The sequence below is a fragment of the Taudactylus pleione genome, unplaced genomic scaffold, assembly GCF_031769625.1.
Source record: "Taudactylus pleione unplaced genomic scaffold, aTauple2 ptg000711l, whole genome shotgun sequence".
In the NCBI taxonomy this organism is placed as follows: Eukaryota; Metazoa; Chordata; class Amphibia; order Anura; family Myobatrachidae; genus Taudactylus; species Taudactylus pleione.
Window position 1 is genome coordinate 7,323,599 of NW_028285113.1, and position 72,089 is coordinate 7,395,687.

General features: G+C 43.8%; 1 pseudogene; it reads right to left on the reverse strand.

Moving 5' to 3' along the window:
- Nucleotides 1–23,856: 23,856 nt before the first annotated feature.
- Nucleotides 23,857–41,055, reverse strand: LOC148477473 (collagenase 3-like; annotated as a pseudogene).
- Between the last annotated feature and the right edge of the window lie 31,034 nt (nucleotides 41,056–72,089).

Sequence of the window (72,089 nt, forward strand, 5' to 3'; positions counted from 1 at the left end):
ATACATAAAATGGAGTAAGGGGTTCCAGCAGCTACAGACAGTAGGAACAGGGACATCTTTATCTCAATCCCCATTATTATTATTTTTTTTTTTTCAAAATTCCATTTTATTTGAAAACATATATATATATATATATATATATATATATATATACATATATACACACACACACACACACACACACAAACATACATGAAAAGGGAGAGGGTAGGAAGAGAAAGGGAAAAAATTAATGAGGGGAATGTTGCATACAGTATATCGTAGATGTTACAATGTCACATGAAGCCATATCGAAGTCAGTACCAATAAAGAATTTAAATACCCTACAATATGAAGGCTTGCTAAGAGGGATACATTTTTACTGTTACTGTGAAGAAGTTTTTCATAACCAATGCTCATCCCAGCTAAACCATCGACTATGAAGATTGGAGGCCTTGGATGAGTAAGGGATTCCTGCCACCTCTAACTCATAATGGGATTGTACACTTCTCTCCACCTCCACCAAGGTGGGAACTGTGGATGTACGCCAATAGTGGGCCAAGAGGAGTTAGTGGAGATAAGGATATGACCCATTATATATGTGTCACTGATTATAGTATCTCCTTCTGTTACATGAAACATTGCTATCATTGGACTTGGAGCAACATGAGTATGAGAGACTTTTGAGATGAGGGCAAATATTGAGTTCCATAAGGTGGAGATTTTAGGACAGGACCAAAAAACGTGCAGTAAATTTCCCAATTTCCACATCCACGCCAACATAGATTAGACGTAGATGGCTGAATAACATGCATAAGGGCAGGAGTCAGTGGCGGATCTATAATGGGTGCAGCCATATTATTTTAAACTCACCTGTCCATGGTCCCGCATCGGGTGTCAGCGCTGCTCAGAACACCGGAAAATGCCCGCCGCGGCCATTTTTCCGGTGTTCTGTGCATGTGCAGTAGACTCCGGGCACACTCTAGTGCCCGGAGTCTACTAATGCTCCAGTGGCTGGCCAGCCGCGTCAGTCAGCTGCCGGGCCACCAGGGGGAGAGGAGGGGGCCCCACACGGGGAGTGCACACTGGCCCCCTCCTCTCATAAGACGCCCCTAGCAGGAGTGAAATATAGTCTGTGAAGGAGTTTATAAAAATGTTCGCTATGAGAAATTCATTTAGAAACACGTAAACATGTTTGAAATATTTTATGCCATTGAGAGATGGAAATAGAGCAGGAGAGGTCGCCCTCCCATTTTATCAAGGAGGGGAATATGATTGGAGTCTGAGGCTGTATTATTAGTTAATACCACCAAGTAATGTTTCCTTTACTCCCGTTTTTAAAAAGTTTCTCCCGTAGGTACTTAGGAAGTGGCAAGATCTTGTGGGAGTTTGGGACCTTGCAAGTGATCCAATGATACAATTGGAGATATATATGAAAGTCTCTATGCGAAATAGAATATTGTGATGGGAGTTGAGCGTAAGAGGCCAAAGATCCCTCTATCGTGATATCATTTAACAAGAGTATTCCCTGAGCTACCCACGTATGTACAGACAGATCTGGAATCAGCTGCGCTATGCCTCTCGAACAGTTCAGTTGTTGGAAGGGACACATCCTCTGCTAAAGACGTAAGTTCTAACCAGGCTTTACCGGATGTGACAGTTCGGGTAAAGTTTAATATTAGGCGGAAGCATAAGTATGTCCAGTAATGGGAGAGGAGTTGCTGGACCACATTCAAGTAATACCCAGCTTTGTGGACAGTCTGAGCCTGATTCAGACCCGGGCGCAAGCGCTGAGTGCTCGCAACCGGGTCGATGGTGGCCCAGTGCGCACGCGCATCGTGCGCGAGCCCCAGAGCGAGCGCAAAAAGCACTTGCTCCGGGACTCACTACAAAAGGGGCGGCTGTCGATGTTGATCGACAGCTCGCCCCATTTTGTAGGTGTGGCGGGGGGGTAGCTTCACAAACGGAGGCGTTCCCATGCGAACGCCTGCCGTTTGTGGGTGGCCCCACTGACACCACCAGTGATGTCAGTGGGAGAGCTTCCGGCTCTATTTGATCCAGAAGCTCTCTGGGGCTTGCGGCCACGAGACCCTATCACAAGGGTCTTGTCGCAAGCCCGATGGTCGCGATGGACTTGACATCGTGACCATCATCATGGCCGTTCGCCCACAGCTATGCGAGCGGCCAGGAGGCCACTCCTAAAAAAAACAGCGCCCGCCCTGATTCAGAGCGAGCGCTCGCTTTTTGCGAGCGCCTCTGAATCAGGCCCTCTGTACGGACCATTCACCCAATTGTGACAAAAGACTTGCTAATTGGTAGCAATGTAGATCTAGGAAAGATAGCCCCCCGACAGACTTAGGGAGCTACATCGTACGTCTAGCTAGCCTATGTGTCTTGCCTTTCCAGAAATATTTATAAAAAACAGTGTAAAACTTATTCAAAATATATTTAGGGATAGTTCTGAATAAATAAAGAATATTTGGCAAAATTACCATTTTCAGAGCCGCTATCCATGAGACCTCCTGAAGCATCCAGTCCGATAACATAAGTGAAATTTTACTCAATCAGGGGAGATATTTATAGGGAATCAAGGACGTAACTCTAGCGGCGATTTGAAGTCCAAGATATTTAAGGCCTCTATCCTGCCATGAATACGAATACACATTACGAAGGGAATGAAGGAGTCCCAGGGTAAAATTAATAGGGAGGGCCTCAGTTTTAGAGCAATTTAATTTATAATATGACACCTTGGGGCATTCCTCCAATACTTCATGCAGACGAGGGATGGAGGAGGTGAGATCGGTAATAAATAAAAGGACATCATCTGCGAATAAACACAGTTTATGAATTTTCCCATACAGTTCGGGGCCCTGAATAGCAATATTGGAGCAAATGGTTTCCGCCAGTGGTTCAATTGCCAGAGCAAAAACAAGCGGAGACAGGGAACAAGCTTGGCGTGTGCCATTGGTTATTTGAAATACGGGAGAAAGAAGACCTTTAATGAGAACGTAGGGCTGGAGTACAATGCAGAAATGGAGGCCAAGGCCATGCCAGATATTCCAAACTTACATAGAGTAGCCCACAAATATGCCCAGTGAAGTCTATCGAATGCCTTTTCTGCATCCAAAGACAACAAAAGAAGAGGGTCCTCTCTTGCAGAATAGGCATCGACAACATTGATAACCCTCCTTGTATTGTCAGGGGATTGTCTTCCCTGTACAAAACCTACTTCGTCCTGTTGTCTCAGGGAGGGAAGTAAAGGGTTTAGTCTATTAGCGATAAGCTTAGCATATATTTTGACATCAGTGTTGAGTAAGGCTATTGGGCGGTAGTTTGCTAGCATAGTGGGGTTCTTGAAAACATTTATAAAATTTGTTTATGTAGCCATCCGGACCCGGGGCCTTGTTTGAGGGAAGATCATTAATGACTTCCACTATCTCCTCTACTGACCACAGACGGCTAAGAGACTGCAAGGCTTCCACGCTCAAAGAGGGTAAATGTATATATTACAGGAATTTGCCGATATCATCTGCAGTCGGCTGTGGGTTTGTAGTATTGTCAACCAAATTGTACAGTTGGGAATAGTATTTAGCAAATGCATTGGCAATTTCCATTGGATCTGTAATTTTAATTCCATGTAAATTAGTATTTGTTCTAACTCGCTCTTTAGTAGAGATGTGCACCGCCCCCCGTGTTTTGGTTTTGGATCTGGTTCTCCCCTGGTTTTGGATCTGAATTAGTTTTGCAAAACCTCACCTCCGTGTTTTGTTTTTCGGTTTTGGATTTTTTCTTAAAATATCATAAAAATAGCTAAAATCGCATAAATTGGGCCTGTTTTTGTGCCTACAATATTATTAACCTCAATAACATTTAATTTCAGTCATTTCCAATCAATTGACCACCTCACAATATTATTTTTTTCATCTAGTTAGGGCCAAAAGGTTGCATCCAGCTAGCTGGCTGACTAAGCTAAGCGACACAGTGGGCGGCACTAACATGTGGAAGTTCAGCTTCCAAGTTCCAACACATACAGTGTGTTATACAGTGTGGTTGGATACACCAATAGTGCACTTACTGTGACGGCAGTGTCGGCACTGGGGGGTGCTGGCGGTGTCCTCAATGCGAGAGTGCCAATGGTGTCCTCAATGCAGAATTGCCGTCAGTATTGGCAGTGTGGCGGTGTTGGCAGAGTGGGGCCCTGGCAGTGTCCTGAGTGCATAGTGTCGGCAGAGCAGTGGTGCCAGCGGTGTCCTCAGTGCAGGAGTGCTGACAGTGTCTGCTGTGCAGGGATGCCCTCAGTGTGGGAGTAGCGGCAGTGTGGGATAACTGATGGAGTCCTCAATATGTGGGGCAGTAGTGCGGGGGTGCTAGCAGTGTCCTTAGTGCAGGGTGCCGGTGGTGTTGGTATAGCAGGGGTATCAGTGGTGGGGTTGCTGACGGTGTCCTCATTACATGGAATGGCAGTGCTGCGGTGCTAGCAGTGTCCTCAGTGAAGGGTAACAGCAATGCCGGCAGTGCGGGGGTGCCAGCGGTGTCTTTAGTGCATGTTTGCTGGCTGTATCAGCAGTGTGGGGGTTGCTGATGGTGTCCTTAGTACATGGAATGGCAGTGTTGCGGTGCTGGCAGTGTCTTCAGTGAAGGGTACCGGCGGTGTCGGCAGTGCGGGGGTGCCAGCGTTGTCTTTAGTGCAAGTGTGCTGGCTGTGTTGGCAGTGTGGGGGTTGCTGACGGTGTCCTCAGTACATGGAATGGCAGTGTGGGAGTGCTGGCAGTGTCCTCAGTGCAGGGTACTGGCAGAGAAGGGGTGCTAGCGGAGTCCTCAGTGCAGGTTTGCTGATTGTGTTGGCAGTGCAGGGGTGTTCTCAATGCAAGGTGCCGGTAGTGTCGACAGCATGGGGGAGCCAGTGTCGGCAGTGGGGGTTCCGACAGTTGGTGTGTGTCGGCAGCCGGGGGTGCTTGCAGCGGGGGGTGTCCACAGCAGGAGGTGCTGGCCGCGGGTACCAGCGCCATCTTCTTTTTTCCCTGCATTCAATGGGCTTAATACTGATTGGCTGAGAGCCGTGACAGACGGTTCTGTCAGGCAATCAGCGCTTTGCCCATTGAAGGCAAAGGGATTTTTAAAAATGGCTGCTCAAGGCAAAATCTCGAGATCCGACAGAGGATCGTGAGGTTTTGCCTCGATTAGGGATCAGGGGCAGGAGGAGAGATCCGAGGGGCGCCTCGGATTGCCCAGGATCCCCGAAGTTTGGGTGGGTTCAGTTCTCAGGGAACCAAACCTGCTCATCTCTAGTAATAACAGACAGACATAGAGGTAGGAAGGCCCTGCTAGCAAGTTTACAATCTATAGCGAAATAGGCATTGATACATAAGGATAGGTGCTACTGTTTGGGGTCACCCTCAACTCCAGATTATGCCCCCCCCCACCAGATAGCACTATCTAACAAATTTGAAATACTTTTTTAGCTGGCAATTGGTTTATGTTGACTTTTATAATACATTATTTTTTTTTACCAACCAAAAGAGGAGTGAAAACATTTCTTTCGTTGGTGATATAAGACACCTTTATGTGATTGATCATACTACACCTATTGTGAGTATGCACTACTGTTTATCATCCATAAAGAAGCCCCTATAAGCTTTTATCACACGTATCAGTGTAAGTGAGGTATGCCACCTCTACCTCTATATCACCATATGAAGAAAGCATCCCAGGCCTAAGGTTGTTGCTTTATGGTTGCAAGACCCGGCCAAAGATACCTCCTATAGGAGTTTTCCCCTTCTCTGAATAGTGAGTGGGGTACGTGCTAGATATCTATCAATCCAATTGTACCTTTACTTGGAAAATACCCAGTTGATATCTTGTTTAAACATTGTGATATCCTTTTTATTTTCATGTCTAATTCATTAACACAAAATCTTTGAGGACACAAACAACACAACTAAGGCCCTCATTCAGACCCGGACGCAAGTGGCCGTTCGTACGTTGGGCGAACGTAAAAAAATATTTAAATTCAGGCACACGCTCGTATTTTCGTTCGCATCAAAACATCCTCCCCAAACTCAGGCGACCCCTCCTCTAACTAACGAGCGTGCCAAATAGCGAGCGTACATCCCCGAAGTGGTTTGAAGGGAACGCACGCACTAGTACTACCCGGAAGTTGGACTGTGACATTTCGATTAACTGCTCGTTTATTCTGCCTACCTCCCTCAATCGTAACATGCCAATCAATATATCAATTAGCTTAATTGTTTGTTTGTTTTTTTTTACACAATGCAATAAACTTTATTTATGTCCGTGTTTGTGTTTACCCGCAGAATACGTACGGCTTAAACATTCGCTTTTAATTGTCAAAATACATGTTAGCCCCTATTAAATAATTGGTCTATTTGTTTTTAGACCCGCATATTTCCTGGAGTTCATTTCTTTATGTAAATTTGCTTACGCATGTCACTGCATTAAGCCTATCATAAGTCTCCACAGATTTCTGGCCCTGTCGAACACATGACTCATACACTAACCAATAGAATTGCTCCTGTTAATTTCCTAAATACATTAGCCAATCATAAAATTTGGGAGCACTTTATCAAAAATGATTTTTATGAAAAACTCCATTGCCATCATGAGAGCCTCCGCATTCACCAGGCGCGAGCTGCTGGTGCTTACGAGGTGATGGATAGGCGGATCACCAGCCAGCCTCCACCCATCACCAACCGCGAGAAGCGATCCGCATATGCGGAGGTTCGGGCCCGCCTGCGCTCCTTCGGCTCACGCCGCCATATCGGGCAGCTGGAGCGCAGGTGGTCGGACCTGCAACGGCGGACGCCCCGCTTGCTGGCATGCTTTCGCATGCAGATCGCTGAAAGTAAGTTTAATGGATTGTGGTTTTCATGTTTGTCTTTGTGGCCCTAACTGCATGGCCATGTTTTCCCTGTCTTTCATATTTATTCATTCTCCTCATATGTGCATGGCCATGTTTTCCCTGTCTTTCATATTTATTAATTCTCATATCTGCATGGCCATGTTTTCCCTGTCTTTCATATTTATTCATTCTCCTCATATCTGCATGGCCATGTTTTCCCTGTCTTTCATATTTATTCATTCTCCTCATATCTGCATGGCCATGTTTTCCCTGTCTTTCATATTTATTCATTCTCCTCATATCTGCATGGCCATGTTTTCCCTGTCTTTCATATTTATTCATTCTCCTCATATCTGCATGGCCATGTTTTCCCTGTCTTTCATATTTATTCATTCTCCTCATAATTTTTTTTTGTTTGTTTTTGGGGGTGCATTTGAAATTGTTTTTGTGCGCGGATTTGTGTTGGAACTAACCCCAATTTGTTTCCCATCTTTTAGGGGCCCAGCGAAGACTACGCCGTCAGCGTCCCGCCAGACGGCGATCACGGCCACTCTCCCCCACCCCCAGCCAACACTCCAACTCCACTCCTTCCCCTATTCCCCACTCCTCCCCAGCCTTCCTACACCCTCAGCCAGATTTTTCTGGACTCCTTCCCCTCCGTCCCAATTCCCCCTCTCCTCCAACCACCCCTCTTCGAATGACCCCCTCCCCGGAGTCGGTCATTACACCGCCCCGATCTTTGGGGAATGGACCCACCTCCGAGGAGGACGATGGAGGGCCTTCTGTAGCTGGCGTTGGGTCTTCCGGTATGTTTTTTTTTGCAGTTTTTTATCGTCACAAACTGTTTGCATGTATTCTTGTTTTTTTATGTTTTTTGTGCTTATTTTCCAAAATTAAGTGGTTTTGGCCGATTGCCGTAACCTGTTACTGCTGTGTTCAACATACACATAGCACACCTGTCGGAATTTGGACATAGGCCTTGTATTTTTGCCCTACACCATTTTAGTGTGATGAGTTTTAATGCAGTTTTTTTAAAATGTTTTTTTTTTTTTTTAATGTGGTTTCACTATTGTTGTATTAATCCCCAAACTTTTCTCACCCACAGAGGAACAGAGGCTTCGGGCCAATTTATCCGGCTGTGTGGCCCAGATGCACAGCAATATCATCGGGGTGCTGGTGGTCCTTGACCGTATGTCGGTCCTCCTTAGGGAGTAGTTGGTTTTTTTTTCCCCATTCTGTAAATAAATTGTTTTGTTTGAAGTTACGTCCTGGCTCATTCGTTTTGTCAAAACCACATATTGTTTACCCTGACATAAGTAGAGTGTTCCTGCAAGGATTTCAAGTTTTGGGCAATAAGAGTGTGTGTTGTATTTTTTTGTCAAACAGCCACAAGAAACACCTAACAGTACAAATCTGATTTCCCTTTTTTGGTGTAGTCACAATTAGATATTTCTACATTTTACAGGTTCCTAGTTGGTGTGCAAGCAGCTTAGGGCAATATTATGAAGCAAAAGGATTGTACAGGCTTCCTTTTGGTGTTGGTTTGGACCCTGAATAAAGAAAAAATTTTTGCTCAAATGGCGTCAGTACTGGATTACCCCTTAGTCAAATGTAACGTGTGTGAACCTGGTTACACTTGGTGGTAACGTTCCAAAAAAGGGACAACATTTCACTCTCAAAACATTTATTAGCAACATAACTGAAAATTCAAAGTGGTCACTCACAAACAAAACACACAGTGATAATCTCAAATACAACACATACCAAAAAACCAACATCACAAAAAAAAAAATCAAGAACTGGTTGACGAAGGACCATGCCAACATGATTCCACATATATGGCGTGGCAATAAGTGTTCCAGAATATATCCACAAAATATCCACATACAGGTTTTGTAAGGGTAGCAGGAAGTAGTCATTGTTGGAGTGCCAAAGATTATGTAAAAAAACAGAAGAGGGAGACAAAAATGAGCCAAAAATTAGATGTTCTCAAATAAACCCAACCACATTAGGTATCAACACTGTTTTTTTGCAAATAATTACCTAAAAAATCTGGCCACCACATCATCGCGTATGGCCCCCCCACATACTGACCTCCGACCAACCTCGGGGGGCCATCCTCAGGTAAGGCATCCTCTGGCTGCATTGGGACACCACTCCTTATGGCGATGTTGTGAAATATCCCACACAGGACCACAATTTTCGAAACCATATCCGGCAAATACATGAGTTCGCCACCAGAGCGGTGGAGGCATCTGAATCGGCCTTTTAAAAGGCCGATACAGCGCTCCACCACTTGCCTGGTGGCTGTAAGTGCGGAATTATACTCACTTTGTGGCCCTGGTGTTGGAGCCAAATAAGGAGTGAGCAGCCAGGGCGTGCAAGGGTAGCCACTGTCTCCTGTGAAAATGAAAAGACAACATCAGGCTCACTCTGTATGAAGCTTAACATTGTTATGTACTAAAGGTCTCCACTTACCCAGAAGCCATGCATCACCAGCTTGTAAGTTGGTTAATTTGTGCCATATCCCTGATTGCCGGATGACGAAGGAGTCATGTGCACTTCCTGGTAATTTTGCATTCAGGGACAGGATCTGGAGGGAGGCATCACATACCACCATTACATTGAGGGAGTGATAGTGTTTCCGGTTTCTAAATATTGCCTCCAGCCGAGCTGAAGGCTGAAGTGGTATGTGAGTACCATCCACAACCCCTATGATGTGTGGGAAGCTAGCTATTTGGTAAAAATTGGCCTTGGCCACACTAAGGGCACCCATATCCAAAGGCATTTGAATAAAATGATGGAGGTGCTTGAAAAGTGCCTCCATCACTGCCCTCAGGATCCGGGAAAAGGAGGATTGTGAGATGCCCGCCACTATTCCCACCGTTGTTTGGAACGATCCTGAGGCACAGAAATGTAACACCGCCATTAATTGCGTAAGTGGTGGAATTGCTGTAGGACTGTCAATTTGCCGCTCAAGATCACTCTCTATTAATGAGAGAGTGTCTATGATGATTTTTGGAGGAAGACGGTATCGTCTTAAAACCTCATCATCTGGCATTCCAAAAAGGGTGACACGTGTTCGAAATATCTGGGGCCTTGCACGCCTACGATGCCTATGCCTGGGACGAGATTGAGGTTGGTCGGCTTCCGGGAGCAGGGCCAGAACAATCCGACCCATATCAACCTGAAATGACAACATTGGAATGTCAGCCTTTTTACCCCACCCAATAAAAATACATGTAACTTTGCTTGAAAATACCATCCATTGATGCTTACATGCCGGGGTATTGTCATGATATGTTGTAACTGCAAATAATAACATCAAAAATATACATCATTTTATGCTGGCCATGTCATTATCACAAATTTAAGCAAGACAAAACATAAAAGGGGACACACACACATTTGGGCAAAGAGCAAAACGACGTTACGCACACTACGTCAAATAGAGGCCAAATGTAAGCAACCAATGCTCCAGGCAAAAAAAAACATTTTTAAGGGATGAATACACATTTCACAAAGCGCTAATTATTTCGCAAATACATGGCACAATAGGAAGTAGTAAAAATGCGCTAATTAGTTCGCAAATACATGGCACAATAGGAAAAATTTAAAATGCGCTAATTAGTTCGCAAATACATGGCACAATAGGAAGTAGTAAAAATGCGCTAATTAGTTCGCAAATACATGGCACAATAGGAAGTAGTAAAAATGCGCTAATTAGTTCGCAAATACATGGCACAATAGGAAGTAGTAAAAATGCGCTAATTAGTTCGCAAATACATGGCACAATAGGAAGTAGTAAAAATGCACTAATTATTTTGCAAATACAAGGCACAATAGTAAGTAGTAAAAATGCGCTAATTAGTTCGCAAATACAAGGCACAATAACGCCGCAAAAATAATGTTCAAAAAACACAAAGTTCGATTTTGCAAAAAACAACGTTACATGTGGAAGGCCAACCAAAGTTGCGTACAGACAAACAAGAACATTTCCTAAACAGTTTAACACATGAACTTACCAAGAGCTAATATATAAGAAACCGGACCAAAATGTCTTTGGGGCAGAGCCAAAATAAAACCTAAGAGAGATGAAATGACTGGAAAAGCTTATTAGAAAAATCGACACCAGAATGAGAGACAAATTGACCCAAAGTTATACTTCCCCAAACTTACCAAAACTGGAAACGACCAAAAAATTAAAAATTGAAATAAACGGAACGGAAAACAAAGAAAAACCGAAAAAATAAAAAAAAACACAAAAAACGCAATCTCCGAAACCAGCCAACAATCAACTCCAACCAACGTAACCTCCAACATTCAATAAACGCCACCTCGAGTCGAGACGCCCCAAGCCATAAATAGTGTTTCATTTCCCGCACAAATTAAGGAAGTATCAGAGGAACGCACAATCAATGATGCGGCCGCAAAATAAGGACGCATGTATAAATACGTCACGAGACAAAAACACAATTCTGGTGTATTTCTAGTTTGAACATCACACATGGATGCAGACCAGGGAAACAATGGACAACAGTCAGGCGGTAAGTATTTCATGCATTTTGACTCAATGATTAATTATAAACATAATATTGTGCAAGTTGTGAAGTTGAGAATTCTGCAAATTTACCCAAATAGGTGAGGAGGATGACATGGAAGAGGTTGCTGGGCCCAGTATTCCGGGCAAAGCTGCCAAAAAGAAAAGGCAGCCACAATTCACAAGAAAGGAGATGGAGGTTTTGATTCAGAAGTGTGTGGACATCCTGCCACAGGCAGACAGGAATATGAGTGCAAGCCAGAAGTGGAGAATGTGGGAAGAGGTAGCCGTGGATGTCAATAGGGTGGGTGATTATGTCCGTCTAGCCCGGGATGTCAAACGGCGGTAAGTAAACACTTGACCACCCTAAAACCAAATCAAATAAAAAGTAATGGTTCCAATTTAACCCACAGATGGCAAGACTTCAAATATCGCCTGAAACAAAAAATGGCACACAGGGCTAGGCATGCAAGGGGGACAGGTGGAGGTCCCACCCCTGTGTCATTGGAGTTTTCTGATTTAGAAGAGCTGGCACAGGGTTGTGTGTGCAGCCTGTGGAGGTGTTTGGCGTGTCCAACATGGATACGGACATGCCAGACTTTGCGGCTCCTCATGTTGTCCCAGGTAAATGTTGTGATGTCACCAACTGTGAAATGTTATTGTGCCAATATGTCGATTCTAATGTGAGTCTTTTCTCATTTTTCCAACAGAGACACAGGCGGATGAGTCTGCTCCAGAGGGGAGCCTTGGCCGCAGAATTTCTGCTGGCTCTGCAGGGGAGGAACCAGTACATCCGGCTGAGGACCCTGCAGAAGCCAGTCCAGGGCAATCCCCCTCGCAGGCAGTGTCCCTCCTCACAGAACTCAATTTAAAATCGGATTTCCATACGGAGATTCTGCAGAGGATGGACGCCAGTCTGGTACGGGTGGCTGAGGCCCTGGAGCAAAATGCTGCGGCCAACGTGACCATTGGTCAGACCCTGGCGGAAAATACCAGGGCCAACATCCGCATCGCCACTGCCCTGGAGCAGCTCATTCGCCAGCACATGGTGGAGCCAACCTCCCTTCCTGCCGGAACATCAGGATCCTCCACCTCTGGCACAACATCAGCCAATCCTCCAAATGTGCCTAGCCCTGTGCCTAGTCCAGAGGCCACAACATCTGCCTCTGGACAGGCCAGCCCGATGACATCCCAGACCCAGTCTGGCGTCCTCCCTCCCCCAGCCAAACGGGCGAAAAAACGGTGACACCATTGGCTACTTTTCCCACACTCCTTCTGTGCTTGCCTCATATTCCTTTCTGGCAAAAACTTCCCTCTCATTTCTTGTGAATTGTTTTTAATTTTTGCATTTACGTTTACCCAAAAATTATTGTTTGCACAATTAATAAATATTGTGGAACACTGCCCAAAATGTTGGAGTTCAATATGTGGTTTTTATTTTTGGGTGGATACCAATAAATTTACCAGAAATCTACGACTTTGTATTCTGACATTATTGAAAAAATGGGTTACTTTTAATCCGGGCCCACAAGCCAACAACGTTCAAAATAAAAAATTACACATTGTAAAAAAAGTGCTCGTTAAGGAACGTTTAAAACATTACCTAAGGAGGAAAAAACACCTTGCAAACACAAAATGAGGGACCAAACCTAAACATGATGACATTATTGTTACAATAGTCCAAAAACGAACACATTGCGGCCAAAATACACCCCCACAAATGAACGCTAATTGATTGTGTAATCCTGACATTAGCAGCTATGATTTCCACCTGCGTTCGGTTTTGTGCTATCCAAAAAAACTGCTTTCAAAACACATACCAAGCCGGTTTTCAATCCAACACTAATTGAGTTTCTGACAAGCCGTGATTAATCGATGCTACATCGTGGAGTGCCGGGACGGAGGAGAAGGCCATCGCCACTGTGGTCGAGTTATCCAGCCCCTAAGCTGTGCGAGCATTTTGAAGGGAAAGAGGATCATCCAGTGACGTATGAGTTGGTACGAACACATTTGACGTTCGCATTTGTTAATGTATGTACGCCCCAAAAACGCCTCGCCACACCTGCGTTTTTCCATCTCCACCCCGTCAACGCCCAAAAACAGCCTGTTCTGTCAATCACATTTGACATGTCACTTCCTGTACGCTATTTGACGAACGAGACAAAAAAAACTCGCAATCTGCCGTACGCACATGCGCAGTGTAACACCGACGCATGCGCGGTTACTCAACATCGGAACGCAACGAGCGTACTGCCTCTAACGAACGGCTCTGAATCAGGGCCTAAGTCTTTAGCCACTAGGGATTTATGTACTTCTTTTAGAGCCAACACATTCCATTCCTCCCTAACTTTAAGAAGAGCTCTATATATTTTGTTATTAGATGGGGATGCTTTATGTCTAGATTCTAGGTCAGCAATTTGAGTTTCCAGTTCTGTCTGTTTCTGCAGAGCATTCCTACGAAGTTGGGCTGCTGTCCAGTGGCGTAACTCCCGGAGACAATGGAGTAATTTGCCCCGGGCGCCAGCCCTGAAGGGGGCTCCTGGCTCCATTGTCCCCAGGAGCTGCATGGAGAAGGAGCGCCGCTGATCGGCGCTCCACCTCCATTGGCGTAACTACCGAGGGTGCAGGGGGTACGGTCGTACCCCCTGCACCCTCCATTTGCCGGGCGCCCGGTGAGTGTGTTATCACCGGGCGCCCGGCTCCTATTCAAACCCCGGTGGCAGCCGGAGGACAGAGTTCCCTCCTTCTTCCGGGTCCTGCAGTGCACTATGGGAGTGACATGATGACGTCACTCCCATAGTGCCGAGGAGCGGACGCCGGGGATGGATGGCAGCAGCACTGGAGCGGGGATAAAGGTAAGTCATTTGTTTTGTTTTTTGTGTGTGTGTGTGTGTGCATGTGCGGCGGGGGGGCCTCACTACTGGGGCAACTACAGGGGGCTCACTACTGGGGGCAACTACAGGGGGCTCACTACTGGGGGCAACTACAGGGGCAACTACAGGGGCCTCACTACTGACGGCAACTACAGGGGGCTCACTACTCGGGGCAACTACTGGGGGCTCACTACAGGGGGCAACTACAGGGGGTCACTACTGGGGGCAACTACCGGGGGCTCACTAGTGGAGGTACTGCATAGGGGGACCATTACTGGGGAGCACTACATAGGCGGGCAATGCATAGGGGGACCACTACTGGGGACATTATATAAAATGAACTGCATAAGGGGGGCGGCGGAAGCTGGGGCTGGCATAGGTGCTGGGGGGGTACCAACATTTATCTTGCCTCCGGGCACCTGCTGCTGTCTGGATAGCTGTCCCGCGAACCTCTGCTTTTAACGCACACCATACAGTAAACACAGATGTATCCCCTGCTGGGTTAGTCTCAAAGTCTAAAGATAAGGATTGGGAGATGGATTGTTTCGCTGCCTGGTCGTTAAGAAGATATTCACCTAATCTCCATGGGCTGGGGGCAGAGGCGGATTGGGCCACCGGGAATTCGGGACGTTTCCCGCTGGGCCGGTCAGCACTGGGCTGTTCTGGGCTGTAATATGTGGGTGATGTGTGTACTTGGGGGTGATTTGGGGGGGGGGCTGTGTATACTGGACTGTAATATTAGGCTGTGTGTGTCCTGGGTTGATGTGGGGATGGGGGGCTGTGTATACTGGGCTGTAATATTAGGCTGTGTGTGTCCTGGGTTGATATGGGGATGGGGGGCTGTGTATACTGGGCTGTCATATGTGGGTGATGTGTGTACTTGAGGGGTGATATTGGGAGGGGGGGCTGTGTATACTGGGCTGTAATATTAGGTTCTGGATGTACTGGGTTGATATGGGGATGGGGGGCTGTGTATACTGGGCTGTCATATGTGAGTGATGTGTGTACTTGAGGGGTGATATGGGGAGGGGGGCTGTGTATACTGGAGTGTAAAATCGGGGCGCTGTATGCACTGAAAGGTATTATGGTGAAATACACTGTGTAGACTGAGTGGTATAATGGGGAGTGCTGTGTATACTGAGTGGTATTATATGGGAGGTTTGTGTATACTGGGTGGTATTATGAAGGATGCTGTGCGTACTATGGCAGTGATGTATATAATTAGGAGAGGAGGCTATAAGAGGGCAAAATTAAAAAAGGGTTTCATACAACATGAGCTAGTCCGACCACATAATGGGGGTGGCGAGCAAAACACAGGGGATGTGTCTCCGACTGCAAATTAATATGCAGCTGTAAAGACCCCAGCATCTTAGCGACACTGTCAGTGGGCATTTCAATACAAATCCCCACTGCTGTGACGGATCCACTGCGTTCAAATTCTCAATCGTGATGGAATTTGTGTGCATTTCAGGCTGTAAGGGTAGAATTTACGAAGCAACGACTTCTGTAAGCTGCTACTTCCCGGCGGGTTGGGGTCTATATTTAAAATGTCACCTGCAGTCAGTGTAAAGCCTGGCCCTGCTGTTCTGACTGCATCATACAGAAGTGACACAGGCAAAAGAAAAGACCCAGTCAAGGGAAGTTCAGGCGTCAATGGTGTTGTTGTTCTAAAGCAGCTGCTGAAAAGCTGGAGAAGTCAACTCCAGTATACAATATATTATATTTATATATATATTATAATAACTTTATATATTTAATTTATTCTTGCTTCTCCACCTGAGGGTCTGTAAATTTGTACCTGATATCAATTAATTATATGTTATAATTGTGCATCTATGTACAATATTTTTAATATTTTTATCAAATTACATTTGAATCAATTTCTATTATGGTTACATCTAGATTGCTATATGTGCAAAGATATTAATTATCAATCTAGCGCTGCTACTTTGTTTCTTTATAATAGAAGTGACACAGGGCATACGTCACAGTCATACTGCACATGGGCAGCGATTAGTTAGCGACAACAGTTGTAGTTAGGACTTAATCATGAAGTGATTGACAGGCAGAGGCCTTTTGGCGGAGTTAACGGGCAGTGGAAGCAAAAATACATGCGTGTCATAGCTGTTTTTGGGGCATGTTTTACCCTGCAGTTCCATACAGAATGTATTTGGCACCTGCATCTTAGATCCAGTGTCCATGCTGCGCAACTATAGAACTATTCAGAACTTTGATCATCGACTAATCTGCGACAGATGCTGCATCTTCGTACATTCCCCTCGGCTATTTAGCTCCTGGGATTAGCAAAGCCTTCAGTGGACGTCTCAATACAAATCCAGGCGGCAGCACCATTTGCATATTTTTTCACAGCTGTGTACAAATTTGCAGCTGCGACTGCATTAGTGTACATCTCTGAAGCAGGCCCAAAAGCAGTAAAAAATGACAATCTAGTAGATTGTAATAATAATTAACATATATGAATATATCTATATATCTCAAATACAAAAATAAACTCGGCACAGATAGTGTAGAATGTTAAAAACACAATGGTTTATTTACGAATCATCAAATGTACAGCAGAAAAGTTAAAAACTGGCAAATCAGGGGCATATAAGCCAGTCAGTAGAAATTACCGTGGTTCTGTTTTCAAACTAGAAACCAGCTTCCGATATCGTCTGGACGCTTTCTATTAACAGGCTTGTTTGCCCCTGATATGTATGGCAGTTTTTAACTTTTCTAGCAATGGGCTTGTGCAAGATTCACTGAAGATACACAAAACATGATTGCAACATCTGTAGACATTGAAAGTGGGCCTCAGTCCTCACCTTCAGGTGCATGACTGTGCACCAGGGAAGGGCTTTGTAGCGGCATTAGCTTAAAGTCCCAAACTCAACTGCAGCAATAGGCGCAAGGAAAGCCGTGACTGCCTTGACTCACTGGCCTGATGAGGAGTGTCCCGCCTCCTCCACAGACCCCACTTCTTCTACAGACCCCACCTCCTCTACAGACCCGCTCCCATTAGGGCTGCTTTCAGAAATTTCCCGGGCTGGTTTTCCATCCCAATCCGCCTCTGGCTGGGGGGAGTTCTAATAGAAGAGATATTCCTTTGTAAGCTAAGTGCTGAGTGGTCAGACCACATCAATGGTAGGATAGAGGCCCCTTTAATCTGTTGAAGGGTCCATTTATCGGAGAGGGCTAAATCGATCCGAGAGTATGAGAGGTGAACCTGGGAAAAAAAGGTGTAATCTCTTGGATTTTTGGCTCTCCAAATATCATATAGATCGTATTTCAGAAGGATGCGTCGGAATCCCTGGGAGTGGTCATGGGGGGGGGGCAAACTTGTGAGGTAGTTTTAGGTGTGGATTTGTCCACATGGGGGTCAAGAGCCATGTTAAAGTCTCCTAAAATGAGAGGCAAACCTTTACAATAGGAATGGAGAGTAGTACAAAAACGACTGTTGAAGTTAACCTGTTTCGTATTAGGGGCGTATACCGTGGCTATATAGTGTTCACTCTAGCTCCGGCGCGAGGCAAGGCGCTGGAGCTAGAGAGGGCACGCGCGCGACTGAGAAGGGGGCGTGGTCATCGAAAAGGGGGCGTGTATTTTTGTCACTCTTGGGGGCGTGCCTGGCACTTACGGACACGCCGGGCAGCCCCCAAGCCCTGCAGACAGGGAGAATAGATGCCGGGCACATGCGTCCGGCACATTTCTTCACCCGCGGGACACTGCGACCCGCGGGTGAAGACAGTTCCCGCAGGCTGTTAGGGCAAGGCGCTTTTTGCCCTCCTTCTGGAGGGCAGGGCGCTTTTTGCCTTCCAGAAAGAGGGCAGGGCTAAAACAGCCTAGCGGGAACGCTAGCTATAGTCACCTGGGTATCTTCTGATTTACCAATAAAGATGAGGTAGCGGCCTTCTTGATCTGACACTTGTATGTCTAGAACAAATTTGCACAATGCTGCCAAAAGTATAGTGTGGTACCCCCATACTTATTGGATTACCCCTTAGTAAACTAGGGGGGCACTTAGGTGACCTGCAGCCTCTGTCAGTTTTTTTTTTATTAAAATCATACAGCACTATTGGCCCCATAGGCAGGTATAAATGAATTCTCACTGAACCTGCTCTCCCTGGACCCTACTGAGCATGTGCAAATAGGGGGGAAGAAAATGCCCCTTGGTCAGTAACCAATTTTTGTGGGAAAATCCTGCCCCATTCATTGGTAGTCCTGGTGTCCAGTCAGAGAACCCTGAGGGCGGTCTGTTGCTGGGGCTTCACTGTCCATTCTGGGGAGCTGAACAAGCAGGGAGGAGAGAGAGGGAACGTTTATAAAATAGCAATTCCCTGGAGGGGAGAGAGAAGCCCTGAAGGGAAGTAGCTGGGCAGCAGGAGCTGCCATGTAGCTTATATAAAGATTCAAATACCTGCAGGGGAAGAAAAGGAGGGGGTGTCCAAGTCAGTAGTAAACCAGATGCAGAGCAGGACCTGCTGGAGGTCAGTGGCTGTGGTGGAAGCCAGAGTGCTGCCACAGTGAAAATATCCCGGCGACAAACAGCCGGCGCAAGGACTGTGAAGAACTGGGAGGACCCCCACAGTGTGGAAGAGCCCCTGCTAAGTATCAGACTTGTGCTGTCGCTGCCTGCTGTTTAGAGGAGTGCCTGCTGCATGGACCCCTGGGGTTGTGGATTAATGCCCATGCCTCTGCCAGTGACTTACCTCCACTGCTGAACACGGAGGAGCTGTATCTAATTATTAAGTGCTGCCGGGACCTGCTGGGAGATCCGTAGGACCCCTGCAGCTGAGGGCTGCCTAAAGAAGTGCCCGCGGACCAGGGAACCACTCTGGAGGAGTGTGCTGCCAGGACCAGAGGAAAGGAGTTGCCGCCATGAGGAGTCCCCACTGGTACCTACCGAGGAAGTGCCCCATGGGAGGAATCCTCTGCGGGTAGAGCCGAGAGGACTGCTGGCCAGCACAGGCATCACCTATATTACCTCGAGTTCCCCTTGTCCAGTAGGTATCCATGGTCTTCTTAAAATAACAAAACGAAAAAAGCGACCCTCGCACTAAGCAATAACCATTCTAACCAGGATGGTTATTACTTCCCGAATTAAGCACTCAGACGCGGCTTCCTCCTTTGAAGGTCTGTGTCTGAGCATTTATTGGCTGAGAGGGGTCAGCCCCCGCCTCTCAGCCAATGAACGGCTCCCTCCTTTGAACTGAGCGTCTGAGCGCTTCAGTCGGGAAGTAATCTTGGTTAGGATGGTTAATGCTTAGTGTGAGGGTCGCGTTTTTCATTTTGTTATTTTAAGAAGACCATTGATGCCTACTGGACAAGAGGACCACTCAAGGTAATATAGGTGAGTATTGTGTGAGTGTGTATGTATGTATTGATTAAACTTATACTGTGTAAGGTGTGTGTGTGTGTTTATTTCAACATTTCTATTACAGTCAGATACATGCAGGCATCTCACTGATGTCTGCATGTATCTGTGTGAGAACTAACTGCTTATGCTGAAAGTGAAAGCATGAAGCAGTTCTATGCTGTCGGGGATTTGCACTTCGGTTTGAAGTTGGATTTGCTGTGCGATTTGTACATAAGCATGTCAAATCGAACTGCAAATCACTGTTCAAAACCAAATCAAATCGAATTTGTTTTGCAAAGCACTAAACAAATCGACCATTAGTAAATCTTGCAAAAAAACGGGGTTGTCTCAATTCGATTTGAGTCGGTTTGAGGTGAGCTAAATCACACTTCAAATCGACCATCAAATCGACCTTTAGTAAATTTACCCCCAAGAGGCGCGCAACATAGAGCCCACTGTCAGGGTGGCGTCATCACTGGAATCGTAATTCGAGAAAATAGCAGGTGTTATGGGACTCTGTATTGAAGCAGGGGAGTCAAGCTTCTTGTTCTCTGTGCTTATTCCAGTATGACGTTTAGTACACTCCACAGGTGGAGTGTGCTTAAAGAAGCTGATGGGGGGCACTGCTGCCGGAGTTTTTTGACGTTTAGGCGGCATGATCCAATAGACGTATCACTCAGAGCACTGGGATGTCAAACTATTGCTGGAAATATGACAGAGCCAACACACCGATGTAATATATAGAAAAGTGACACTGATGCTGTCTTCACCACTGTATCATCCACAATATTTACATACAGAGAAGAATGGATGGAGGGAGGTATGAGGCAGTTCTCAAGCCATATAAATCATCTCAGGGTTCCCCATATAGTAAGTATAGGGCAGACTTTGAAAAGAAGATGGGCCCTACCCACTTCAAAGGTCAGGCTTATACCAGCTGCTTACTTATTGGCCTTTCAAGACAGGAGGGCCGTAGGCAGTCAGGGTTAAAGACACCAGCTGCCTGCACTTGCCTGTCCTGGTATCTCCCCACCCGTGGGTGTGCTGCGAGCGGGCCGGGTCACGTGACCGGGAGTGGAGCCGCAGGCAAGGTCGGGGATCCGCCTAGCATGCTAGGTCTCAGAGATCTGGAGCCGAATGGCCGTCTGCAGGTTCCGGAACACGGTCCCCGGGTAAGCTAGGGATGTACCTCAGTCGGTGAGTCCCCTCAGGCTCGTCTCTCCGGCCGTGGGCTCGTTGCAATATCAGCGGTAAGCAGGAGCCCGGGAAGTCGCGTCCTCTCTCAATGGCGTCAGGCCAAGCCCCTCAATCCGCATTTTGAGTGCGGATATGATAAATATTTTTCACCCAAATCCGCAATAGGCTTCGTATTCCGGGGCTTGATAAATCCAGCAGCAAGGTGATTGCATTTGCAACAAAAATGGAGGGACTGCTGCATTAAAGATATCTGCTGTGATCCTTCCATCAGGGGTGTATTTATAATGGGTGCAGGGTGTGCAGTACACACGGGCCCCTGGGAGGCCCGCACCGCACATCCTGCACCCATATTTTTAATACTTACCACTTTGGAGTCCTATGTCAGCGCCGGTGTCAACACTGTAAAAAATGCCTGTAAAAAGGCCGCCACGGTCATTTTACCAGTGTTCTGCGCATGCACAGTATGGAAAACAGTGGGAAAATGGCACGGCAGCCATTTAACCTGTACATGCGCTGTAGACTCTGGGCATAGACTAGTTCCCAGAGTCTACCTCTGCCGGCTACCGGAGACTGAGAGGAGGGGGCCCCGGACGGAGACTGCACTCGGGCCCCGGACGGAGACTTTCTTAATATTTGTGGGTACCCCATAAAACAGCTGTTTTCAAGGAATAAGAATATCCTTTTGGTAAATAGTTATTCTGCATCAGGCAGTTGCAGTACTAGAAATGACTGAGCATCACTAGACAAACCTACCTAATAATGGCATCTGTATCGATCTAACACATATCTAACAGGCCAATCAAAGGCCTGGCTGTTGATTGACTGCCAGGCCACTCACAGCCAATCTGCTGCTGCTTACTCTAGTAGCGGCCTCTGATTGGCTGGCTTCCCACCCGGCAAGTGCCGGAAACCTCCTGGGTTCCGTCACTTGTCAGGGTAGAGCTGTATGTCGAAACACATACAGCTCTTCAGTCCGAAATGGTTCGGGACATTTTTTTGGTTTTATTGGCAGGGAATGCTATTGGACAAGAGGACCCACCTGCACCAAAGGGTAGGCGAGTGTTTATTTATTTTCTTTTAGGCAAAAACCAGAATGCTACTAGAGAAGGGAACCAGACACTGGGGATAAGGTGAGTATAGTGTGAGTGTGTGTAATAAACTTTTACTGTCTACGGTGTGTGTGTCCTGTGGTTATTTTAATATTATTTTACAGTGGGGGTACCGGTGCCGGCCGCCTGGTGGCAGTTGTAGTTCTACAAGTGCCAAAGGGCAGGCATGCTGGCACATGTATTCAAACTTTTATAAACAATATTAGACTATTAATATTATCACTATTACCCCTGCACCCACCGCCCAGGGGTGCAGGGAAGAGCCCCGGGCTTTAACCCAGGCCTGGGGGTGCTCAGCAGAGTGGGGACCCCTTTATTTGGAGGGTTTCCACCTCCCCTGGGATCCCAGGCCTGGGCTGACTAGTATGGGGTGTTAATGTTATGGGGTGTTAATGCTATGGGCAACATCTCCACTTCTAAAAACTCTCACTTTAGTAAATGTACCTATTAATATCTAAAGGAACATTATTTAAGAATAAGGTTGCATGATTAATCTGAATAATCTAAATAATATGAACAAATAGGGTCAGTTACTCCATCCTCACTATCATATTCATATGTTGGTAACCTGATCATTTGTTTTTAGTATACTGCTAATAATGAAATGGGATTGAAATGCCAGCGGCTGTTTAGCCAAATCCTGGTTCAAATACTGACAGCAGATGCCCGACAGGATCAAGATCCCGACAGGGGCAGGCAAGTACCCTAACCTCCCCTGTCACCCCCCTAACCCTAACCCTTCCTTAGTGGTGCCTAACCCTAACCTCCCTTCCTAGTGCCTAACCCTAACCTACACCCTGGGATGCCTAACCCTAATAGCCCCTAAACCTAACCCTTCTGGGGGGGGGGGTGAAAAACACTAACCTATGCCTGTGGGTGCCTAACCCTCCCGCCTAGGGGTGCCTAACCCTAATCCCCCCAAAAAAACCTAACCCTAGCCCCGCTAGACTCCCTAATCCTAACCCTCCCCCCCTGCGGCTAACGCTAAGGGCGCCTTGGACTTACCTTCGTTCGGGGTGGCGTCCTCGGCGTTCCGGCGTCGGGATTATGATAGGCGTCAAAATACTGATGCCTAGCATAAATCCCTAGCTGGCATTCCGCTGACAGGATTGTGACCGGCGGCCTTGCTGTCGCCAGTCACATGACTACATCCCCGAATTGAGATACAATTGTGGTAACAATTAATTGATACATCCCCCTTTCACTGTGTGAAAGTGCATTATTCAATAATAGGGAACACCTTCATCCAATAATATAAGGCAATACTTACCTGCAATATTATATTACAGCACATAAAATTGAGAGCTAAACAACACCAGAAAGTAAAATATGTTTATTTCACAATTTTGCAAATATTATTATTTCATGTTATCTTTAATATGAATTATTGCTTTTAATTTTTCATTAGTACTGTACATAATTTTAATGAATGAAATAATGGTTCTATTTTACATAACAACTTCTATAGTGCGCCAAACAAAGAGACAATCAGTTTCCTCTATTTTTCTTTGTGTAAAACTTAACAATGCAACCTGAGAAGTCTCCGAGAATGTTTCAGTGATGTCACTGGTTCCGAGAATGTTTCAGTGATGTCACTGGTTCCAGGGGAAATGATTGGCTACAATGCCATGTACAGTATATTGATCGAACCCACAATATGCTGCTTCCATGTTGTGCAATTGGCAGTAGCATTATATAATAATAAATAAGCATGAGCACAAAAAACAACATCATAGAGAATAAGATCCTGGTTAGCAGAGAAATCGCTGTAATATCTGTGCATTTAAATAACATTTTTAAAATTCAACCATTGTGCTAATATCTAATATTTCACTGTAGTTTGTTGTCACCCAGCACTTTATATCGTACATGGGTATAGTAGATGTGGTTCTGCAACTGACTCCCCCCACAGACTGCTATAGGGGACAATGGACATCAGAGAATTAGCACCCCAGGAGAGCGTTGGTCTTCATTACATGGCTTAATTTTTTACTCGAGATGCTGTATTCATATTGAAGGGGCCCCTTGACCAAGTAAATGTAGTCTGAAATAGACAGATAACAATATAAAAATAGACATTCTGTTTGAGATGTTTCAATATTAGCATACCACCCAACCATTCAACAGGACAGGTGCAATATGAGGGGAATGTCCCTCCATCCAGCGTTCAGCACATTTGTCCTGATTTGCAGGTTGGGATGTATATACCTGTCGGACGCAGCAGAGGCATGTGTCTCCACTGCGAGCGGCAATACAATGTTGGGGTGGGGGCATAACAAGGTATTTAAAGGCCCCATAACAAAAGTTTGTAAGGACCCCTATGTACCACCTAATAGGGAAAAATGTGTATAACACATATAACTTTGGCAAGGAAGATGGGTCGCCTCTAAGTTCTGGGCCCCATAGCAGCTGCACCCCTGGCACCTATGGTAGTTACGCCCATGGGGGAAGTTCTGCAAGCCCAAAAACGGACCATACCTAATGTATGCTGCAGTCATGATCCATCTCTATTCTGAATCTACCATTGGAAGGTATGGGCTAGATATTATTTTTCACAATTCATGAAAGCAAAGTCATCCCAGTGTTCCTGTCTCCTTGACCCTATTAAATGATGGGTGAAATGGGTCTAGCAGGACCCAATTTTTTTGTTTGTTTATGATATAGGGCACAGAAGTGATTGGTGCTCCGGTAACAGCAGATCTGGGAAGGTAAGTAAATGATGCAGGGGTGGTCTTTTGAATTGAGATGCCCACCTGTACCTTCTCAGTTCCTCTGCATCCGATCACTATCGGAAATATCCTTTTTATTCTGGATATTTTTTCACAGATGTAATGGAAAATTGCTAAGCTGGCATGAATGTAAAATAATGGCAAACTGCAAGAATAAGTCCCTTTTTTTAAAATAAAAATTGTGTTTTTCACTGCAATAACTTTGGTTTAATAAATATGTCCTCATATAGTTTACTTACAAAAAAAATACAGTAGATAGTGTAAAAAGAGATACAAAAAAGAGGCAAAATACAGTAATGTGGTCGTCCAATATTTACCCTCTGTTCTGTATGCTGCATCTACTTTATTGCCAATATCCATAAAGTCATCTGCTATGAACCTGGGGTAGCCTCTGTCTATAGTCATACCTTCTTCATCATAACTGAAATAGAGCACAGTAATCAAATAAAGTATTTCAAAGTTTCACTGCAGTAACTCAGAGCTGTCCCTCTCTCCCTACTGAACTGGACGTTGAAAACGTTACCTTTGGTGGAGCTCCCGTTCCTTCTAATACTGAGCACTACAGTAATGCAGGTCACACATCCAGCAATATCACCATCCACTGGCATTACTATCATAGGTGCAGGGGGTATGGCTGCTCTGGGGCCTGGGTAGCCTCGGGGGACCGGCCCTCCACCTGCACCTAAGCTGCCAGGCCAGTCATCGTCCTCCTTCAGCAGGGTGCTGCACAGAGCAGGCATCTGCCGTCCTGTCACCTCCGTTTCTCTTCTCTGACTAGAGATGGCTAGTGAGTGAGTGTCTCAACACACTGACTGGAATCATTCAGATGAGTGAATGATTCGAGTCACTCACTGTTTGGTGGGTCGAGACACCCACCTCCCCTAGCCTCTCTGTCAGTGGAGCTAGAGTGAGTGCTAGCTCTGCCCCCTACACTGCTGATCCGACCTGATCATACTTCTCCACTGTGTCAGATCAGCAGTGTAGGGGGCGGAGCTGTCAGCGACTACAGCCTGGGCTCGGGTATTGCACTGACTCAGGAGAGTCAGTGAGAACTCTGAGCTGGAGTGCTGGGCTGCGAGGGGCGGTGCTGTCAGTGACTAACTCTGAGTCGCTGGCTCCCCTGCTGGCTACAGAGAGCTGTGACTTCACTGAGTTGAGCCATGAAGCTCAACTCAGTGCAGTGAATCGATCTGCCCATCCCTATCTCTGACTGACACTGGGAGGAGGTGGGGCCGTGATCCGGGGATGTCCCAGCAGGCCACGCCTCCTCCCAGCATCAGTTAGAGCTGACCAGGAGAGGAGATGTGCCCGCCCCGCGCAGCACATGATGAAAGAAGACCATGGAGGAGAGGTGCGGAGGGCGGATAGCACAGGGGGGAGGGCAGATGGCACCGGGGGGCAAGGGAGCTAAAATAAAGTAGAAAATAAAATAACCAGCTGAGAAGGCTCACTGTCGCCCCTGTCCTGTCCTTCATCGGCTGAGTTTGCTCAGCCACACTCAGTGACTGAGCACACAGTGCAGAGCTAGGAGCAGTATGCAGGCGGGCGTGCAACACGGCATGCGTGACCTATGTCATGCCACCGTGTCTCCATAGGTCACGGCCCGGGCACGCCTGAGCCTCCCCAAATGAGCCCAACACTGCCCGGGACCGTAATACAAGTAAAATCAACTCTGACTTTGCTGACCTCGCGGCACACTTGACAATCTGTCGCGGCACACTAGTGTGCCACGGCACAGTGGTTGAAAAACGCCGCAGTATACAGTAGATGGATTGCAAAAAAAATCAATGTTATAAAGAAATAAAGGTGACCACTAACATTAAAAAAAAAAATGTTTATAAAGTTCACAGGAATAATTTGTCTCAAAACAATGCACACAGGAAGTAAGTTTTCAGCAACATTTACATTCAGTTTTGCAGCACTCAGTTTTGTTTGCAGCGCTAATGCTTATTGAAAGGGGTAGTGTATCATTGGCTTTACTGCTGGACATTATATTGCATACCTCCAATATTTGTCTCCGGTAAAGTAAAGCGTTTTTCTGGTCACATTATTATATATGGCTGCGTCTATAGATTTGAGAGTTTTTGGAAATCCAAGCTCATGCAATTTTTTGGGATAATCATCCTCTATATCATATCCATTCAGAGCCCAAAATTTCGCCCCTGGAAAAGGAATAATGAAATCACAGTACCTCATACATCACAGTAGATATATATCTGTGCAACATTTATTCTTACAGGGCATTTAGTATTGTCAAATTAATTATTAGACTTCTACCAAGCAGAACATTTTGTCTAAAATAATCTACCTATTGTGTGATACTTCTTGTTTTGTTTTTGTAAGTGGCAACTTGGAATTATATTATAGCAGTTGTGTATGCACATTGCGGTGAATAGCTATACTTATTATTTAATGCAGTCATCAAACCGATGTTTCAATAATTTTGTGTTGTGTGTTGAAGTGCCATAGAAGCCCTAACTGATTGGTGAGTCTCACATCCAATCAGATGCCACACTGAATAATCTGCCACTCCAGGTTAAATGCTGTCAAAATCGGAGTTCGGCCATTACCACAAAATACATGTTGCCTATTTAATATTATATCATCATCTATTTAGTTGATAATAGTAAATAGTATGGTTTTGAACTATATTTAAAAAACTATGTATTTCGTTTCTTTGGTGCTTATCCAGTACAGAATACAGTATACCTAATGTGTGTGTACAGTATATCTACAGTCAAGAACTACCTATTTTGGTTGCCTAATCCATCTGACAGAGGGCCTGATTCAGACCCGCTCGCGAGCGCAAGCGGGTCGATGTTGGGCCAGTGCGCATGCGCACAACAGATCCGGCTCCGTCATGCGCATGCGCGAGACTCGGATAGCGACTAGCAAGGCGTCACTATGGGTCTCGCTACAAAGGGGGCGTGCTGTTGATGGTGAGTGATGGGGTGGGTGTGCCGGGGGCGTGGCTGGCCATACGGAGGCGTTCGCCTGGGGCCGGTCCCACTGACATCACAAGTGATGTCAGTGGGAGTGCTTTTGGCTCTGATAGAGCCAAAAGCACTCCAGGGCTTGCGGCAGACGAGACCCTACCACAAGGGTCTCGTCGCAAGCCCGATGGTCGCGATGGTCTTGACCATCGCGACCATCTTTTTGGCCGCTCGCTATAGCTGTGGGTGGTCACCCACAGCTATGCGAGCAGCCAGGAGGCCGCTCTAAAAAAGAGAAGGAGGGAACTGATTCAGAGCGAGCACTCTGAAAGAGCGCCCGGCTCTGAATCAGGCCCAGAGTCCTTATGAACTTAATAAACAGGCACCAGCACATCATCACTCAGGGGTCTATTTACTAAGCCTTGGATGGAGTTAAAGTAAACTCGGATAAAGTACCAACCAACCAGCTCCTAACTTATTTTTCAAACACACCCTGTGACATGGCAGTTAGGACCTGATTGGCTGGTACTTTATCCTCGTTCACATTATCTCCATCACTAGCTCGAGGACTGTACAGTAGTGTGATCATTCATAAGCCGCCCCTACACGGTGCATTATGCCTCTTCCGACGCGACGGGGGATTCGACGTCCAACATATCGGGTGGTCCCCACACACTGTGCGATCGGTGTGGCCAACTGCCCGATATGCCGGCTACCCCCTCCCCCACCAGCATAATGCTGCATGGGATCGCACATCGCATCCCCAGATCAACTGAACATGCAGTAAGATCTGGGGGTGCTATGTACGACACCACGGGAGCGCACTCTGTCCGATATCATGTCCATAGACGGTACGATATAGCGGCAATATCATGCCAAACCGTCGGATTGGCTGCTATATCGCACCGTGTATGGGCACCTATAGATGTTTGGAGAAAATTAGATCGTTTTGGTGGTTTATAATAGCTACAAAATAACTATCACTGCTCACAAGAAACATTGTTGCAGATTGATCCCAGCAATTTCTTAATCAATCTATACAGACTCAAATATAGAGTGCCTTGTGATTATAATGCTCCATTTCACCATCCTTTGGGCCTCATGTATTAACGAGTTTTATCACCAAAACGAGTGATAAATGTCACTGTGTATGATAAATGGTGCTCCAGCCAATCAGCTCCTAACTGCCAACTGTTAGAAAAATGACAGTTGGGAGCTGATTGGCTGGAGCACCATTATCATACACAGTGACATTTATCACTCGTTTTGGTGATAAAACTCGTTAGTAAATGGGGGCTTTATATGAAAACAAACACAATATAAGAAAGTGATACAATTTGTTAGAACTATTATAACACAATGGGCGCGATTCAATTCAACGCGACTTGAATAGCGCCAGGAAGGAGCTCCCGGAGCTATTCAATTCTGCGCACTGTTAGGTTGGGGAATGCCCGTTTTCCCGCCACTCACACCTTAAACAGAGTGTTTAGTCACGAGAACGGGCATTCTCCGACTAAACTGCCCGGCGCGATGCTGTTTCCACGGCCCTAAGGGCAGAAAACAACATCACACCTGTACTTTTGTCGGATTTCTGCTCGCACCCCAGGAGGGATGCGAGAAGAAATCCTTAGCCGGGGTTAACAGCACGCTTACTTGAATAGCTCCGGGAGCTCCTGCCCGGCGCTATTCAATTCACGTTGAATTGAATCGAGCCCAATAAGTTCTTATATCATCCATCATTCAGGGTAATGGTCACACCAAAACTAACCCTCAATAACGGACTATTGATCAAAAACCAAGGAAGACTCATCAATTATTTTATACTCACTTTAGTCTATGTTTTACACTCTAATTGTATTGTCTGTTTATATAATTCTCAGGAATTATTTTTAATTAATTTGCTGCTTGTTGTTTATCTGATTACCAGTAAAAGTTACGTTTTATATTTACATTGGTCTTTTTGTGCACAGCATTGAGAACAACACTTTTCTTTCTCTTTGTGTTCCTGGATCAGATATTATTAGCATAATTTGGATATATTTGAGGTTTCAGAAATATTATTTTTAATAATTTCTCTTAATACCTGTGCAGGTTGTCTTCCTTTTTTGTTATAGGATACATATTTTTGAAACACAGCCTGTGACATGGCGGTAGTTAGGACCTCATTGGCTGGTACTTTATCTTCCTTCACTTTATCTCCATTCAAGGCTTAGTAAATAGACCCCCCTCAGTCACTCAGGGGTATATTTACAAATGTGCAGGTTTTTAGAAGTGGAGATATTGCCCCTAGCAACATGTATCTAGCACCTTCTAGAAGACAATAGCTAGGGGTAAATTTACTAAAGTGAGAGTTTTTAGAAGTGAGTTTTGAAAGTGATGTTGCCCATAGCAACCAGTAAGATTCTACTTAACATTTAACTAGCACCTTCTAGAAGATAATAGCTAGAATCTGGTTGCTATAGGCAACATCACTTTCAAAACTCACTTCTAAAAACTCTCACTTTAGTAAATTTGCCCCCTAGAATCTGATTGGTTGTTATGGACAACATCTCCACTTCTAAAAACCTGCACTTCAGTAAATATACCTCTCAGTGTCTTTTCATTTAAGCCTTATCTGATTTGCAAAGTTTGATAAAATAGGCAGTAATAAGCTATTATCTTCCCCACAGTGAACCAAAATTGTATAGACATTTGCATGTCCTAGGCCAGTGTTGGCTAACCTTGACACTCCAGCTGTTATGGAACTACATAACCCAGCATGCACTGCTACAGTTTTGCTATTAGGGCATGCTAAAACTGTGGCAGGGCATGCTGGGATATATAGATCCACAACAGCTGGAGTGTCAAGGTTAGCCAACACTGTCCTAGGCCAAAGTAAGATAAATCGTCATCTCTAGCTAGAAGGTAGCGGGGGGCTGGAATCACATAGCGATGCGGCTGTGGTCCGGTGGCCAAATGGGGCTGCACAAAGGTAGCGACCTACTGGGTCCAAAAATCAAATCCAGCCTGGAGATAGATGCAGTCTGTATTCAAATGTATCAGTGCCGACAAATGATAAAATATAGCATAAGGATTTTGGTGCAGGCAACAGTAGGTCACCTGATTGGATCACGGAATACCCCAATTTTAGTCATTCTGCAAAAAGCCTTGTTCATTTGAAAATTACTCATGTGTCACAAGACCTTTTGAAACCTTAGCAGAGTAGAACTATACCTTTAAAAATATATATACGATCTTTATCTATATTTTCTTAAGCAGCGTCAATTTTATCTGGAAGTCCAGGCCAGAAAGTCTTAATCGGGTACAACTGTACTTCTATCATCTGGGGATGGTCCCTCCAAAGGAATCTAGCCACAGGAGAGATACACAGAAATCTCGTTATTACAGTAATGGATCGTACATTTAATTCTAAATGCCCGGTTAGTCATCCTTTGATTACTATTCTACCAACCTGTCTTTGAAGATAAACTTTTCCCCTCTGAGCTCCGTTATTGCATCAATCTCCAGCTCTGGGTCGCACTTCTCGGGTGTTTTGGGATGTTTTGGGTTCGGGTCTCTGTTACCAGGTCCTAGAATACACAATAACATTCCTAACGGGTCACTCTTGACATATGTGAGAACCCATCAATCAATATCATATGTGTTGTACTCACCATACAGTTCCTGGATCCTCTGCACATCATCATCAGGAAGAACAAATCTACCGATCTCCATGTATGTGTACATTGGATACATTAGAGACCCGCGATCCGTGGAATGGTCCAGCCCCAGCGCATGGCCAAATTCATGAGCAGCGACAATAAACAGATTGTATCCTGCAATATATTAGTATTCTTTTAGGATTATTAAACTAATAGAATGCTCAAATAGACCTTTTTTGCATTAGGAGTTTAATATCTAAAACTGTTAACAAGTGCACCTAGAACCTCTACTAATGTGATTAAGAATTTGCAATGTCCTAATACATCATAATATTATGCAACTAAACTCAGTCAGTGCCGGTAACTCAACAGGAACTCACAGATTGATGCGGGTGCTCAGCAGACCACAGACACATCAGATGATTTTTTGGCAGGAGAGCAGAATTCTAGTACTTTATGTGAGCATCATGTACTATTCTGTGCTACTATTACCCAGTTAATTGTTTTGGCCTCTTTGGGTAAAATAACCCAATTTGGCAATTAAGCTGGCAACATACTGTATGCAACAATTATGTCTGCCAATTTAGCAGCATATCACCATGGGCTAAACCAACAATCAGTGAGAAAGTGATTGGAATCTATTAGATTTCCACATGATTTATGCTAAGAATAGGATCTTCTGGTGACCGTCTTTGCTAGGTGATTGGAATCACTGACAGCAGCAATAGAGTCCATTGGAATGGTCTGACCATCAAATGGGTGATCTGTACAATTCAGGCTACTGCTGTGTGTGGGTCGTAATGTGTATGTCCAACTTTTATCTTGCTCTGTAACATGTCAATAAAATTGCCTTCCCACGAGAACCCTCCATCTATTCACAGTATATATCTGATCTGAACACCGCCATATACCTTTGTAGTCGTTTGTGAATATTTCGTCATCGTCAAAATGGGTGTGCCCTGCAAAATTGTCTCCCGGGGCGAAAGCATGAGCCAGCCAACCATTAGGGCCATCAAATGGGTAGTTATCTCCATGATCTAAACGCAGGGAAATTATGTGATGTCAGTACACACTAGCAATAACTTAGTGCTTCAAATCAACATTAATAAATAGACCACAATGCACGCAGGGTGTCTATCAGTGCAGTACCTATATAGGCAAAAATTATTTCCACATTAGTATCGCCACCCCCCGGGTGGTAGGTGTATATGAGTGAAGCCATTAGGGTAGTTGGTCAGGTTCCATTCATGTTCAAAGCTGAACTTACATCTCACGCCCACCTTATACGGGATCGGTATGTATTACCCCCGGCCGCATGGTTCAAATCCCGACTGCTGCTAAAGGTAAGTAATTCTAATCTTTCCCCCCCCCTAACCCCTCCCTTAGGGGTGCCTAACTCTAACCTTCCCCCAGTGCCTAACCCTTTTCCCCCCTAAGTCTCCCGGGAGGGTGCCTAACCCTAACCTTCCCCCGGGGGTACCTAACCATAAACCCCCCTTTCCCTAGCCTAACCCTCCGTGGGGAGTGCTTAACCCTAAATCCCACCCAGGTGCCCTAAACCAAACCCCCCCCCCCCCGTGCCCGGCACCCAGTTTACCATTGATCGGGAATCGGGATGCCGGGCATCGGGCTCCTGGTGTAGATAAAATGACAGGCATCAGGATTTCGACGCCTGTCATTTGTACTTTGCCAGGATTAGACAGTCAGAAAGCCGGCGGTCGGGATTGCGTCCGTCGGCTTCCCGACTGTTCCCCCCTTGTACAGCTGGATGAAGTTTGGTTTGTCTCTTTTCTTCCAGCCTTCTGGCTCACTGCTGTGTGACACTTCATCCAAGCTTTTGTTTTAATATCTTGAGAGCAGAAACATTTAGCAAATCTAAACCCTATACTAGTTGTGCTTTCTAGATATACACTCTCTATTAGACTATATGTAAACCTTACCTTTTCTGGAATCCTACCATCATCAGTGTCTTCTTCCATAGTGAGTCCTACTGTATGTCAACAGATGACCACCTCAATATCAACACGTTGATATCGGGTTTGTGTGGCAGCTAACAAGACCAGTCATAGGATTCACGATGGCATGCCCAATGAAGATAGAAGTGGTGTCAGGAGATGTACAGTAAGTGTTATATACACCCCACTAAAGAGTGTATATCATTTACAGTGCTAAGGAAGAGTGGGACTCATACTGAGAAAATAGCTCAAAAGTGCTGCAGTTATATAGTTACTGCTGACGGGAAACAAAGAAGTAATTAGGGCTTCATGACAGTAATGTCAGGGGATCTCTCTCATCCTGGCTTCAATAAACTTATTTGATAAGGGGGAGTCCCCTCTTTCTACTTTAAAGTATGCGGCCCCCTTAGTGGTTACTGTCGGGTGATTACCATACAAAATCACCCTGCACTGCAGAAACACTAGAGTCACCTACATGCTCGGGGGCGCCCTCACGTAAATGATGAGAATCCGTTTTGTCAAACGATGGGCATCTTAGTTAGGGATGTGCACAGACCCCGATGTTTTGGTTCTAAATCATCGTCGTGTTTTGGTTTTGGCAAAATCACCCTCAAGTGTTTTGGTTCAGTTGCAGTTTTGGTTTTGGATTTCTTTCAAAATTTATAAAACCAGCTAAAATCATGTAATTTGGACCTGTTTTTGTCCTTACAGAATTATTAACATCAATAGCATTCATTTCCAGCCAATTTGGACCACCTAAAATCACGAGGAAGAGATTTACATGCAATCCAAAATACGCGAGATCAGGTTTGTAGATCCGAATTCCAAACTTGGAGAGAAGACCTGAGTCTGGACTCTGTTCGACTCGGAACCCCAAAGTTCGGGTGTGTTTGGTTTTCAGCATAACTGAACCATCATTTCTAATCTTGGTACCGTGGTGATTGTCTGATGATCGCCAGACAGTAACCTCTTACACGGCAGGATCAGGGCCGGTGCAAGGTTTCTCGGCACCCTAGGTAAAGATACATCTACCGCCCCTGCTCCTCCCAATACCCTTTGCCCAACCACTCACATACAAACTTGACTTTTTAAAATATTGGTAGATTTACAACAAAAATTATAAAAATTACACTAAAACAATATAGCAATAACATTAACAACTTTGTGACCGTCATAAAATACAGAGAGCATTTTTGTGACTGGCAAACAGTAGATACTGAGAGCATCTGTGTGACTGCCGTTCAATACCGAGAGCATTTTTGTAACTCCCAAACAATAGATATTGAGAAAATGTTGGTGACGCCCATGCAATACCAAGAACATTTTTGTGAACACCATACTGAGAGCATTTTGAGACAGCCAATAAAAAATTTAAGCCATTAATCTTATTTATATTACATTAACCCCTTTACCCTAATAATAAAACCCACATAGCTTATCCTTATACTTATCAACTTTCTTGAACTGTGATAATACCATCCCCCACACAAGCCCCTCTCCCCCGAGCTCCACTTACTTGTTGCTGATCTTCTCACCACTGTCACCCTCACGCTGTGGTGGGAGATGCGAGCCACCACTTTTCCTGTCTGCGTTTAGATGCCACTGCAGTCATGATGGACAGTGGGTGTCGGTGTCTAAGTTTAAATGGGTGGGGAGCTCATTTATGGCAGGAAAGTAAGTGGGAGAGCAGAGTCAGGGTGCCCGCGCAACATTGCCCTCATTACAGCACATGACTCATCAGTCATGTGACTGTCAGTAACATGGCCAGCCTGCTCTGGATCAGGAACAGGCAAAGTGTAGGCAGAGGTAGTGGTGGCTGTAGCTGGTTAGATATTGACCGACACCATTATCATGTATCTTCTGTTGGCAGGCTCAGTGGTGCCCCCACAAGAGCCGGCTCTCTAGGCAGCTGCCTATAGCTGCCTAATGGTAGCGCCGGCCCTGGGCAGGATGCATTTAGAAGTCCAGAGATTGGGAGATTCTAATTTTGGGACATCCCCTATCCTGACTACAATAAACTCACGGTTGCCCTCATTTGATGTGTTAGGTTGTGTAATTTTCCAAATGCCTTGCCTTGTTATGTTATCATGTTCAGGGGCACCAAGAGAGGGGGAGGAGTAGGTACTAAATACCCAGACAGAGGTTTGAAGGAGGGGCCTGGCGGAGGTCCGGGTCTGCCAACCTCTCCCCACGCCCCCTCTTACCTGTCAGCAGCAGTCTTCTCTGCTTGCACATGATGTGCAGGAAAGGGTGGGGGAGTGATCGCACTGATCGAGCCCCACCCAGATCTGCCCTGCCTGAGTAGCACACGGCTACAATTTATATTTTTTCATATTTATTTTGTTGGGGATGTGGCCATGCCTCTCTAAGGCTCTGATAATATTATTCCTACACATTTTGAAGTATGCACCTCATTTCTGGGGGTCAATGCTTAGATTTACTTTGCATACGCATGCAAGAGATCCTTTTCGTGGGAGTGTGGGGGGCGTGTAGCCAAAATGATGTGCTTTATTGAGGCATGAATATGACAACTTTGCCAGGCCATAAAATCCAACCCATACTTCCCAAATAAGGTAAAACAGTTATTTGAATCTAGGTCAACTTGGTTTTTTATGAACATCAGGAATTAAAATAATGGGAAAATACTGTAAGTATTGTGCATTAAATAATTGGACAGTAGACAAAGGGGATGCAGTCAATAAGCCGGCAGTCGAAATGCCGACCGCCAGCTTCCCAACTCTTAAATCCCGGCAGGGGACTAATGACAGGTGTCGACATCCTGACGCCTGTCATTATACCTACGCCGGGAGCCCGGCATACCGAACAAAGGTAAGCCAGGCATCTAGTGCGGACAGCCGCAAGGGGGGAGGGTTAGGTTAGGGGCTCCTGGAGGGGACTTAGGGTTAGGTACCCCCCCCAGGAGGCTTAGGGTTAGGCACCCCCAGGGGGAGGTTAGGGTTAGGCACCAACCTGGGTGACTTAGGTTTAGGCTGCGGGGATGGGGGGGTTAGTTTTAGGCACTAGGGGGGGTTAGGGTTAGACACCCCTAAGGGAGGGTTAGGGTTAAGGGAGGAAAGGGATAGCGTTAGGAAAAACCTTGTCGGGATCTTCATCTTCTAACTTCCGCCGTCTGTATTAGGTCCGCCGGGCTCACTTCCGGCAGTATTTAATACCGATTCCAGGCAAAGACATGTAGAAAGTATTGTATCATCGCAGCCATATATTTTGACAGAAACCGTATTTTTGGAATGCCGGAAGACATTACACTGTGAGCAGTGGCAGGGCTGCCATCAGAAATTGTGGGGCCCGGTACTGACAAAATAGGCAGTCCCTGGTGAGGCAGAGGTGGGCACAGCTGTGGATAATGTGGGTGGAGCTTTTTCAGGGGTGGGGCATGAATTAGTGCATAAACCAGTTTAAAAATTCTCAAAGTTTGGGCTGTGGTGGTGTTTGTTATTATAACATGTCAATCTATCATATTATATAGGAAACTATACAAATACAGAAATACTGTATAGGAGAGAAAACTGCTGTAAATTCACAAACACATAGAAAACTAGAATCTACTGTATACTAAATATATAGGGAGAGCAACATTGATTCTGTCTTTCTCTATATAAATAAAAGTAAAGCCAAAACTACATAAAGTACATTGAAATAGCCAGACCCACATAAAAAGCCAGAAGGAAGGGGAAGTGCAGGACCGGGAGGACTGGACCTATTAGGGCACAAGGATGGCTAGACATGGTGGAGGGGTGGTGGCACAGGGCAGGGAAGGCTTGACATTAATGGGAGGCACAGGGCAGGGTCAGGCACTGCAAACCTGATTTCTTCTGCCAGGCATGCAGAAATAGCGCCGGCAGGATTTCTAGAGAGAGAGGGAGGGGCCCGGGGGGGCGCTCCTAGATGGCTGCCATTCTGCGAGCTGTGATTGGCTTGTGGCCAGCTCCATATTTCAAATGTCACGATGCGCTTTCTCTCTGGCTGACAGTGCATTCCGCATCACTGCCACCCGAGCCCCCTCTCCCTCCGGGTCCGGGACTGGAGTCCCGGCAGTCCTCCCCTGCCGGGACTCCCTGATCAGTGCTAAAATGTTTTCTAATCAAACGATGTTAATCTATGTACAGTCAGGTGCATAAATATTGGGACATTGACAGAATTTTCATATTTTGGCCTCTATTCACCACCACAATGGCTTTGAAATGAAACAAACAAGATGTGCTTTAACTGCAGACTTTCAGATTTAATTTGAGGGTAATTACATCCAAATCAGGTGAACGGTGTAGGAATTACTACGGTTTCTATATGTGCCTCCCACTTTTTAAGGGGCCAAAAGTAATGGGACAAACTAAACAATCCTAAATCTAACTTTCACTTTTTAATACTTTGTTGCAAATCCTTTGCAGGCAATTGCAGCCTGAAGTCTGGAATGCATAGACATCACCAGACGCTGGGTTTCATCCCTGGTGATGCTCTGCCAGGCCTCTACTGCAAATGTCTTCAGTTCCTGCTTGTTCTTGGGGCATTTTCCCTTCAGTTTTGTCTTCATGCATGCTCAATCGGATTCAGGTCAGGGGATTGACTTGGCCATCGCATAACATTCCACTTTTTAGCCTTAAAAAACTCTTTGGTTGCTTTTGCAGTATGCTTCGGGTCATTTTCCATCTGCACTGTGAAGCGCCGTCCAATGAGTTCTGAAGCATTTGACTGAATATGAGCATATAATATTGCCCGAAACACTTCAGTATTCATTCTGCTGCTTTTGTCAGCAGTCACATCATCAATAAATACAAGGGAACCAGTTCCATTGGCAGCCATACATGCTCACGCCATTACACTACCACCACCATGCTTCACTGATGAGGTGTTATGTTTTGGATCATGAGCAGTTCCTTTCCTTCTCCATACTCTTCTCTTCCCATTACTCTGTTACAAGTTGATCTTTGTCTCATCTGCCTATAGGATGTTGTTCCAGAACTGTAATGGCTTTTTTAGATGTTGTTTGGCAAACTCTAATCTGGTCTTCCTGTTTTTGTGGCTCACCAATGATTTACATCTTGTGGTGAACCCTCTATATTTACTCTTGTGAAGTCTTCTCTTGATTGTTGACTTTGACACATATACACCTACCTCCTGGAGAGTGTTCTTGATTTGGCCAACTGTTGTGAAGGGGTTTTTCTTCACCAGGGAAATAATTCTTCTGTCATCCACCACAGTTGTTTTCCGTGGTCTTCCGGGTCTGTTGGTGTTGCTGTGCTCTCCGGTGCGTTCTTTCTTTTTAAGAATGTTCCAAACAGTTGATTTGGCCACACCTAATGTTTTTGCTATCTCTCTGATGGGTTTGTTTTGATTTTTCAGCCTAATGATGGCTTGCTTCACTGATAGTGACAACTCTTTGGATCTCATATTGAGAGTCGACAGCAACTGATTCCAAATGCAAATGTCACACCTAGAATCAACTCCAGACCTTTTACCTGCTTAATTGATAATGAAATAATGAGGGAATAGCCCACACCTGTCCATGAAATAGCTTTTGCGTTGATAGTCCCATTACTTTTGGCCCCTTAAAAAGTGTGAGGCACATATAGAAACCGTTGTAATTCCTACACCGTTCACCTGATTTGGGTGTAATTACCCTCAAATTAAATCTGAAAGTCTGCAGTTAAAGCACATCTTGTTTGTTTCATTTCAAAGCCATTGTGGTGGTGAATAGAGGACAAAATATGAAAATTCTGTCAATGTCCCAATATTTATGCACCTGACTGTATATGTAAGATGTAATAAATTGTGTGCTGAGACTAGACTGCAGTATTCAGCATTGCTTAATTTCTAAATATATTGTGCAATTTAGCAGACTGTACTTTATTAAAACACAGGGCCTGATTCAGAGACGGACGCTCTGAAAGAGCGCTCGCTCTGAATCTGGGCGTTTTTTTTTTTGTGCAGCCTCCTGGCCGCTCGCATAGCTGTGGGTGAGGACCTGTGATCTAATTTATAGTCACATTTATAACAGACTCTGGGGCCTATTCATCATACCTTAAAACTCTCTGGAGGTAATTAGATTTAGAATTTGCATGGAGTTCTACCTAATTACTGGAGGAATTCATCATTACTCCTCTCCATAACTATCTATTTCGAAAAGCTGTCATTTTTGCGAAGACAGCTTTTCGGGAAATAGTTTTCCCTCTCTACACTAACTTACCGCAGCTGGAATACGTGCTGAGCATGCGCTGTTACATCTGTAAAACCAGCGCATGCGCAGCACTACCTACAGCGGTGGTAAGTGTTCTCCCAGCAGCACACAGTACAGGTTAGAAAAGAAAAACTTTTTTTTCTAAACTTTATTGTGTTCTGCTGGGAGAACACGTGACAGCACAGCCATCGGAGCCAGAGGAGGGACCAGAGTGCCGGAGGAAGACGCCGGGGGACCTCACCAGCTGGAAGCAGGTAAGTGTCACCTGGTATTCGCCACCTCACAGTGGCGGATAGTAACTCCATCAAATTCTGAAAATAAATAATTTTCGGAATTTGATGATTGGCATAATTTCCATATCCCCAAAACTAATGTACTAATAATGTATGGGAAGTGTGGAAATTAACGCAGGGGGACTTAGCAAGGAGATATCAGTTTTATCTCCTGTGCTAAGGGTGCTCATGAATACTAAAATAACGTTAATTAAGGAAAATGTCCTTAAAAACTTTATTTTAGTGTTGATGAATAGGCCCCTCTGTGAATTTTTTTTTTTTTTTAAATACAGGAACATATGAAGACTACTTTATATAAACATATTAACACATGATTGAGTCATTTTTATGACTTTTTTACCTCTGTTTACGAAAGAAATCATAATATCGGCGGTACCGGACCGCAGCCTGGTGAAGTTTAATGGTGTGACATCACTCCATACTTTCAGTGCTTTCTTAATAGCCCTATTCACATCTGTATGTGGTAAATCCTGGGTGTAATTAACAATCCTATGAATAAAACAGAATAAACATCTTAATCAGCCATAGGGGGAGATGTATGAAAACATGGACAGATAAACTGGAGACGTTGCCCAAAGCGACCTATCAGCTTCTAGCTTTCATTTATCCAGCACAGTCATTGAAAAGACAGAAGCTGAATGGTTACTTTGGGCAGCTTCTCCATTTTATCTCTCTCCAAGGTCTGATACATCTCGCCTTTTAAAGAACCATATGGTCTTTCTGTAATGGACGTCTGTACCATCTTGTAAATAAGGACTTTACATATATAGCATTTATAATCCTATTTCCTAACAAATGTTTCAATGAAAACACTTTCCATAGGGCCTTCCCTAGGTCAGGTTGACATGCGATGAGACCGATGTAGGTGAATTATTTACCACAGAATAAATAAGACAACTTTTGGAGTGTAGACTTGTCATGAGGAGAACTAGAGACATTATACCTGTAGGTGAGATTGTATCTGGGCCATTTCGGCTTCTGTGGGAAGAAGTTATGTACCCCTATATCAGGGACTGCACATCTCGGCTGTTTCATCACTTCAAGAGTCTCTTCATCCAGTTTGCCCGTCACATCCAGGCCAAAGAAGACCTGCATTTCCTTAAGCTGGGTTGTTGTCACACTGTTGGCGCTTGTCCTCCGAATTCGGGCGGTTTTAAAAGAAGAACTATACAAAGTGCTTAGATATTTCTAAGGGGCAGAGTAAAAAGTCTCAAATGGTATTACAATAAACGAACACAGATCAGGGATCAATAAAAAAAAAAAAAAAATCAAAGCTTAAGCCGCGTATCCACTAGCAGATACCGGCACAACAGTACGATTACGACATCGTAATCGTACCGTCGTTCCCCTTCCCTCTGCAGCGCCTACACTAAACGTTGTCAGCAGACTGACAAGCATGTTCGGGCAATGATTGATGTCAGAAACGACCAGCGTCAGAGCGTGCATCGCTGGTCGTTTCCGACATAATAGTACCCGATTTGTGCACAATTACTGAGTGATTGCATGAATACAGTTTTCAGGGGGTTTGACCGCATCTCTCATATGCACCAAGCCCGGGAATGCGAACCATTCCAGGGCTTTGGATGCGATGGACAATACCATCTTTAGATGGCATTGCCCAATAGAAGCCTAGGAGCCTCTATTCGTGGCTTTCCCCTGGGAAGGATCCATGTACTAAGGTTGCGGTGACCATTCCGCCAGTCACCACAACCTTACTAATCGCATATGTACTAATATATGCGATTAGTATCGCAAAGGACAGCTCTTGCAATAAGAGCTGCCCTTTGCGAAGAAGCCGTTGCCGGGGTGACAGGATCCCCTGGGACAGCAGAACAGCACCCCTGTGCAGCTACGCCAATGACAGGTGTGGCTAACACGCCACACAAAAAAAAAAAATATTTTTCCTTTTTTAATACTGGGGTGAACCCCTGAAAAGAGCCAGCAGCCCCTTACAGACAGCAGCACAGCACCCCTGCACTGATGACAAATGTGGCTAACACTAATTTTTTTATTTTTTTTCACACTGGGGCTGGGTGAAGAGCATCCCTGAAGGACAGAGCACCCCCTGGATAACACAGCACTACAGCCAACCAGCCCCTATGGACAGGACAACCACAGCCTGCCAGCCCCTATAGACAGGACAATGACAGCCAGCCAGCCCCTATGGACAGGACAACAGCCAGCCAGCCCCTCTATAGACAATAGCCAGCCCTTATGGACAACAGTAGTCAGCCCCTATGCACAGCGTCAGCGTGCAATTAACAACAGCACAGCACAGGTCCCAGCTCCCTCCCTCTTCACTCTCCACAGCCGGAATGAAAAATGGTGGTGAATCGAGGGACCTTTATAGAATGCAAAACTCGCGAGAATCCGACAACGGGATGATGACGTTTTGCCTCATTTTCAGATCCGAGTCAGGCGGGAAAACCTGAGTCGACTCTCAACCCCGTAGTTCGGGTGGGTTCGGTTCTCAGGGAACTGAACCCGCTCATCTCTACTATTTACAGGTACATTGTTTAGTTTTTTGTATTTCCCCCCTCACTAGGTTCTCACAATGTTGCTGTTTAGTGCCCAGGTACAGCATGAGATCTTTTTCCGTGAGTTCCAAGGTCCTGAAGTTGTGAAAACCAGAGTGCCTCTATCTGTGAGTAGTCGGAAACCTGACTTACTATATGTCACTGCCAGTTTCCTTAGGGCTTCAAACAGGAAGCTGCTCCGCTTCACTGCGCACACATAGGCCCATAGAAAAGTTTAAATTAATTAACAGGTGGTCCTAAAGCAACCTTATGGTTTATCTATAATGGGTGCAGGGTGTGCATTGCACATGGGCCCCTGGGTCCAGGATGGCCCACACCACAAACCTTGCACCTATAGTGATACTTTCCTCTCCACCATCTTTGGAGTCCCACATGTCAGCTGAGAGCCCGTGCTGCACAGCAATAGAAATCACACGGAAAATGGTGTGTTGGTCATGTTCCAAGTGATTTGTGCATGCACAGTAGAGAAATCCCCAGAGACAAGGCACGGGTGCCATGTTCCCGAGACCTGCACATGCACAGTAGAGCAGTCCCCAGAAACAAGGAGCGGATGCCATGTTCCCGGAGACCTGCACATGCACAGTAGAGCAGTCCCCAGAAACAAGGAGCGGATGCCATGTTCCCTGAGACCTGCACATGTACAGTAAAGAAGTTCCCAGAGACAAGGCATGGGTGCCATGTTCCTGGAGACCTGCACATGTGTAACACCCCCTAACCTGGGTATACGTAAGAATGGGGTTTCTAGGTTCTTTCTTGGGTACAGAGAGGTAAAGAGGTAAGTAGACTGACTTTGGGCAAGTATATTAGGTATTTTATTACAATAAAGAGATCATATCATGTCAATTGGCACTTTTACAATGAAAATTACAGGTTTAATTTCTATTACGACTCACAAGAATAACACAACAAGTTATATTTTATTGTTCAGGAACACAGCCTCCTTGCAATCGATAAGGACTCCTCTCCTCCTGCTGATTCCAAAAGATTAATGCATGCAATGCTTTTCCAACAACAGTTTATCCTAAATACTTATAAGCAAACAATAGTGACAATGCATAACAGTCTCAGGCCCTGATTCAGAGCCGGACGCTCTGACAGAGCGCTCGCTTTGAATCAGGGCCGTCCTTCTCTTTTTTTAGAGCGGCCTCCTGGCCGCTTGCATAGCTGTGGGTGACCATCCACAGCTATAGCGAGCGGCCAACAAGATGGTCACGATGGTCAAGACCATCGCGACCATCGGGCTTGCGATGAGACCCTTGTGGTAGGGTCTCGTTGCCGCAAGCCCTGGAGTGCTTTCGGCTCTATCAGCAACTCCCTCTATGTGGGAAAGACCATTCGCGCACTTAAGGAGAGGAGTGCTATACACCGGTCCTCTATTAAAAAAGCCCTTGTCTCGGTGGATCTCAATAACCACCAGTGGCGAGACGTTTTGCCACACATGGACACACACTGAGAGAATTTAAATGCATGCTAATTGACCGTATCCCCCCTTTGCGACGTGGGGGTGATAGGAATAGGGCATTATTACAGAAGGAATGCTATTGCATTGACCGCTTAAACACTGTTGTACCCAATGGGCTTAATGAGGGACAATACTTGAATTGTTTTCTTTAAAATAACCTATGCGGTGATTTCTGGTTCTAGATTGTTCTTAGGTTGTTCAATTATTATTCGTATATGCATACATTTGTTATGCCACATTCATGTCCTATGTTGTCTATGTGATTGTTTGTTTGTCGATATTATATTGTGTTTATCGTGGCATCATCTATATCCTACTCATTGACTAACTCACTGATGAGCGTTGTTTGTTATAATATATTCAATATCTATGTGGCTGTGCTCTCTGTTACAGTGCATTACCTGACGCATGGTTTGTTAAACAACGCTGGTTGTTATTGTATTTGGTTGTCATGACACCCGTGACGTCACTTCCTGGCATGACGTCCGGTGTTCCGGTTGTTTACATACGGCATGTTGCACGTGTACTAAGCCGTACTTCTGGGTTGTTTGGAGAAGGCTGCGGATGCGCGCCTTTCCGCAGGTGAGTGAGATTGTCATTTATGAAGTTGGGTATATATGCTGCCGTGATATATCAGTTATGATGTCCTTGATGAAGGCGCTGGATGCGCCGAAACAGCTGTTGGACGGCTTACTGAGTTCATGTTCCCATGCACTATGACGGCTTTGGCAAGTGTATTAGACCACCCGGGCTTCTTTATTTGATACCTGACCGTCTTTATATATACATGTGCTGTTATGGTGAACCTCATCATGTTTTCTACTGCTATTGAACACTAATACATTATTGTTGCATTTAAATGGATGTGCTGGCTCCTTTTTTACTATCACTACCAATACTTATGTGCCAAGCACTCCAGTTTGTGGAGTTTGTTTATGGAGTGCGACCAGGACTTGTCTCTCTCTCTCGCTCTCTCTCTCTATATATATATATATATATGTATATATATAATGTATTGTATGGGTGCACAGACCCTCGAGGAGGATTTGAAGCAAGCTCATTATCTGGACTAACTGATTTGAATCGAAAAGCAAATAGGAACCACAGCGAAATTGTCTCTTCAAAGAGAATAGAAGATATATACATTTTAAGAGGGAGTGCTTTGCATGTTATTATATAAAAAAGCTGTGTTCTATTAAGAGCGCCCCATCAGTAATTTGTTTGTTCATTTGTATAATAGTCCTTCTAACAGAGGACTTACTGAAGGGTGCTGCTGTAATTTGTATTAATAGCGCAGTTTAGGATTTTTTTGTGATTAGTATTCTGTTAGTTTCCTATTTCTGCAGCTGTTTGAAATGCCACTGTTTAAAGATAGACAATCTAGGACACAGAAGTGTAAGACAATTTTTTCAGATGATATTGACTCTATGGATCTAATGGGAGATAGTGATGATGATTATTATAATTATTTGAATAATATGGAAAAAGTGGCAACAAGAGAATTAAGATGTTGGTATGACGTAATAACACTTGAAAAATACTTGGAAGTAGGTCGGATCACTAGGGGTTTAAGATTACAGAAAAATCCAACAGTTGGATCTCAAAATGAAGTTTTCCTAGATGAATGGAATAAAATTTTAGATGAATGTTCAACGAGACTTATCGGCCTTATAGTATCAGAAAGAAAAAAAGAACTTATAAGTACCGTAGAACAACTTAATAAATTAGAAACTGCTTTATTAAAGTTTGAAAAGAGCGAACAATTTCAAAAAGATGCAGCTAGTCTACAGTTCAAATTAGATACATTTGAAAATGATATAGTCATCAGGAAACAAAAGAAATTTTCTAGAGATAAATCCAATTACGAAAATGGGAGGATACGAAATTCGTCTAGTAGAGAACCAAGAGGGGAGATAAGAACAAGACATCAATCCTTTAGGTGGGAAAATGAAGGCCATAATGAGTATGATGAATACCAAACTAGACCAAAATTTCATCCACAAAGGTCACATTGGAAGCAAATTGATTATAAAACAAAAAATTATAAGTCTCCAAATAATTCATCATACCGGACGAAAAGAGATTATTTTCAAAATAGATCCTCATATTCTGGAAAACAAAGGATTCCAATAAATTCTAATAGATATGAAATATTTAGATCTCCTTCTCCCAATAAATCTAATTTTTTAGGGGACAGAAGGAGAGTTACCATACAGGAGAGAGAAAGGTTACATTCCAGAATAGACTCACCTCAGGGAATGAAAAGAAGTTTCAGATTAGGAAAAGAGGAAAGAGAGGAAGTGGCCAATTCTCCCAAAAAAAGAAGAACTCCATTCAATCCCCAGGATCATCAAAAACTGGAGTCATCAATATTTCTGAAAAGAGATTATCTGCCCCACAAAGTTCGTTACTAGAAAATGGACTTAAATTTGCCCCAGATGCACATGCGAATAAATTCAATTTGTTTATCGATTTAAATAAATATATGAGAGGTTTAACTTTAAAAAGGCATTTTTTGAAGAATCCTGTTCAAAAAATAGTAGGAGATTCTAAAGTAAAACCAATAGTAGCATTGCCTTCCAAATATTTTCCCGTCGAATCAAAGGGTAGCCATTTAGAAATTTTTTATGAGTCAGTTAGAGAAGAATTCAGAAATCTTAAAATAAAAGATGACAAATACCACAGCAATCTCACTTCCCTAGAAAAGCAGACAATGAAACAACTAAAAAAAGATGATGAACTTATTATAAAAATAGCAGACAAAGGTGGGGCAGTAGTAATACAGGATCATAAAGTATATTTAGAAGAAGCTTATAAAATAGTTAATGATAGTAGTACTTACCAAAAATTAAGTTCTGACCCCACAACTCAATTTAAGGAGTTACATGATTTGTTGATTAAAGCCAATAAAGATGGGATTATTTGTAGAGAAGAGTTCGAATATTTGGATGTAAAACATTCAAGGATTCCAATACTTTACCATATCCCCAAAATACATAAAAATAAAGAATGTCCCCCTGGTCGCCCCATCGTTTCGGGGATTGATTCCCTTACTGCGAATTTATCACATTTTATAGATCTAAAATTACAACCTTTTGTGAGTAAACAGAAATCCTATTTAAAAGATTCAACCAGTTTGTTAAGAGAAATTGAATATTTTAAATGGTCCCCTACATTTTATTGGGTCACGATCGACATTCAAGCATTGTAAACCTCTATCCCCCATAATAAGGGGATGTAAGTAGTTGAAATCATTTTGAAAACAGACCCTAAGATAACAGAGAAAGAGAAAATATTTTTGCTGGATAGTATACGCTTCATATTGGAGCATAACTATTTTGAATTTGATTATATATTTTACCTCCAGACAAATGGTACAGCAATGGGGACAAAATTTGCATCATATGCAAATATATTCATGGCAAGCTGGGAGGATGAGTTTATATATGGGAATGAAAATTTGAGAGGAAATATTAAATTCTATCGTCGATATATTGACAACTTATTTCTAATATGGGAAGGAGATGATAAGAGTATTGAAACTTTTATATCAGCAGTTCATACTAATACATATAATTTAAAAATTTACATTTAAATTTGATCCAGTAAAAATTGATTATCTAGACATTTGTTTAGAAACTAACGGTGACAGCAGTGCCACTAAAAAAAATTTAAAGAAACGGATGCAAATAGTTTTATTCCTTCTACCAGCTGTCATTTACCAGTTTGGAAGAATAATGTTCCTTTCTCGCAGTTTTTAAGATTAAGGAGAAATTGCAGCAATGTGGAAACATATTGGCTGCAATCTGAAGATTTAAAAAACATGTTCTTAGATAGAGGATATAAGATTGAATTAATAGAAATTGCTAGGTTGAAGGCTTCAATTAGAGATAGAAGTGAACTTATTAAAGAAAAAGAGAATATATCTAATTCTAATAAAAAAAGTTAGAAAATTGTAGACCATTCATTACTCAATTCAATAAAGAGAATATTATAATAAAAAAAATAATGGAACGCCATTGGTATTTATTACTTAAGGACCCTATATTAGGCCCCCACCTCCCTAACAAGCCTAACATAATTTACAGGAGAGCCACAAATATGAAGAGTATATTAGCACCCAGTAGAATGAAATCTCAAAAGGATATAATCAAAACTAAAAAAGAAATGAATGTGGGCCAATTTCTTGTTAAAAAACCAGGTTGTTATCCGTGTAATAAATGTATATGCTGTAAGTTTATGGAAAAAAACAATCCTATTAAACAGGGTGAGAATTGTAAAAATTGTGCATTACGTGAAGTAATCACCTGTTTAACTAATTTCGTTATATATGGAATCACATGTAAATGCGGGTTAATATATGTTGGAAAAACAAAAAGAAGTGTCAAATTCCGTATTCAGGAACATATTAAAAATAATGTAAAAAATCATAGTTTACGAGACACTTCTCTGAAGTCCATGGGCCAAATGTAATAGGGTGAGAGTTTAGAAGAGTGAGAGTTTCTGACACTTTTTAAACTTTGCCAATGTAATAGAGTCCAAAAACAAAGTAACAGAGCGAACTTGCATGTTTTTTTAGACTTAAAAAATTCTCACGATTTAAAATCTCATTCAGATGTTTTCCCATTTTGAAGATAAAACTCAACCAATGTGAGAGTTTATTGCTAAACTCTCACATTTTCTAAACTCTCACCCTATTACATTTGGCCCAATAGATCAGAAACAAATGGACTGACTTTTACAATTCTTGAACATATTAATGAAGACCCAAGAGGGGGCAATAGGGAATTAACATTAGCCAAGAGAGAGTCATACTGGATTTATACGTTAAATACCCTTTACCCAAGTGGTTTAAATGAAGGAATAGATATAGTTTCTTTCCTTTAAACAGAACAACAATAATATCAGGTGATCATTCTAATAGTGTGTTAAATGTAATAGTGCAGATTATACAATTTTGTCCCCTGTGTAAATGAATTGTTATGGCCAACTGTTTGTTTTAAGAATGTACATGATTTACTAATGTAAAATTGGAAGATTCTTCTGGGAAATCAATATTATGAGAAAAATTAGATTAGTAAGGGAATGTAAAAATGGTAATATTTAGTGATGAGGGTGGTTCATCACCTCATATTTGTTGTTTTTTCACATAATTAATTATTAAGGGGGGGAAATTTTATTTATTATTTATTTATTTATTTTTGGGGGGGGAATTCACTAAAATAAGATTGGTTATATATATATTTTTGATATTAATATGATATACAAAATTAATTATAAGGGGAGTTCACAATGAATCAATTAAATAATTGTTAGGTATTAATAAAATACACCATTAAATCAGTAGATATATCAGAATATTAATATTAATGCACTTTCACTATTTATTGTAAGATCAGGGAATTAAATATTATGTTTGATAATTTAATGATAAAAATGATGTTAAGGAGACCTGCATTCCTTAAAGTAGAAAATCTATAGTCTATATAGGGAGGTTAGATAGTTTGGGATGATTATGTAGCAAGTTAGGTGATATTATAAAATTAAATCGATTGAGGAATTAAAACATCTAATTCAATGAGAGCATTGATATTATGGGGTTTGAAAATATAAGAATATTAGTAATATCAAATAAATCAATACAAATTGGTGATCATTTCCATGGCAATAAGATATATACTTGATTGAGGGATTTAAAGTACATTTACTGCTACTATAAATAAGGGGAATTTTTTTTTTCTTTAATAATTGATATGATGTAAATTAAATTAAAAGTATGGGGTTATGTTAGTGAAGGCAGAGATCTTGAATAAGAATATACCTTATATATGGGGATGCTATAACGGGGGTTGACACATATGTGATGGATTAGTTGTTGTGAACCCAGTTGTGCTAAAAAAGCCGGTATTTATGAAAATAGAAACCATATATAACAAGTGTCATCAGTATATAAAAGGGAGGAGTTATAAATATAAAAATATAAATGTAAGATGGCGCCTGTTACTATGGTATTAGGGTATACATTCGGTTGTAAAATCTAAATATCATTATCAATTTAGGGATTAGATATGTTATAGAATTGAAGCGCTGTGTTAAGATAGGGAATGTAAATTTATGTAAGAGGTTGTTAAATTGAGACGGGTACGTCACTGTGAGTTTTGCAGGGTATAGATTGGAAGCGGGCGTCTGTAACCATGACGATGGCCAATAAGCTGAACTGGGTCCGCATGTGACAAGTGATGTCACTGCGAGCTCCGACTTACCATTGAAATCAGCCAGCGCTAATAATCAGGACAACAGTGATGCCGAGTGGACGTTAGCCTGCCAAGTGGATGTTAGACTGGTGCTTCACTGTGAGCTTTGCCCGGTATAGATCGGGAGCCGGCGTCTGTAACCAGGATGACGGCAAACAAATCAAGTCGGGTGCACACGTGACAAGTGATGTCACAGTGAGCTCTGACGTATTATTGAAACTAGTCAACAAGTGTAACCTCAGTAACAATAGTGCCGAGTGAATGTTAGCCTAAGATGTTGCAAGATATAGATCAGAAGCGGGCGTTTGTAACCATGGCAATGGCCCATAAGCTGAGTTGGGTTCGCACGTGACAAGGGATATCACTGCGAGCTCCGACTTAGCATTGAAATCAGCTAGTGCTAGTAATCAGGACAACAGTGATGCCGAGTGGTTATTAGCCTGCCGAGTGGATGTTAGACTGGTGCGTCACTGTGAGCTTTACCAGGTATAAATCGGGAGCCGGCGTCTGTAACCAGGACGACGGCAAACAATCAAGTCGGGTCCACACGTGACAAGTGATGTCACAGGGAGCTCCGACTTACTATTAAAATTAGTCAACAAATGTAACCTTAGTAACAGTCATGTTGAGCGGATGTTAGCATATCACATGGGCAATTTAAACCAATAAGATAAGGGACTACAAAAACAAAATGGATGTTGGGAATTTTTGATTAGCATTTACCAATTAGGTGATTCTGAATAAATAAAAGGGATTACGCCGTTATTGATCAAGTGGATATCAATTATAGTTAGTTTTGAGTAAAACTTTATAAGCAAAACTAGCATTTTCTAAATATTAAGGATATTTTATGTATCCTCAATCAACCTCCAATGAAAAGTAGGAGGAAGTGAGGACATAGCTGTGGGTGGTTAAAAGGGAGGAAAAACTTAGAAGGATCATTGTAGCAGTTGGATTGAGAAGCATAAGCACGTATCTAGTAAGTAGGGAAGTGAATTCCCAAACGAATCTTTCCAGTTATTTTTATGAAATGTTTGCATACCTTGTATTAGTTTATGTATAACCTCTTGTTATCTCGTCTATATCTTATAAGACCAAAAAATTTTGTTTGTGGAGGATTGTTAGAAAACTGTAAATGTATTTTAAACAAATATATATATATATAAAAAAAAAAAGTAAAATTATGTAAATTAAATATATGGGGAGGAACAAAATTAATATATTTGGATAAGCCAGATGTTTAGTGCTTGGTATTGAAATATTTGTTTTAATGTCAAATAGGTTTTCACGTTTCTATGAATCAACTATTAGATGGTCAATCATAAACCATGGGCATAGGTTTATGTATTCCAATTATGAGGTATGTAATGTGGTTATATAAAAATTAGATAATTGTTCTTAATAGGACTTTGATAAAGTAACCGGTATTGAGAATTTGTATATTTTTTAATGATATAATAGGTTCTACAACATCTGATTCAGAGAACCGTATAACAATTTTTGGTTTCACATTAAATACAAGTGTGTACACCTAATTTGAGATACGTAGCTATAAAAGATATATAGCATTTAATTATCATCTTGTTAATTCTATTGAGCTTGTTTTTTTTTTAAAAAGACACCCAGTATGTATGTATTGTAAATTGCATATTTTAGATTTACCTCTGAGGAAGTCTCATAAAGAGACGAAACGCGTTGGGTTTTAAAAGAAAGGTGGACACTACATCTAAACATTTTTCCGATTGGAAGGTGAAAATTATCCTTCTTTAAAGATCGGTTGTTGCTTAATATCAGTACCATGTAAGAAATGTTCATCTACTATATTGTTGGATTTTTAATAAAGAAATAATATTATCATTTTAGAATTTTAATTGTTTCTTAATTTGTTTATTAATATTGGCCTTGGGCCAACTGTCTGGGTGTTTTTGGTACGAGAGTATCTTTTTATAGAACCTTGAGGAGGATTTAAAGTAAGCTCATTATGTGGACTAACTGATTTGAATCGAGAAGCAAATAGGAACCACAGCGAAATTGTCTCTTCAAAGAGAACTGAAGATATATACATTTTAAGAGGGAGTGCATTGCATGTTATTATATAAAAAAAGCTGTTTTCTATTAAGAGCGCCCCATCAGTAATTTGTTTGTTCATTTGTATAATAGTCCTTCTAACAGAGGACTTACTGAAGGGTGCTGCTGTAACTTGTATTAATAGCGCAGTTTAGGATTTTTTGTGATATATATATATATGTGTGTATATATATATATATATATATATATGTGTGTATATGTATATGTATATATATATATATATCCAAGCAGGCGGCACGCTGTGGTAGAAGAAAAAGAATCACATCAGCCGTGCTTCAGCCGTGTAATATACATACAACAAATACAACACTTACCAACATTTAAATAGTGCATGGACATAGAAAATACTCCCCCCACGTGGGACGCCCACGACCTCCACCGAGACCGGAAGTCACAGGGACCGGAAGTGACGTCTCCCCCTTCACATAGCGGTAACCATAGCAACCGCAATATACAAAACACACAACATGACACCCTTACAAACATTACATGCAGATTGTGTACAATAAATAGAACATCATATATAACCCCACTAACACTATGTGGTAATCAATTTACTATTTAAACAGCGTGCATGGCAACAATTATAGGCAAATATATAGTGCGCAATATTTATATTGGCATCATCAATTAAATACACACAGCAACCACATGAAAATTGACCCTACCGATATCCATAATTATCGAGATCTTTTTTATTATAACCTCTAGCAGTAAATTTATCAACCATCCTATTCAGTTGTTCAATACCCTCATCTCTATTTCTAGAGATTCTGAGAGCCCGCAAAAATTGAGAGAATGGTAAAGCATTTTTTAATGGAGCAGGGTGATCACTGCTTGCCAGTAGAATGTTATTCCTATCCGTGGGTTTAGAATATAGTGATGGGACTAATCTGCCATTGACCTTAGAGATTGATACATCCAAGAAATTAACACAAGTAGTGTCAATAGAATAAGTGAACTTAACGGGATTTGCGGTTGCTATGGTTACCGCTATGTGAAGGGGGAGACGTCACTTCCGGTCCCTGTGACTTCCGGTCGCGGTGGAGGTCGTGGGCGTCCCACGTGGGGGGAGTATTTTCTATGTCCATGTGTTATTTAAATGTTGGTAAGTGTTGTATTTGTTGTATGTATATTAAGCTTGATAAAAGCGCCACAACGCGCTGAAACGCTTATACCTATGAAGCACGACTGATGTGATTCTTTTTCTACCACGGAGTACCGCCAGATGGGATATATTATCGGTGTGTATGTTGTTACATACTGTGGATGGCACCCGGACTATATATTGTGCATGTTTGATCTTATGAGTGCCGGAATTTGGATGTAGATGTGTTTCTGGACGGGAAGGATTGTAGCTTGCTGTGCTGCACCTATATGTGTTCCAGTTATTATCAAGGCACCAGAGTCTATTGGAGCTAGCTAGTGGTCTAGCAGAACTTTCTGTTTTTCTTCTGTTTTTAAAGGAAGCTGCATACATTTTTCCGTTTTTATTATATATGTCTTACCTGCTGACAGTGTGATTTATGGATATATGTGGCTGTGAGATAGCCTGACTACTTTTTGTGGAATTGAAACCAAGTGCGCACATTTATTATGGCAAGTGATATGTCTGGTGACATTCCCCAGAGAATTGTCCTGGAAAAGGGAGCAGTTTATAGCTACTCTGACTCTGAGGCTGAAGCCATTATATTTACAAAAGAATTTAGTGAGCATACTGCTGCCCCATCGATACAGGACATTTATAATTATTTATTACATCTAAAGAAAAGGGAAGTTGACTTCTTTTATCATGGTTTGACTTTATCAAATTATTTTAAACAAAAGAAAATTCCCCGTGGTTTTCGTATAAAGAATGTGCCTACGATAGGTCGTAACAGTGTTGACTTCTGTAAGAAATGGACATCAATACTTAACAAATGTTCGTTCGATTTGTTGCTTCTTGTCATTGAACAGTCCAAAATGGAGATTGATCTAGTCAAAGAAAAAATAAAGAACTTTGAGGCCGTTCATTTATCTCAGCTAACTAGTAATAAACAACAAGACTGGGTGGCAAAATTAACATCACAAATAGAAGCCTATAAAACTGAACTAGTGCGGTTCAAAAGTGATAAGAAAAAGAAAGTCGATTTGGACTATGAACATCAGCGCGTTTACAATTGGCTAACGGGAGCTTATCATAAATCTGACAGACGCCCGTTGTTTAGACGCACTATTGTCAGATCAGGTGTTGATGTTTCAGAGGATACGGCCACTACGGAGAGTGACACTGAGAACATCAGTAGGTCTCAATCCAGGGGGAGAGGCCAACCTACCACTGCTAGGCGTACTCGAGCACGTTTTTTAGACTTGGGCCCCATCGTACCCGCCGAGGCCGGCAGAATCAAAGGGAGAGGAAGGCCACCAAGTGGCCGCAAGATCTAGTATACAATCTTTCCGATAGGATCCTTACGGATTGTGAAATATCTGTTTTAAGTAGAGGCTTATCGTTTGTCCCAACGGTTCCCTTTGATAAAGTTCAATGGAAAAAAGAGGCGTATATGCTAAATAGAAGTCTTAGAATTAAAGAACATTTTATGGACATTCCTCTAGTTGAATCTGAAATTCCTTCACAATTACTTAAATTACAAGAACGTTCCATGTTTGATCCAGTTAATAGTAATTCATCGATTAAGACATTCTTGCGATTATTGGATAAAGCTGTATGTGACACTGCTTCTGCTGATAAGCCGAAATATTGGAATCTGAATAAAAATGAGAGATTGCCATTGAATAATTTATCTAAATATGATGATGTGGTATTTAGACAGGCTGATAAGGGTGTGGCCTTGGTGGTCCTCAATTTGAGTGACTACAGGGAAGAAGCATATAAACAGTTGAGTGATTGTAACATCTATAGAAAATTATCCTATGATCCCACTGCTGTTTTTAAAAAAAGAATTAGATGGGCTGTTGGCTTCTGCTTGTGCATGTGGTTGGATTTCTCCAGCAATTAGGAAGGCTTTGGAGGTTGAGTTTCCCATTAGACCTTTGATGTATCTTATTCCTAAGATACACAAGGATCCTGTGAAACCCCCGGGGCGACCCATTATAGCTGCCCGGGGTTCACTGTATCAGACTATTTCAACATATCTTGATGTATTAATCCAACCATGTGTTCAAGCTAGACCCACCTACCTTAAGGATACTAACAGTTTGTTGAGGTCTTTGGCTGATCTTACGGATTTACCTGCAGATTGTTCACTGTGTTCAGTAGACGTATGTAGTTTATATACGTGTATACCACATGCGGAAGGAATTCAGGCTACAAGAGCTTTAATTACTGAGAATTCCCATTATAAAGGTCCTCCAATAGAATTGTTTTGTGAGTTATTGGAATTAGTTTTGACCAGAAATTATGTTTCATTTGATGGGTCATTTTTTCTACAGTTATCAGGGTGTGCGATGGGGTCCAATGTGGCCCCATCGTACGCCAATGCATTCATGTTCAGAGTAGAACAAGATGTCTTTTTTTCTGACTCTAATATAGCGAATCAAATTCTAGCATTCCATCGATACATCGATGATTTATTCATCATATGGAGAGGTTCAGCCCAAGAGTTTGTTGATGTGATTGAGGGATATAATCAGCGTTCAAATCACGTTAAGTTCACTTATTCTATTGACACTACTTGTGTTAATTTCTTGGATGTATCAATCTCTAAGGTCAATGGCAGATTAGTCCCATCACTATATTCTAAACCCACGGATAGGAATAACATTCTACTGGCAAGCAGTGATCACCCTGCTCCATTAAAAAATGCTTTACCATTCTCTCAATTTTTGCGGGCTCTCAGAATCTCTAGAAATAGAGATGAGGGTATTGAACAACTGAATAGGATGGTTGATAAATTTACTGCTAGAGGTTATAATAAAAAAGATCTCGATAAAGCACAAATAAAAGCATTATCTATACCTGTTGAGAAACTTTTGACCTTTAAAAATAAGAAAATAAATAATAAGGCCAAGGATAAACACATTTGGGTGAACAAGCACAATCAGCTGAGTAGTTATAGCAATCAACAGGCAAAAAAGTTGTGGCCGATTATAACTACCGATAAATGTCTAAAACCTTTGCAGAATTCTAAGTTGATGTCTTGCTATAAAAGAGGGAAAAATTTGAAAGATTATTTAGTCCATAACGATATATCGTTAATGGGCAAACCTCGGAAAGAGACATTTTTAGGTAATCCTAAAGTAGGTTGTTTCCGTTGCTGTAATTGCACAACATGTCGCTCCTTACAAACTGGATCGGTGTTCTTTCATCCATACTCTGGATTTAAATACAATATCAACCATTTTGTGACTTGTACCACAAAATTTATTGCATATGTTATTACTTGCCCGTGTTCGAAAATCTATATAGGCAAAACTGAATGCACATTGAGGGAGCGGATGGCGCAGCATCGGTCTGCCATTAGGGCTGCCTTAATTTCAGGTACTAGTGAGCAGCCGGTGGCTAGACATTTTGCGTCCCACAAACACAGCTTGGCGTCTTTGCGCTATAGAATTATAGACCATGTGCCACCATTGGCTAGGGGAGGAAATCGCCAACGTAAATTGTTACAGTGTGAATCTCAGTGGATTATTAAGCTTGATTCATTAACCCCTAAAGGATTGAACGAATCACTGGGGTTACAGTGTTTCACATAATTGGTGTGAAGTTGGTCTAAAAATTTTGATGTAAGGATATGTATTATTGGGGCGTTTGATTGCATATAACTTTATATTAGAAGGTATATCTATTTCTAATGAGGGGTGTAAGTTGCTAGTCTTTAGTTTAAAGATGTGGCCATGTAGCTTTAGATATGCATATATGACTGTTAATTGTACTTTATAGGAATGTGCATTATGGATATCGGTAGGGTCAATATTCATGTGGTTGCTGTGTGTATTTAATTGATGATGCCAATATAAATATTGCGCACTATATATTTGCCAATAATTGTTGCCATGCACGCTGTTTAAATAGTAAATTGATTACCACATAGTGTTAGTGGGGTTATATGTGATGTTCTATTTATTGTACACATTTTGCATGTAATGTTTGTAAGGGTGTCATGTTGTGTGTTTTGTATATTGCGGTTGCTATGGTTACCGCTATGTGAAGGGGGAGACGTCACTTCCGGTCCCTGTGACTTCCGGTCGCGGTGGAGATCGTGGGCGTCCCACGTGGGGGGAGTATTTTCTATGTCCATGTGCTATTTAAATGTTGGTAAGTGTTGTATTTGTTGTATGTATACTAAGCTTGATAAAAGCGCCACAACGCGCTGAAACGTTGCTTATACCTATGAAGCACGGCTGATGAGATTCTTTTTCTTCTACCACGGAGTGCCGCCTGATGGGATATATTATCGGTGTGTATGTTGTTACATGCTGTGGATGGCACCCGGACTATATATTGTGCATGTTTGATCTTATGAGTGCCGGAATTTGGATGTGTATATATGTATATATATATATATATATATATATATATATATACACACAGTATATATATATATATATATATATATATATAATGTATTGTATGGGTGCACTCAGGAGACTTCAATCCAGATTCAATATAATAGCTTTATTCCATAGTAAAATAGTACATAGACTATTATACTATGGAATAAAGCTGTTATATTGAATCTGGATTGAAGTCTGGTGAGTGCACCCCTACAATACATTTTCTACTGGTGGTCTTTGGTTTTTACCTAGACCAAAGTTTGATGTTGCACCCCAGCGACTATATTCCTCTATAGTGAGTGCGGATTAGTCAGAGAAGTATATATATATATATATAAATCCCGAGGGAAGAACCGCACACACCTTGTCAATCAAAGTGGGTGCTGAAACCACATAATGAAGTATACATGTTATTGCATTGATCCCCAAAGAGAATCAAAAACGAAGTCAGCACACCAACACATTTCATCCAAAAAAATGTTGTATTTAAAGCATGGCCATGTTGAATCGGGTTGCTATAAAGCGCATGTCACAACTGCAGTGCAGTATGAATACTTATCCGTGCCTGGTGACCATATGCAGTATATACAGTCAAATGCTCGACGGCCGTTTCGGTGGTATGACTACCTTCATCAGGAACACACATATAAATGTCACAAAAACTAACTTGGTCATCATCCAGTTTTTGGATAGCCAGCTGCAGGGTATATGGTGTGTCAGGTGACAGGTTGAAGAGTGCAAGAAGCACATGGCGCAGGCGCAGACTGAGGCCCCCAGCAAACCACAATCTGCCCTTGTGCCATGCATGTGGTCACCCTCCCCAAACCGCATCATCCGCACCCTATATCCTGCAACAGGCATTGGACAACAAAAAACTGCGGGAATGTTTAATTTAAGAATAATTTTGTAAATGGTGTTCCTCCCCAGACAACATGGCACGATAAAGCATCTCTGCAGAGGAGGATGTTGAGGGGTAGGATGCCTCAGGCATACTGTAGGTAGGGGGGGGGGGTTGGGATGGTGTTTGGGCCATTCTTCCAGTGTCCTGGTAGGTTGGTGGTAGAAATAAAGGCTCTGTCATATACCCATGGCCTGTATTGGTTCCGGAGGTGAGTATCGGCTCCTTTATCACTCTGGAAGAATTTTCAAGTTGCTTCCTTTTCCCCTGCATGATGATGTCAAAGATCAGCCTTTCAGCGTGAAGTTGCTGATCCACATCCATGGCACGGAGAGTGTTGGCCACATGTGAACCCAAACTATCAAATTGATCTAGTGGTTTGGCTAGGGCCTGCTGTACCTGCTGCAATTGGGGATCAGGGGCTGGTAGTGGCAGGTTAAGGCGTGCAGTTCTTCTGATAAGGCGTGGTGGCTCTGCAACTTCTGGCACAACGTCAGCAGGCTGAGTTAATTGTGGGCTTGCACTTGTGTCAAACTCCGACGTAGCAGACTATAGGAGGAGAGATATGAAAATGTTAGTTTATTGTAATTATTTAAATTAATTAGTTTTTTTCTTTGTTTTTTAGTTTCCAACATCGATGGAGAACTGGAAGACCATTGGCAATGAATTGGAAAGACGATGGAATTTCCCAAATTCCGGAGGAGCCATTGATAGGAAACATATATGCACTATCCCGCCTCCCCACAGCGGCTCATTTTATTTAAATTATAAGGGCTTTCATAGTATTGTGCTGATGGCGGTGGTATATGCCAACTACCAATTTATTTTAGTTGATTTGGGGAAAAATGGCTTCCGATGGTGATTCCTTCAAGCTAATGGAATTTTATGACCGACTCACCACCAATCGTCTAAAATTGCCGACAACAGCGGATACGAGGCACGGCCTGAACTATGTGTTTGTGGCAGTCGAGGCATTTGCTCTTCATGAACATTTAATGAAGCCGTATGGACAAAGGGGACTGACCATCGAAAAACACATTTTCAACTATCGCCTAACCAGGGCCCGGTGCATAGTTGAAAATGCTTTTGGAATTATGTGTAGTCGTTTCCGGATATTCCATACGACTATAAACCTTCGTGTGGACAAAATTGATTCTGTGGTCATGGCCTGTTGTGTCCTACACAATTTTTTGCGGGCCACAAAAACCATCCAACTTGAACCAACGGCTATGAACTTGGATGAACAGGAACAACCACACGAGGTTGCCCAAATGCCCTCTGTCGCAACACCCACAGTGAGGGAGACACTACCAACTGCACAGGCAAAACAGGTCAGGGAGGAATACCTGGCCTACTTTAATGGAGTGGGGGCATTACCATGGCAGAACAGCATACGATAAAAGACAATATTAAATAGACTTACAAGATCCAGAGAGGACGATGGTTCACTCCTTAGGAGAAGACTCCTCCTCGGGGACCGCGTCCACTAAAAGACTTCTGGATTCACTCTGCGGCTCCACTTCATGGAGGAACTCCAGTAGATGATAGTACCATAACATACTATTATAGATATCATCTGCCCCTGCTCCAGATGCCCGGGAGTCAGTTTCCTTCTTCCTCTCCCTCACGTAAACTGTCCGCAAGTTCTGGATCCTCAGTTTGACCCATTTCGGGGTTGCCTCATCATGATACCTGAGGCTGAAGCAGTGGCGGGCTGGGCCGGGGGGCAGGGTGCCATCTGCCCCCCAGGCCAGTACAATTGTGCAGAACTAGGGCCGCAGCAGCGCTGTCTGTATACTATGCCTGACAGCCGGGAAAGTTCCCCCATTTGCCTCCTGGCTGTCAGTGTCAGCTGTGGAACAGTGAAGTTAGGCTGAGAAGGGGCCGGCTTATACAGACGGGGCCGTCAGGGGGGTTCAGGAGTTACAAGTGTTTAGGACAGAAGCAGATGGAGTGTGGCCGGGGATTTAAACTACAAACTGCTCCTCTGATCAGTGACTGCAGAAGGGCTGTGCGCCGGAACATTTTTGCCGGATTTGGATTTGGTTCTAATTCATCGTCCAGCTTTGGATTTGGATTTGGATTTGCCAAACTGCGGTGACTGGCTTTGGATTTGGATTTGGATTTTTTTACAAAAATTTACAAAAAAAAGCTAAAATTGCATAAATTGGTCTTTTTTTTTTCTTCCTAGAGTATTATTAACCTCAATAACATTAATTTCCAGTCAATTTAGACCACCTCACAGCTTATAATATTGTTTTCAACATTATTGGCCAAAGGTTGCAGTGAGCTGACTGGTTACTAAGCGACAAAGCAGCGGCACAACGACACAGTCACCACAGTATAAAGTACATCTATGACACATTGCCACACAGCAGTGGCAGAAATGAAAAGTAGTGCACCCACCCAGTGGGGTACGGCCAGCAGAATCTCAGTACTTGTTTACAAAGTGGGCTACGGCCCTAGGAGTCACAGTGCACAATCTTATTCACATTGCACCGCACATAAGGCCTGATTCACATTACACCATAAAGTAGTGTCTCTTATTTATGTTACGACACACAGTAGTGCCCCTTTTACACAATGCCCACAGTAGTGCCCCTTTTACACAATGCCCACAGTAGTGCCCCTTTTACACAATGCCCACAGTAGTGACCCCTTTTACACAATGCCCACAGTAGTGACCCTTTTACACAATGCCCACAGTAGTGACCCTTATACACAAAGCCCACAGTAGTAATGCCCCTTATACAATGCCCACAGTAGTAGTGCCACTTATACAATGCCCACAGCAATATTGTCCCTTACACAATGCCCCCAGCAGTGGTGTCCCTTACACAATGCCCCAGTAGTGGTGCCCCCTATGCAGTCCCCTTAGTAGTAGGGCCCCCTATGCAGTGCCCCCAGCAGTAGTATGCCCCCCAGTAGTATGTCCCCCATTAGCTGCCCCCCCCAGTAGTATGTCCCCATAAGCAGGCCTCCAGTAGTATGCCCCCCAAGTAGTATGCCCCCAGTAGTATGCCCCCCCAGTAGTATGGCGCCATAAGCATGCCCCCAGTAGTATGCCCCCCCAGTAGTAGCCCCCCGTATCAGGCCCCCTGTAGTATGCTCCCCCAGTAGTAGGCCCCCCCAGTAGCAGGCCCCCTGTAGTATGCCCCCCCAGTAGCAGGCCCCCTGAACTATGCCCCCCCTGTAGTATGCCCCCCCAGTAGTAGGACCCCCAGTAGTAGGCCCCCTGTAGTATGCTCCCCCAGTAGTAGGCCCCCCAGTAGCAGGCCCCCTGTAGTATGCCCCCCCAGTAGTAGGCCCCCCAGTAGCAGGCCCCCTGTAGTATGCCCCCCAGTAGTAGGCCCCCCAGTAGCAGGTCCCCTGTAGTATGCCCCCCCCCCAGTAGTAGGCCCCTCCATTAGCAGGCCCCCATACACACATAAAAAAAAAACTTACCTGAATCCCTGCTCCCGCGCTGTCTGCTCTGCTGCCACGCAATGAGGAGGGAGCCGGAAGACGGAGCTCATGAGTGAACTCCAGCCGGCTCCCTCCATGCAGCAGCCAATGAGAGTCTGTGTGACTCTCATTGGCTGCTGTAACAAACACACAGCGGTCTGCCCTACACAATAGGAGCCCTGATGTCGGATTCTCTAGTGAGAATCCAACATCAGGCGGCCGCTGTTCAGAGATCTGAGTCAGGCGGGGAACACCCGAACAGCGTTCGGGTGAACTCGGATCCCCAATGTTCGGAGCACTTCAGATTCCACAGAATCCGAACCGCTCATCTCTCGTATAAACAAGGGTGTGCCAGGGTACAATTAAACATTGCTGGCACAGTGCTATAAACAAGGGTGTGTCAGGTTACAATTAAACATTGATGGCTCAGTGGTATAAACAAGGGTGTGCCAGGATACATTAAAACATTGGTGGCACAGTGGTATAAACAAGAGTGTGCCAGGGTTCAAGGTGGCACAGTGGTATAAACAAAAGTGTGCCAGGGTACAATTAAACATTGGTGGCACAGTGGTATAAACAAGGGTGTGCCAGGGTACATTAAAACATTGGTTGCACAGTGGTATAAACAATGGTGTGCCAGGATACATGGTGGCACAGTGGCATAAACAAAAGTGTGCCAGGGTACAATTAAACATTGGTGGCACAGTGGTATAAACAAGGGTGTGCCAGGGTACATTAAAACATTGGTGGCACAGTGGTATAAATAACAGTGTGCCAGGGTACAATAAACATTGGTGGCACAGTGGTATAAGCAATAGTGTGCCAGGGGAATAAACATTGGTGGCACAGTGGTATAAGCAATAGTGTGCCAGGGGAATAAACATTGGTGGCACAGTGGTATAAGCAATAGTGTGCCAGGGGAATAAACATTGGTGGCACAGTGGTATAAGCAATAGTGTGCCAGGGGAATAAATATTGGTGGCACAGTGGTTACAGGGTAGGCTGTATAGTACACAGATACTCACTTGCCAAGGCTCACGATGTGCACGATGCTGCTTGCTGTTCTCCGTTCTGTTGTCTCTCAATCTCAAAATGGAGAAGGGGAGTGGCCAGGGACTTTGCAAGACCTTCTACATCGTACATTTGGATCGTAAATACGCAAAAACTACTACGATGTGTGTCACATCGTACACAACAGGTCGTAATCTTACGGTTTTTCCATAAGATGTACGATGCATCTAAATGGGCAAAAACTACACACGATGTGCACGATTGATCGTTACAATCTATCTAAATCGCACCGTGTATGGGCCGCTACTGCCGCCTGTGCCTGCCTCTCTGACAGCCTGCTGCTGCTGTTCAGAGGCTGAGAGAACTAAGGGGGCAGGCACAGGCAGCCGCGGCCCGCGCATATACAGTCTGCCTGACTCACAAGTCTGAGCCTTAGCATGGCTCTATGTGGAGGAGGGTGGAGGGCGGCTGCGCTGTGGCAGTCAGTGCACGTGTCTACAATCAAGGAGCCATTCAGGGGATCCTGGTGCCAACTGCTCTGTAATTGTGAATTTGTGAAAGGAGAGGGCTGTAACTGCTTCCTCTGAGTCTGTACTAGACGCCAAGCAGACACATGGAGGAGACCACAACAGCCCACCCCAAGCTCACAGCTGACAGTAAGTGAGATGAACATTGATATTGATTTAAATTTTTTATTTGATATTTATTTTTTAATGCGGCAGAAAATTTGTTTTTTTCTCATGTGTTAGCTTATAGATGTGTGTTTTTATCGGATGTGAGGGCCTGTGTGTGTGTTTTTATCGGATGTGAGGGCCTGTGTGTGTGTTTTTATCTCATGTGAGGGCCTGTGTGTGTGTTTTTATCGCATGTGGGGGTCTGTGTGTGTGTTTTTATCTCATGTGAGGGCCTGTGTGTGTTTTCTTATCGCATGTGGGGGTCTGTGTGTGTTTTTAGCTCATGTGGGGGCCTGTGTGTGTTTTCTTATCGCATGTGGGGGTCTGTGTGTGTTTTTAGCTCATGTGGGGACCCGTGTGTGTGTTTTTATCTCATGTGGGGGCCAGTGTGTGTATTCATACATCATGTGGGGGCCAGTGTGTGTGTGTTTTTATCTCATGTGGGGGCCTGTGTGTATGCGTTTTTTTTTCTCATGTGGGGGCCTGTGTGTATGTGTTTTTTTTTCTCATGTGGGGGCCTGTGTGTATGTGTTTTTTTTTCTCATGTGGGGGCCTGTGCGTGTGTGGTTTTTTTTTCACATGTGGGGGCCTGTGTGTGTGTTTTTTTTCTCATGTGGGGGCCAGTGTGTGTTTTTTTTCTCATGTGGGGGCCTGTGTGTGTGTGTTTTAATTTCTCATGTGGGGGCCTGTGTGTATGTGTTTTTTTTTCTCATGTGGGGGCCTGTGTGTATGTGGTTTTTTTCTCATGTGGGGGCCTGTGTGTGTGTTTTTTTTTTCACATGTGGGGGCCTGTGTGTGTGTTTTTTCTCTCATGTGGGGGCCTGTGGGTGTTTTTTTTTCTCATGTGGGGGCCTGTGTGTGTGTGTTTTAATTTCTCATGTGGGGGCCTGTGTGTATGTGTTTTTTTTTCTCATGTGGGGGCCTATGTGTATGTGTTTTTTTTTCTCATGTGGGGGCCTGTGTGTATGTTTTTTTTTTCTCATGTGGGGGCCTGTGTGTATGTTTTTTTTTCTCATGTGGGGGCCTGTGTGTATGTGTTTTTTTTTCTCATGTGGGGGCCTATGTGTATGTGTTTTTTTTTCTCATGTGGGGGCCTATGTGTATGTGTTTTTTTTTCTCATGTGGGGGCCTGTGTGTATGTTTTTTTTTCTCATGTGAGGGCCTGTGTGTGTGTTTTTATTTTTTCACATGTGGGGACCTGTGTGTGTGTTTTTTTTCTCATGTGGGGGCCTGTGTGTGTCTTTTTTCCTCATGTGGGGGCCTGTGTATGTGTTTTTATCTCATGTGGGGGCCTTTGTGTTTTTTTATCTCATGTGGTTGCCTGTGTATGTGTATTTATATCTCATGTGGGGGCCTGTGTGTGTGTGTGTGTTTTTATGTCATGTGGGGGCCTGTGTGTGTGTGTGGCTTTTTCTGACACTGCACATGTGTGGCATTAAGATCACGTCTGCGCAGAATTCAGGGGCTGATTCAGAGATGTGCGCTAACCTGATGGTTAGCGCACAACTCCGATTGTGCATCTGCATCGGCACATGACCCATACTGCGCATGTGCAGTACGGGTCTGCAATCCCACACGCAGAGCAGCAGCAGACTGTCAGTGATTGACAGTCTGCTGCCGTTTCTAGTGGGAGAGTGGGCAGCGATGGCCTCCGTTTCCCAAAACGGAGGTGTGTCGCCGTTTTGTTTTTTTTTGGGGGGGGGGGGAGAGGCCAGGATCTCTGTCGGTTGATGGAGATTTCCTGGCCTCTTATGTGTATCTGCGGCAGTCGGCTAGAGTGACCCCATGGTCAATCAGCCGGCTGAGAATCACGCATCCATGGAAGCAGCTCGAAACAGTAATGCATGAAGTAGGCGTGATGCCTCCTGCTGCATTACATACAAACATATTAGTGCCAACGCAGCTGCTAACATGTTAGCAGCTGCGATAGCAATATCGCCGGGGCCTGATTCACCATCTCAGAACGGTGATTTGTTTTTAGAGACATATGTTTTTTTTAAAGTGCATGAACATATTTTCGCAATGTGCATCTTTTTTCAGTCATACGACTTCGGCAACTACAGGGCTTGATTGGGTATTCAGACAGGGCCAGATTGAGGCCACGTGGGACTAGGACTGAAAACAATCTAGGGTCTATTGTAAGATGTGAAGGAGCTGTGACCAATGCTGTGTGACCAACTGCCATGTGGGCCGATATATATACTCAGGATCATTGAAACATACACGGGGCCTGTGTTCTGAGGGACCATAGCCAAATCCGGAAGGCACAATTTTGCAAAGCTGTGTGCTGCAAAGGGGGACTTTTGTTCCCCTCAGCAATTGACCCTTGCTCTCTGCTGGGCCTCTCCAACAGGCTGGGGCCTGGGTAATTAATGCAACCTCAATGTTTCCATAAGTACGCAAAAGCAGAAAATATAGAAACTGTAGAAAATACAAATGTAATACTTATGATTTATAGCCGACAGTGTGGCCAGCTGAGTGGCTGGTCATCAACATACTCTAGTGATGATGGGCCTCTTTTTATGTGGAGGCCCGGAGCTGTAGTCCCATTTGACCCATTGTTAATCTGGCCCTGCATTCAGATGCAATTCACTGTTCCATGCCCTGTACCCTCACCTGTGCCTCCCTCTCCTCCATCTCCTGGGAGGCCAGGGTATGATCAGGGGTCCCTGTGGGCCTTGTCCTGCAATAGCTTATTATCTGTTTAAATTAAAAAGTAAAATCTGTGGTCCAATTAGAGATGGCTTTGTATGTCACAGGCAGAAACATACACTGATCCTGAATAACATATCAAATACAGAGTGGCAGATCTGAAGTAAGGAATGAGACAGAATCTGTTAAAATTAAAATCTGCACGACACCATTTTGCGAATGACAACAAGACACCATTTTGCGAATGGCCGTCCAACGCCATTTTAGCGAATCTCACACAATATATCAGTACATACGGTGATGCTATTATTTAGCCTGGTACGATTCCCACGTAATAGATCAATGTTAAAAGTCCTCATTATATAAATACATACATTTACTAAAACATATAATATGAACAACCCTGCAAAACACGTACCACGGTGTACTTCACAAACACGTAGACGCACAACGCTAACTAGCGTCTTTTCTTAATATCCTTACACTTACACACTGCACACTTACATAGAAAGGTTCCCCAGCATTAAGGTTAAGATTCAAGGTTTTATTGATTATTAAGTATGTAATAAAGCGACTGTATTTAAGATCTCAGGTTTAGTACATGATAAGCAGACCATGTTTGGTGCCATTCTAAACCACTGTTTATTTGCAGACTTCTGTTTCCTTCTGCGAGGAATCGCAACATGCGTCTGCAAATTATGGATCATACAGAGTTAGGCATTGAAATGTACTCTGTAATGTAGCCAGTTTAGACTTGTTCTTCGGCGGGAAAACGGACACAAAGAAGCTGTTAGAGGCTGAACTATTACAATACAAACTGACCTATGAACTGTTTCGTAACAGAAGAACCAGGAAGAAGAACCAATGGGATTATGCCAACTTGTTCTATTGTATTGCCTATCTCTGCAAGGGTTTATATGCAAGCACCCTGGATCTGGTAGTCAGTCATCTTTTCTTTGCTGTTGACGGAGGTTTCATAGTTGATGCCGGGAATCTGGATTCCGAGCGCATGCGTATGTATTCGACTGTACCTAGTGATTGTATAATTTGTTTGCGCTAAATTTATTTAGATCACAGCGTGTAACTATCTGCTTTTCATGAATAATATCTTTTTGTGCTTTGGAACCACAATCAAAGTCTGGAAAGCAATTATTTCTTGTGCGACTTATAATGCTAAATAGCGACATTTAGAGTGTATAGATAGGTAGGAATTCATAGGAAGGTTGGGATGCAAGGGAGAGTCCAAGCATGTGAGGGCTGGGCAGCGGTTTCTGTCACAACAGACGGTGGGGGAAATGCACTAAGTCTTGGAAAATGATAAAGTGGAGAGAGAAGTACCAACCAATTACTGTAGCTCCTAACTGCCATTTTTCAAATACAGCCTGTAAACTGACAATTAGGAGTTAATTGGTTGGTACTTTATCTCTCTCCACGTTATCACTCTCCAAGGCTTAGTACATCTTTCCAGTGTGCACTCATTACAGATCACAAGTGCTACAGGGAGTCTCAGTCCCGGGCCCAGAGAGAGAGGGGGCCTGAGTGGTAGCGGCGAGGAATGCACTGGGTGGCAGGCAGGGAGGAAGAGCATCAGCACTGCGGCATTTGAACTATGGAGCCGGAATGGCAGCCAATCAGGAGTGGTCACTCCTGATCAACCAGCCAACCTTCTAGTCCAGCCATCCTGCCTTCCGTGCCCTGCCCCTCCCCCTGTCCAGCCAACCTTTCCTGCCCCCCCTCCTAGTACAGCCAGCCAGCCTGTCTTCCCTGCCCCAGTCCAGCCAGCCTTCTCTGCGCCCCCCCATGTCCCGCCAGCCATCCTGCCTTCTCTGCCCTGCCCCTCCCCCTGTCCAGCCAGCCTTTCCTGCCCCCCCTCCTAGTCCAGCCAACCAGCCAGCCTGTCTTCCCTGCCCCAGTCCAGCCAGCCTTCTCTGCGCCCCCCCCATGTCTAGCCAGCCATCCTGCCTTCTCTGCCCTGCCCCTCCCCCTGTCCAGCCAGCCTTCTCTGCGCCCCCTCCCCATGTCCAGCCAGCCTGCCTTCTCTGACCTTCTAGTCCAGATGGCCATCCCTGCCCTCTGACACCCCAGTCCACCCTTCCCTGCACTATGCCCCCCCATTATTGTCCATCCTTTCCTTCCCTGTTCCCCCCCCCTCCACCATGCCTAGCCATTCCTGGTTTACGCACCAATTGATGCACCACCCCTGAAGTAGCTCCACCCACATTATCCACAGCTCCACCCAACTCTGCCCTATACCCCGAGAGGTGGGGACTTGCCTATTTTGTCAGTACCAGGCCCCACAATTTCTGATGGCAGCCCTGCCTACATGTTCTACAGGTGACAGCTGAGTTTGATAGACAGCAAACAAACTAGTACAGTGTGAGTGGGCCTGTTTTTCTTTCATTGTCTGTCATGGTTTACTGCTATGGAACTAAGCATTGCATCCACGATGCGGTACATCCAGCCTCTCTTTGGGTACATACCGCTGTTTATTACCGCGGTATGTACCTAGAACTGCGATTTAAATCGCAAAGGACAGGTCTCCCGATAGAGCTGTCCTTTGTGATGCCCACGGACAGAGGGACTTCCGGGTTTAACACGCAGAAGCCCCTCTGGTGTCATTCTGTGCATGCGCAGAATGACGCCGGCTGTGGGGGGTGATGGGAGGGATCTGATCGGATCCCTCTCAGGGTAAGCGTCCTGGTAAGAAGCCCATAGGCTTCTATTGGGTAACACCACCCAAAGGTGGCGTTACACACCATGATGAAGCTTAATACATATGGAAAATGCTGTAAAACCCACGTTTTGGGGGTTTTACCGCATCTTCAGCTTTAGTAGATCCCGGCCATAGTATGATATCCTGTGGGAGTTGGACAGCTTTGTGCAGCTACATGGAATATTAACTCTTTCTTGTAAGAAATTAGCAAGTGAGATAATAAGGTTGATGTTGCAGGTCACTCTCAGTATGTGTAAAGATCTGTGTAGAGTGCTACAGTTGTGGCCCCAGTGTCTGGCCCTGTGCTGTGATCTCCAGCGATTCAGTCATGTGTTTATCCATTCCCTGCAATTATGTCCTGTGCCCAGACAGCCCTGTAATCATGTTCTATTCCCTTACCTGGCTGATCATGTCCTGTGCTCATAGACTGCCCTGTAATCATGTTCTATTCCCTTACCCTACCTGATCATGTCCTGTGCCCATAGACTGACCTGTAATCATGTTCTACGCCCTTATCCTGACTGATCATGTCCTGTGCCCATAGACTGCCCTGTAATCATGTTCTATGCTCTTACCCTGATTGATCATGTCCTGTGCCCATAGACTGACCTGTAATCATGTTCTATGCCCTTACCCTGACTGATCATGTCCTGTGCTCATAGACTGCCCTGTAATCATGTTCTATGCCCTTACCCTGCCTGATCATGGCCTGTGCCCATAGACTGACCTGTAATCATGTTCTATGCCCTTACCCTGACTGATCATGTTCTGTGCCCATAGACTGACCTGTAATCATGTTCTATGCCCTTACCCTGCCTGGTCATGGCATGTGCCCATAGACTGCCCTGTAATCATGTTCTATGCCCTTATCGTGCCTGATCATGGCCTGTGCCCATATGCCACCCTGTAATCATGTTTTATGTATACTCCTCCTGTTCATGCCTTGTGCCCAAACTCTGCCCTGTAGTCATGTTCTATGTCCTTACCTTGCCTGATCATGTCCTGTGCCCTTACACTGCCCTGTAATCATCTTCTATGTTCTTACCTTGTCTGATCATGTCTTGTGCCCATACACTGCCCTGTAGTCATGTTCTATGCCCTTACCCTGCCTGATCATGCCTTGTGCGCATACACTGCCCTGAGTGAACTTCCTGCTCTAATAGAGCAGGAAGTTCACTACTGATATCACGAATGATGTCAGTAGGGTCGCCCACAAACGGCAGGCGTTCCTTCGGAACGCCTGTTTGTCCAGCCACCCCCCTCCCCGCCTACAAAACGGGGCGAGCTATCGATCGACATCGACATCCACCCCATTTTAGCGAGCCCCGGAGCGAGTGAAGTTCTCACTCACTTTGGGGCTCGTGCATTGCGCACACCGCGGGTGTGCACTGGCCAACCATCGACCCACTTGCGAGCGCTATGCGCTTGCGAGCGGGTCTGAATCAGGCCCATTGTGCCTTATAACCAATGCAGGGTAATTATACTAATGATCCCATTTGAATGTATATATCTCTGGGTTTTTTTTACATGTCAACTTTATAATGGGGGTAAGGTGCAATCAGGGAGATTGTTAGACTCTTCAGGGAAACAGGGAGATTACTACTATTTCAGGAAGTCTCCCTGACAATCAGGGAGAGTTGGCAAGTATGAATCTACCTAACCAAGATGGCCACAGTTTGGACTTCTGTGTATGTGCTGCGCCATCTTGTCTCTGGGCCTGATTCAAGTCAGCTACACAGCCTTTCCCTGGTGTACATCCGTGCGTCCGAATGTGCAGGACTGAGACGCCCACTTTCAGTGTCTACAAATGCTGCAATCATGCTTTGTACGTCTTTGGAAGCCACCATCGGTCACACCATTGAAACTTGCGCCAACCCTATGCATCTGAGATCTTCCATCTGAGTATGGACTCCAATGTGAGCGAATCAGCATTTCTGTTTGCAAGCACTTTCAGCAACACCTCACTCCAGTAACACGGCCATACTACGTCACATCTGTGTCTGATTAGTCAACCCCCTGTAACCACCCAGGAACGCCAAACACATTTCTGGTTCCCAAAGGAAAAAAATAAAACTCACTGGTTCCCAAAGGAGAAAAAACAAAAATTTTGGCCCCCGACTGAAAAAAAATAAAACACATTAGCCCTCACAAGAAAAAGAAAACACATTGGGCCTAATTCAGAGATATTGGCAAATCCAATGGTTTGTGTACATCTCCAATGCGCATGTGCAGAGCAAGTCCTGCGTCAGTGCCCGCAGTGCCCTCTAAGCCGCAGCCTGATTGCCAGGCTCTCCAGTACATTGTACAGTCCATGGCGGACAAGCTACTGTGGGAGGCTCCTCACTTTGACTAGTTACAGTATTATGATTTTTTTTTTGGCAGGCGGTTATATTTAATCATTTCCATGTAATTAGATTACTGTAACTACTGTAATCAGTAAACAATACTCACAAGTTTAGTGAATGATTGCTTAATCATTAGACATGCAGCGTTACCCGCAGATGTACAGTAATACTGTACATCAGTACACGTGCAGGAAATTGTCATTACACAATACTGTACTGTAGCATCCAAAAGCAAATTGTGGATTGTTAAAACACTGATATGAGTATGGCCAACTTAATGCTTATTTCACCCTGAAATTCATAATATGTGACGTGTTAGTTCCTAATTAATATGAAATGCGAGAAACAAAACAATTCCAAAGGTTTGTTATCATTATTTTGTGACATATATAGTATAGAAATCAGCAAACCGAAACATTATGTAAAATGCTAAAATGTCACTTTTGACTAATTTAAAAAAAAAAATTATCTGTTGAACTACAGTGGTTCAGTTATGTAAGCACTTAAATTCGCTTCCAGTAGTTACATTACTGAGTGCTTCATGGAATTCCTGTCTCCCCATCTTCTTGTTCCCGTGAGTTCCTGGTCCTTCCCGTAAGGGGAGAGTACTGTTCTGTACATTCCAAAAATGTATACTGCTTTATGTATTTACTGTGTATAGACTGTACTACATGTCCTTTACTGGGCTTATGGCAATTTCAGCAGATCTGCGTCTTTTTGTGACAATTTTAGCAGATTTGCTGCTTTGTTTGGACTCCATGGGGCATATTCATTTGGGTGCGAGTAAAGCAAAAAACCCGCACCTGCGAGGTTTTTCCTGCAGGTGCGGGTTTTTTGCAATTCAATTAGGTGCATTTTTTT